At 46.0% G+C, this 71016-nt stretch overlaps 2 protein-coding genes across 4 annotated transcripts in view; both read right to left on the bottom strand.

Annotated features, from left to right (window-relative positions):
- Positions 1-11317: 11317 nt before the first annotated feature.
- Positions 11318-51831, bottom strand: LOC143829652 (aldehyde dehydrogenase family 3 member B1-like). 3 transcript variants are annotated; one of them, XM_077320883.1, is made up of 12 exons: positions 51669-51831; positions 45995-46091; positions 31500-31590; positions 26115-26277; positions 25878-25988; positions 24100-24220; positions 23855-23940; positions 22403-22484; positions 15367-15753; positions 14956-15122; positions 14074-14173; positions 11318-13466 (listed from the first exon to the last, which is right to left on the bottom strand). In XM_077320883.1, the coding sequence occupies exons 3-12, from the start codon at positions 31535-31537 to the stop codon at positions 13273-13275; spliced, it is 1449 nt and encodes a 482-aa protein (XP_077176998.1). In that variant the 5' UTR covers positions 31538-31590; positions 45995-46091; positions 51669-51831; the 3' UTR covers positions 11318-13272. The 3 variants fall into 3 exon arrangements, with proteins under 3 accessions (XP_077176998.1, XP_077177000.1, XP_077176999.1); XM_077320885.1 differs by having other exon boundaries at positions 51714-51831; XM_077320884.1 differs by lacking the exon at positions 51669-51831 and adding an exon at positions 47352-47602.
- Positions 51832-60351: 8520 nt separating this feature from the next.
- Positions 60352-71016, bottom strand: part of LOC143829653 (aldehyde dehydrogenase family 3 member B1-like) — an 11841-nt gene continuing 1176 nt past the window's right edge. Inside the window, exons 3-9 of the mRNA XM_077320886.1 lie at positions 70104-70224; positions 69859-69944; positions 68525-68606; positions 67035-67421; positions 66664-66830; positions 65115-65214; positions 60352-61226 (exon numbers count right to left, since the gene is read on the bottom strand). Coding sequence (XP_077177001.1) covers positions 61045-61226; positions 65115-65214; positions 66664-66830; positions 67035-67421; positions 68525-68606; positions 69859-69944; positions 70104-70224 — 1125 coding nt within the window. The 3' untranslated portion in view covers positions 60352-61044. The remainder of the gene's footprint in view (positions 61227-65114; positions 65215-66663; positions 66831-67034; positions 67422-68524; positions 68607-69858; positions 69945-70103; positions 70225-71016) is intronic.

The raw sequence follows: 71016 nt of genomic DNA, 5'->3' as shown, positions 1-71016 counted from the left end.
TCAGTGCCATGGCGAGCCCAAGGTCACCCAGCTGGCTGCATGTGGGGGAGTGCAGAATTGAACCCGGCATGCCAGATTAGAAGTCCACACTCCTAACCACTACACCAAACTGGCTCTCAAAGTCACTAGAGTGTTGTTGTTGTTAGGTGCGAAGTTGTGTCCGACCCATCGTGACCTCATGGACAATGATCCTCCAGGCCAGGGGTAGTCAAACTGCGGCCCTCCAGATGTCCATGGACTACAATTCCCAGGAGCTGGCAGGGGCTCCTGGGAATTGTAGTCCATGGACATCTGGAGGGCCGCAGTTTGACTACCCCTGCTCCAGGCCTTCCTGTCCTCTACCACTCCCCGGAGTCCATTTAAGTTTGCACCTACTGCTTCAGTGACTCCATCCAGCCACCTCATTCTCTATCGTCCCCTTCTTCTTTTGCCCTCGATCGCTCCCAGCATTAGGCTCTTCTCCAGGGAGTACTTCCTTCTCATGAGGTGGCCAAAGTATTTGAGTTTCATCTTCAGGATTTGGCCTTCTAAAGAGCAGTCAGGGCTGATCTCCTCTAGGACTGACCAGTTTGTTCGCCTTGCAGTCCAAGGGACTCGCAAGAGTCTTCTCCAGCACCAGAGTTCAAAAGCCTCAATTCTTTGACGCTCGGCCTTCCTTATGGTCCAACTTTCGCACCCATACATTGCAACTGGGAAGACCATAGCCTTAACTAAATGCACTTTTGTTGGCAGGGTGATGTCTCTGCTTTTTAGGATGCTGTCTAGATTTGCCATAGCTTTCCTCCCCAGGAGCAAGCGTCTTTTATTTTTATTATTATTATTATTATTATTATTATTATTATTATTATTATTATTATTATTAGATTTATAGCCCGCCACTCTTTTTCGGCTTTTAATTTCTTTGCTGCATTCCCCATCTGCAGTGATCTTGGAGCCCAGGAAAATAAAATCTGTCACTATCTCCATTTCTTTTCCATCTATTTGCCAGAAATTGAGAGGGCCGGATGCCATGATCTTTGTTTTCTTGATGCTGAGTTTCAAGCCAACTTTTGCACTCTTCTCCTTCACCCGCATCAACAGGCTCTTTAGTTCCTCTTCACTTTCTGCTATTAGAGTGGTATCATCTGCATATCTGAGGTTGTTGATATTTCTCCCTGAAATCTTGATCCCAATTTGTGACTCCTCTAATCCCGCCTTTCTCATGATGTGCTCCGCATACAAGTTAAATAGGCAAGGCGACAGTATACAGCCTTGCCGAACTCCTTTCTCAATTTTGAACCAATCAGTGAGTCCATGTTCAGTTCTCACTGTTGCTTCTTGACCTGCATATACATTTCTCAAGAGACAAATAAGATGCTCTGGTATTCCCATCTCTTTAAGAACTTGCCACAATTTGTTGTGCTCCACACAATCAAAGGCTTTAGCATAGTCAATGAAGCAGAAGTAGATGTTCTTCTGGAACTCCCTAGAGTAACACTAGAGTGTTACTCACATTTAATAGCAGGCATTTGCAGTCAGAGAATAAGCTCCATGAGAACTCTGGAGACCCTTCAAAACAGCTTGGGGAGTGAGAGAAGGAAAGCAGTCTTTGAAAAAAGTTGTATAAGAAAAGATATGGTGGTAGGCTGCTTCTTGGCCTCAGTCACGGACAGTTTAAGATCTGGAGAATCACTCTCCACTGATCAGCAATGGGCCTTTTTGGAGTTCCGGAGCCTTCTGAAGCACTCAGGCTGGTCTTGAGATGAAGGAGAATTTAGTAAGGTTTGCACACCTTGCTTATTTCTGCTTAACGTAGATACGTTCGGCCCTCTGTCTGGACCAAGAGCTCACCGTAAGGTGAACTGCTCAAGCAGCCATCTTCCCCACCACTCCTATTTTGAATATTTTTAATCATATAAATTTATTGGAATTCTTAAATTTATACTTTATTTTACTTGTGTAACTCATAGGGTTGTGAGCCCCCTGAGTCCCCAATGGGAAAGTGGCAAATAAATGAAACTATAATAATAACAAAACAATAAGAAGTATTAAACTTAGATCATATGAAATGCAGTGTTATAATTGGAATGCTGCTAAATTTAAATTAATTAGATTATTTTTATGATTTATCAGAGATAACACAGTTGTTTCCTATGAACTAGTAAGTCAGAACAGTGGCTGCTTCATCTTTCAGTTATATAACTGCAAGAATCAGAAACTCCATAATGGGAGCTGAGAGCTGAGAAAAATAGGTTTATTTATATCTTCAACAAAAGCAAAATACAAGCTTTATTACGAATACCTGTTAGAGACTGATAGTGATGGGACCCCTAATTATGTTTTAAAAATGGCAAAAGTGATTAGGGCATTAATTAGTATGTTCCTGCCTTTAAATCAGAGGCTCTCAGTTTCAGCCTTGTGATAGCGCAAAAGTTGTTGTTTTTTAACCCTACCAGTCCCTCACATCCCTCATCCACACACTTGCACCCATTCTGTACCAACTTGATCCTCAGTTCAGCAATATTACCCCTCTGTGCCCCTTCCCCTTGTCTTTCAGCCAGTCCAGCCATGGCAGGGCCAGGCTGACAAGAGGAATCCTTTACAAGGAAAAAGCTGGATATTCTTTTTCTTTGGTACCTCTTTCCATAGCTGTAGTTGTATCCATCCTTCTTTGTCTCTGGCTGGCTCTGGTTGCAACTGGGAGGTGAAAGATGTATGTGTACTTTTTGGGTTGGGCCTTGATTCATCACTGTTTTGATGCCTTATTCTTGGTGCACTTAGTGGCATTCCTGGCAAAAGCCACCCAGGGGTTGACTGAGCGTGCAGGAGGAGTGGTTGGGCATTTACTCATCTCTGCCAAAACCACAAGGTTATGGAGGATATGATTGTGAGGGTGAAGATAACCCCTCTGGTAAATTTGGCAGGAGAGCTCAGTTTATGGAATCATGATCAGAGGCAGAAAGGGCAGTGGAGGTGACTCGGGAAAATAACAGAACCCTCATATAATAGAGGAACATTTTCTTCACACGGCCAGCTTGATCAGTGTGGCCAGAAAGCCAGAACTTCCCTTCCATATATTTATAGACAAGAACTCCGCTTTGCAACATGGTTCTCTTCATTTCTTGCTGGTAGCTATCCAGATCCTTTCTGATAGGTATTCCCTGTGTTGAGTAGATCTTTGGGGATTTTTCTTTCTCTTTTAGATGCAGGAATAAGCTGGTGACCTCAAAATCCCAGACGTCAGTTTTCCATAATCTAACACATGATGCAAGAAGCATGCCTGCCCAGCCCCTCTCACGTATGCAAATCCAGTTTAAACTACCTAAATGGTATCATCTTTCACTGTATAACCTTCATCTTCTTGAATAACACTCATTACAACTGCAATATCCTGTTTTAAAGTGACTGAGAAGGAATTAGGCAACCACAAAAACCTCTGTTATGAGCTTTCCTGGATAGGGTAGCATAAGAGGGAGATTTTTAAAGTCGCAAGGCTCACAGCTTTGCGGGACTAGGCACTCCATGTGTTAAAATGTCTAAACCCTGGTTGTTTTGTTACTTGAAAAGGTGTGTGTGTGAAACAAATGGCCCATTGAGGGCCCAGTCAAGATTAGATCTTCATGGCTTTTCATAGTCTGCCCTGTTCTGCACTAAACTGTTGGTAGCTTCCATAGTCCAACCCTGGGGTTTCATCATGTATAGTTGTGCCCTGAGACCACCTTGGAACACAATTATAGAGCAGGTTTTATGGGAAACTCTTTACTTCTGAGTGGTTGCTTTTGCACTTACACATGATAGCAGGCTTATCAAGGCTATAGATCCAAGCCCTATGAAGATAGGTTGAGGGACTTGGGAATGTTCAGCCTGGAGAAAAGGAGGTTGAGAGGGGACATGATAGCCCTCTATAAGTATTTGAAAGGTTGTCACTTAGAAGAGGGTGCTTTAGGATGCTTAGGGCTGATCCTGCGTTGAGCAGGGGGTTGGACTAGATGGCCTGTATGGCCCCTTCCAACTCTATGATTCTATGATTCTATGATATAGCCAACATCCAGCGATGCATGGTTGGATGACATTCTGCAATTTCCATCCACATGAATTAACTGGAGGGGCCAAGACTCACTGGTCAGGGATATGCTCAACTTGCAGAAGGTCCAAGTTCCAGTCCACAGCATCTTCACTTCAAAGGATCAGGGAACAGGTGATTTGAAATGTCTCCACCTGAAATCCTGGAGAGCCACTATCAGGCAGAGAAGGCAATTTGGACCTTTATGGTTTATTTCAGGATCAGGTAATTTAATGTGAAATGAGCATGATGTTTTCCGATGGTATCCTTTAGCAGAATCAGGGATTTTTGTTACTGTTGAAAAAAAAGATCATAGAATTGGAGGGGACCATACAGACCATTCTAGTCCAATCCCAAGGCAAAGGAGAATATCCTTCATGATGTTATCTCTGTTATGGTATGTTAAGACTCTAGTGACTAGCTCTTACACCTTTTGGCCTCTAGCTGTACAAATGATAACTTTGGGTTTGTTTTATCTGCTCATTGATGATAAAAGCCCTTCTGCCATAAGAAGAACAAATGGCGGGAATTTGAAGTGCTTGTGGGGCAGGGGGGAGCTATATGTATTATATTACTGGAAAGGCCACTCGTTCTCAGCAATAGATTTTCTATCATGAAGTTTCTAGAGGAACCCTCTTGGACACAATAAAGCTCTGGACCTTTATCTAGAAGAACGTCTCAGCTTTTCTTGTGCACTGTGAGAGAGTAGTCTTGGTTCAAGAAATTATTCATGTTTTGAGAATCATTTCAGAGTGGTGGTGAAGGGGAAACTAACAGATAAAGGAAGTAGGGTCTTGGAGGAGTGCATAATATTGGGTCAAAAGGTATGTGGGAATACAAGAGATAGGTTGTTCAATGTGTCAGCAGGTTGTCAAAGTAAGTAGAAGTAATTCTAGGAGGAAACTGTGGTAAAATGTTCCCCCTTTCACATCTCAGTCAGAGAATTTCTACCCTTCATTGTTTCCTGGGCAAAATTTCTTTCTTTTTATAAGATGTTCTCATACCAGCTGACTACCACCTGGCACTTTATAGCCTGTCCCTTATTATTTATTTATTATATTTACTAGGGGCAAAGCCCGTTGTCTCCAAGAATACAACGGGCGCTAGAGCTTGGCAGTGGGAAGAGGAAGGGGAGGAGTTGTCCAGTCTGTAAGGGCTTGGGGTTGTCATGTGTGTTGTGTGGGAGGTTGTGGTGGCATGGTGGCAAATGAGGCCATGGGTGTGGAGTTATGGGTGTCAAGAACCTGTGGTGTGGAATGTTCGTTGACTGTGGGAGAGGACTGACCTTTGGGAATTGTGGCATAGTGGTTACAGATGAGCTTTCCAGAGCCATGTCCTCAGATATGTGAAGGGAAAATCAGACTGGACTTCTTAGGGGAAGATTACATGGCAACCAATTCCCCCCAGTTCTGCGTCATTTCCCTTCTTGTGTGAATTAGGCCACATTCACCGAAATGCCCCTCTGCCCTAATACACATAGGGTAGTCACAGTACACAGGTGTCCACCCTGTTCCTTCTGTCTGCCCTATTTTCACTGTTGGTAAAATGTTATGTGCCCACATGCTTCTTTCATGGTTGCTCCTTAGAACAGATTTTTGTACCCTATTGCTGACTACCCAAAGGAGTCTCAAAGTGGTTTACAAACACCTTTTCCATTTGTCTCTCCACAATAGTCAACCTGTGAGGTATGTAGGGTTGTGAGAGATCTGAGAGAACTGGGAATGGCCGCAGTGACCCAGCAGGCCTCAGGTGTCTCAAAGCATTTTCCAATCGTCTTCCCTTCCTCTCCCTCTCACTATTTACAGTTTCAGGCTGTAAGTATTTATTTAGATCTTCCTGCACTTTCCAGACTCACAGGACTGATGCTGGTCTGCCTGTCTGCGCCCCAGAATACAAACAGTTGCTGGTAAGGGCTGGCCATAGCCCATAGGCCAGGAGGGACACTCCTGCACCACTCTCTACCAACTGCAGGCAAAAATGGCTCATTTGAAGGCTGGACTCTGAAGCATTGTACGATTTTGAAGTCCCACCTCCAAACCTCCAGGAATATTTCCAACCTTGGGGTAGCTAACCGCCAGGTGGAGCCTGGAGAGCTCCTGGAATTACAGCTCACCTGCAGAATATAAAGATCAGCTCCCCAGGCAGAAAGGGCTACTTTGGACAGGGTTGTGGTAGAGAAGAAACATTTAAGGCTTCCCACACAGGTTGTTGTTGAATTGAAAGACTTGAGGCCTACTGCACAGGGTTGTTGTGCAGATGAAACAGGAGACAAAAGAGCCAGCTTCCTCTGCAGAATAACGCTATGCAGTGGCCTCAAATCTGCAGAGAGTTGCAAAGAAGAAAGACACATGGCTTGGCTGTGTCTAACCCCTGGCCAGAGCAGTATTTTAAGTGAGAAGGGGCTTTTCTGTGGCCTCCCTGTCAGGCAACTGTTTGGCAGAAAGAGAAACCCCCCCCTTTAAAAGGAAGGCCTTCAGGCTCCCCTGCGTTGCTCTTGGAAAGGCCTCCCTCCCCTCAGTCAGGGCCTGTCAGAGGCTCCTTCAAAGCAGGCCTGAAGGGAGGGAGGGGAGGGGGAGCACTCTGCAGCCTCCTGCCAGCTCTTTCAGGGTTCTGAGGCCATTTACAGTTGGACATGACAGTTAGGACAGCCTTGGGCCGAAAAGGGCTGGCACAGCCTCTGTTCTCATCCCCCTTGGCAGCCCTACTGACCTCCTCTCCCTTTGGTGGTCAGGAGCAGACTGGCAGCCAGACTGGGATGGGTGAATGGAATTTTGGTCTGTCCTGGTGAGGGGCCAATAGGAAGACACTTTGCGCGCCTCCCCATTGGCTGCTTGGCCCTGGATGGACACTCGGAGGGCCCAATCAGGAGCCGCGAAGCGGCTCCTGATTGGGCCCTCTGAGTTTTTATCCTGGACAGGGCCCGCCCTAACTCCTCCCCAGGTGGCCTTACTCTTTTATTTAATAGGACCCTGTCCTATTTAAAGATATACTACCCTCCCCTGAGGCTTAGGGCGCTTTACATAAAACAGGGAAACAATACCGATAACTCAGTAGTTGAACAATAACAATGCAGTGGTAACAAAAAACAATATAATACAACACTAGAAATATGGTGAGAACATTAAATCCACTATAGCATACTGACAGACCCGAGGATTGGATGAATCGGCGGTGTTTTCCATTGGAGGGAGGCTCGGGGGCAATAGGAAGTGTTTGGGTCAGGTCGACCTCAAATGAATGCATGGTGCAGGAGCTTCCTTTTGCAGGCCCTACGGAACTGTCCAACTTCTGTTAGGGCCCTGATCTCCATTGGGAGCTCATTATACCAGGTGGGGGCCAGGATGGAGAAAGCTCTGGCCTTGGTTGAGGTCAAGTGAGCCTCCTTGGGGCCAGGGATCACTAGGAGGTGGCGGAGCATAAGGCTCTTTGAGAGATGTGGGCAGAGGCTATCCCTCAAGTACACTGAGTCCAGACCACATAAGCCCTTAAGGGTGATTACCAGAATTTTAAGCCTAATCAGGAATTCAACAGGAAGCCAGTGTAGCTATTGGAGGATGGGCCAAATGTGGGACCTCCGTGGTGTTGCTGTGAGGACTCTGGTCGCTGCATTCTGAACCAGCTGTAGTTTCCAAATCAAGTTAAGGGCAGGCCGGTGTAGAGTGAGTTGCAGAAGTCCAGTCTAGAGTTGACTGTCATGTGGATCACTGTGGCTAGGTGTTCCAGGGCCAAGTAGGGCGCTAGTAGGTTGGCTTGGTTAAGGTGATAAAATGCCAGCTGCGCTACTGTCATAAGCCCCCATTGAGAGGGAGGCATCAAGAATCACACCCAGGTTCCTGGCAGAATGGCCCTGCACTCTGTCCTTTACAGGAAATATGTGATGTATGCTACATCAGATGTCCTCTGGCCCAACCTCTGTAATCTAAAACATGACATAAGAAACTTGAGCCTGATAAGGTTCAAAGCACGGCAGAACTAGGTCCTCCTATCACGATGATGGGGACTTAGTTTCAAAATATTGTAATACTAGAGGCAAAGCCCGTTGTATCCAGGAATACAAGGGGCACTAGAGCTTGGCAATGGGAAGAGGAAGGGGAGAAGTTGTCCAGAGGAAGGGCATGGGATTGAATGTGTGTTGTGCGGGAGGTTGTGGTGGCGTGGAGACAAATGAGGGCATGGGTGTGGAGATATGGGTGTCAAGAACCTGTGATGTGGAATGTTCATTGAGTATGGGAGAGGACTGACCTTTGGGAATTGCAGCATAGTGGTTACAGATGAGCTTTCCAGAGCCATGTCCTCAGATATGTGAAGGGAAAATCAGACTGGAAACTCTTCTTAGGGGGAGATTACATGGCAGCCAATTCTTCCCAGTCTGCGTTCAACCTCATTTCCCTTCTTGTCCCCCTGCCCTAATACACGTAGGGTAGTCACAGTACACAGGTGTCTACCCTGCTTCTTCTGTTTCCATTTTTTTTACTGTTAATAAAATGTTATTTGGCCAAATGCTTCTTTCACGGCTGTTTCTTAAAAGAAGAGCAGGATTTTTGTACCCTGCTGTTTATTACCTAAAGGAGTCTCAAAGTGGTTTACAAACACCTTTTCCCTTCATCTCCCCACAATAGACAACAGGGATGTGGGGCTGTGAGAGGTCTGAGAGAACTGGGAATGGGCTGCAGTGACCCAGCAGGCTTCAAGCGTCTCAAAGCAGTTTCCAATTGCCTTCCCTTCCTCTCCCCATAGCAGACTCTCCGTGAGGGTGGTGGGGTAGAGATGGCAACCCTTGGAAGATGGCAACCCTAAGAGGAGGTCCCTCTATGCAGTGCAGTCTTGACCTTAGTCAGGATTATGCACACCTAGATAGTGTGGAATTCCAGAAGATGAATCTACACCAATCTGGCAACCTTATCTCCTCTCTGCAATGTTTTCTTGACCTAAAATAGGTCAGGGGGTGCTAGGTAGCTGTGGAGGCATTACACGCTTTTGAGGCCCCACTTTTAGACTTCAAGGAATATGTTCAGACCAGGGACAGCCAATCTCCAGGTGGGGCCTGGAATTGCTGCTCATCTCCAGACTATACAGACCAGCTCTGCAGGCAAAAATGGCTACTTTGGAGGGGTGACTGTGTAGCATTGTATCCCCCTGAGGTTTAGGGAAGCCAGCCTCCAGGTGGGGTCTGAAAATCCCCTGGAAGTTCATCTCATCTCTAGGCAGTTAGGCTGAAGGGAAAGCTCTCACCCCTCTCATGCACCCCTTCAAAATGAATGCACATGGCCCCAGAATCCACTTGGTTGCTTGGCTAGTGATGTTTGCCCTTATGAAGCCTGAGACCTACTGCTGGCAACTGCAGTTCCTGTTGTTGTCCACAAAGCCAAGTCGTTGCCTAATAAAAGTGGATCACCTAGTTTTTCCCAAAGACTCACTGTCTACTTTCCTGTAAAGCTAACTACACTTGAAATTCTGGGCCACTTATGTCTTTGAGTTCATAGGAGTTTTTATTTACCAGGCCAAGCTTCAAAAAGTCACTTTAGTTCCCATGTCTCTCCAGCCATTTACATGTTCATTATTTACAGTTTCAGGCTATAAATGTTCTTTATTTAGATCTTCCTGAACTTTCCAGACTCGCAGGATTGATATTGGTCTGTCTGTCTGTCTGCACCCCAAAATACAAACAGTTGCTGGTAAGGGCTGGCCAATGCCCATAGCCCAGGAGGGACACACCCACAACCACTCCTCCCCAACCACAGTCTGTGAGCCTCTACCATCCTCTCTAGATTGCTGCTCATCTCTAGATTATAATGATCAGCTCTGCAGTCAAAAATGGCTACTTTGGAGGTCGGACTCTGAGGCGTTGTATGATTTTAAAACCCTCCTCCAAACCTCCAGGAATATCTCCAACCCAGGGGTAGCCAACCTCCAGGTGGGGCCTGGAGAGCTCCTGGAATTACAGCTCATCTGCAGAGTATAAAGATCAGCTGCCCAGGCAGAAAGGGCTCCTATGGAGTTTGGACATGGTTGAAGAGAAGAAACATTTAAGGTCTCCCATGCAGGTTGTTGTGGAGTTGAATCACTTGGGGCCTATTGCATAGGTTGTTGTGCAGATGAAAGAGGAGGCAAAAGAACCTCTGCAACAGCTTCCAGTTTCACCTGCACAACAACCCTGTGTGGTAGGTCTCAGATCTGCAGAGAGTTGTTTGGCTGTTTCTTCCCTCCAGCAGCATGGCTGGCCACAGCAGTATTTTAAGTGAGAAGGGGCTTTTCTTTGGCCTCCCTGTCAGCCAACGTTTTGCCAGAGGGGGAAAGTTCCCCCCACCTCAAAAGGAATGCCCTCAGATTCCCCTGAGGCTATTTACAGTTGGACATGACAGTTAGGACAGCCTTGGGGCGAAAATGGCTGGCACAGCCTGTCCAAGCCTCTGTCCTCACCCCCCTTGGCAGTCCTACTGACCTCCTCTCCTTGTGGTGGTCAGGAGCAGACTGGCAGGGGCAATCTGGCCCCTGGCTGGGCTGGGCTGGGTTGGCAGGCACTTTGCGCCTCCTGACTGGATGGAACTCTGGTGTGTCCTGGTGAGGGCCCAATCAGATTGGTCCCTTGGCCCCTGGCTGTGTGCACCTCCGGATTGGCCCCTTGGCCCTAGACTGACAAGCGGAGGGGCCAATCGGAAGGCACTTTGTCAGTCCGGGGTCAAGGGGCCAATTGTTGCCTCCCCATCCCGGACTGAGCCCACCCTCACACCCCTTAGCCTTTTATTTATACTGCGGAATGCAATATACAGATAAGATCTAAAGTGCATAAATAAAGACAGAACTGGAAAATCCTGCAGGGGCTGTAAAGGGACAGCTCGCTAGAATGTTAGGGACCTCACACTAGTTCAAATTATTCCCTTCTTATCTCTGATTGTCTTATTGAGTTTTTCTTGTTTTTTTCTGAAAACTATTCCTCTCTTCCAGCAAGTATATATGTCCGACAAAATGTGATCTCATATTTTATCTGAGGGTTGGCTTTTATTTATACCACCAAGCTTTTTGTACTCTTTACCTGCCAGTGACTACATTTAGGCTTTAGACTCTTTAAAGCAGATACTACTCTTCAGTTCATATCACTATGCAAAGAGCTATATGTCCTGCAAATGCTGTGCAAAGAATAATAATAGACATTCAAGAAGATATGGCATGAAGATTTGATGCAAGTCATTTATTACAGAAGCAAAACACTTACTTGCAAACTGCGGAACTATGCAAGACATGTCAGTAACAGTGACTGACATGAAGAAAGTCCTTTTGAATTTTGTAGGCTTTATTTCTTAGTGCAAGCTGCAGCTATTGATAAGAGGGTGGAATCTGAATTCTGGGTATCAGCACATTGCAGAAAGCGATAGTGGAAAAATTGTGGCCTATCAGAAAGTTTATGTCTATGAAAGCAGCATAGCTACATAAAAGATATCTGGGTAACAGAAGGACTGTTTGCACCGGTTCTATTTCTGAATCTGTTAGAATGTAAACTGTTTCAGCACCCAGCCTTTATGCTTGTTTGAATATGCAAGATTAGTAGTGTGCATGATCAAACGGAATATGAAGAGCGGCCTGCAGGGGGTATCGGAGGATATGTGTATTTAGCACAGTTAGAATAGGAACTTCCTGATGTTTGAAAAATATTCTCCTTCATGGCTTGACTTGTTCAGTTGGAGATTTCACGCTCATTTGAGTTTACGCCAGTTGAGGCAGTTTGCTCCATGCCTCTCAGAGTTAGATCTAGCTAGTCTGATCCATGTGATGGTCACCTCTAGACTAAACTTCTGCAACTAGATCTATGTAGGGCTGCCCTTGAGACTGCTCCGGAAACTCCAACTGTTCCAAAATGTGGCTGCACAAATCCTGACAGGGGCCCTTTATGGAGAACATACAACACCGGGGATTGCTCAGCTGCATTGGCTCCAGATTGGAGAATGAATCCGGTTCTAGGTGCTGGTCCTAGCCTTTAAAGCCCTAAATGGTTTGGTACCAGCATATCTGCAGGACCGCCTTTTCCATTTTATTCCCACAAGAGCACTGAGATCTCAGAAAGACATCTGCTCAGGGTCTCTTGTCCCAAATAGCTGAAGTTGGCCTTGACCAGGCCAGGGCCTTTTCAGCCTTGGCCCCACCTGGTGGAATGAGCTCCCAGAAGAGATCAGGCCCTGCAGGACATAAAGGAGTTCTGCAGGGCCTGCAAAATGGAGCTGTTCCACCAGGCACGTGGTCGAGGCCAGAAATAACATCTACCATATAAGGCTGGCATCATCGCTAGGGGAGAAGAAATGCTGAAGATCAGCTCCCGCCACAACAACCTCCACTGGGATTTTAGCTGAGGGCATATATTGGGATTTTAGTTGGGGCATATTATAATGTTTTAAAATGTTAATTTCAAATGTTTTTATGTTGCCACCAGCCCTGCGTGTTAGAAGGGCAAGATATAAATACAAATTATTTCCCTTTCTCCCTGCTTGCCACCAGAATTACAGAATGAACAGAACAGACAGTGTGGTCTCTTTCATTCTTTCTATCTGAAGTTGTTTCTCTTCTAAATAAAATTATTTTATTCTTTTAAGAAGCCTGGTACTCTACTCTCTCACATATTGTAAAGTCTGCCACCAATTCTTTAATTATACATTCTTTTATCATAACATAGAGACCTGTCAGTATTCATCCGTCTGCTTTTACAGTATCAATATGATTACACTATTGTACAGGACGAATTCACTAAACAGATAGAGCAGTCCTCTTGGGAAAGAACCAGAAACTAAATGGGTGCAGAACTGGTTTTCATAACATAATTCCAAGGGAAATGAAACTGCTGCTTTAAAGTAGGTTTTGCACAGTCTGTAGTTAATGGTACTGGCTTGTCCTAAGTTGAAAAATTCAGTAGAAGAATGAAGGGTGCATTGTGCAATAGATCAAACCACATTTACTATGTGGCTTATCTTACCCTTCTCAGCCACTAGCAAAAGAAGACAGGAGTGATAGAGATATTTATACCCAAGAAGACCTACAAGATTGGGATTATAATGGGTGCAAGATTAGAGGCACAATAACTGACAGGGAGCCAAGACACAGGGGCAAGGTTTCTAAATTAGCCTTTTTAGGAGGAATGGCTAGATTTCACAAACAGCAGAGGAGATAGAAAGCCTCCTTCTCTCCTGCAGCTCAGTTCCTTATAGCAGTTCATGGAAACACAGGGCCTCGGCTGCTTGGGGAGTTCACAGGAGGGTGCAAGGGTTCCAGCGCCTCACATCTGTGCCAAACTTCAGCATTTGCAGCTTCTTTTCAGTGTAGGGTGGGTAGCGTACAGAGTTGAGTACTTCCAGGCCCATGCAGCGAATGAGGCACCCTCGTTGGTGAGTGAAAGTGTCAAAGCTGAACTTGCCATGATACTTGCCAAACCCACTGCATCCTGCAAGAGAGTCACAAAGAAAGTATGCAGATCAAATCCAATGCAAAGGCTGGGCCTTCCAGTTGCCCCCCAAGGTCAGGCATATTTCCTCTATCCAGTCTTCTTTATCTACCAAGATTGTAAATGTTCCCATATAGGCTGCTCACAGTTACACCATTCTCAAGTTTCTTGATGTGTAAACATATCTACTGTAATGGAAATGATAATGGACATGACATCCATTTGTCCTGCCCCCACCCTTGACAGATAGGCAGGGGGAAAATGGAGAGCGCCAGTAGATGTGAAAGGAACCAGTCACGGGACAGGCACCTATGGTGGTGACAGCTGAGGACCGAACAGGGTGGAAGATGGGTGGAGGAGGAGGCGGCTGGCCATGGGCAGTGTTGACCCCCACTTATTGTGCCGCCACTGCTTCCCCCTGAATTTAGGTTCCTTAATTCCTAGTCAGAATTACTTCCTGCTGTGCCAGGAGCCCTTCCTTTTTGGAAGGGTAGAGCTGCTAGAGATGCAGTCAGACATATGGTCTATGAGAAGCAAAGGAATGCCAGGAATAATGAGGACAGTATCAGGTGAAGAGACAGCATAGTTTATAGACGGCTAGACATACCTATTCCACCATGTGGTAGGGAGACCAAGAATGAATGCATTAGACAATCATTGCCACAGAAGCCACCACTGCTAGTGCAGGCCAGTACCCGGTTCATCACCTAAAGAAAGAAAAAGAGAACAAGTCTAGCAGAACTCCTATTTTAGGTTGGCCAGTACTTGGCATTTACACATTCTAATAATAACAGACACTGGCTAGAAGTTTCCTATAAGGTACATGAATGTTGTGCTTGTTTCAGTTCTCTAATTTCTTCAGCAAAGGAACTTGACTATGCAAAACCCATCCACTTTGCACTATCCTTAAAAACACAGCTCACTTATTCAAAGAACAATGGAAATGCTTAACAGAGATAGACCTTTTTAAGTCTATTGAACCCTTTTGATTTCTTCAGGTTGCTGTGTATCATATTAAGACTGTTTTCGTAGAAACGTAAAGTACAACTTTGAGCTGGCATGTCTAAATGGGGGAGAGAATGATTTAGTGATGTCAAAGCAATCACCTCTTGCTTGCCTGCAGTATAGTGGGTGGATCTGCATCTTTCCCCATCCAACTAGCTAGATTAGATTAGGAACTACCTTCTTATCTTTCCTGTCTAGAATGGAGTAATAAATAGTTGCTATAATAGTCTAATACCACAACCAGAGTTTGTATTTTATTTGTTCATTGGTATTTCTTTGACCCACGTGTACTCAGTGACCAGCAGTAGGCTGGTGGGCAGGCAGGACAGAAGGAAGCAAGGCATGGGAGCTGATTTGGGGTCTACCAGGTGGCAAAAAGAGGAAATAGCAGGGGAAGGGAGAAACAAACAAAAAAAAAGCCCTCCCCTTACAGTTACTTATTTTTAGACTCCTAGATAGGATCTGCTATGAAATCAAAGCATACCTTGCGATGACAGGAGAAAGCATAGGCAGCCAGGGGGCGATCTTTGCTGTTAATATATTTGATGGCTTCATCCAAGCCTGCCACAGTGAAAATGGGCAAGACAGGCCCCAAGATTTCCTGTTGCATGATTGGCTCCCCTTCCTTCACATTAACCAACACAGTTGGGGCTGTGGACAAAAGAGCACACTGAATTACGCTAATAACTCAGTTACCTGATGGAGTTACCTTCATCGTTCTTGTTTCATGTAAACCGCCCTGAGCCATCTCTGACTGTGAGGCTCCTGTTCCCAACACCCCCCCCCAAAAAAAAAATGCAGGGCTTTCTCTTTGCTCTATCAAATCTTCACTACCATAGATCAAACCCTTCACATCAAGGCTGCTACACTCCCCAGCATGACTCCACTTGCTCACCGATGTAGCGGTCAGACTCATCCGTCTCTCCCCCGATAGCCACTTGGCCACAGTCCAGAAGTGCACGGACACGCCGGAAGTGTTCATCATTGATTATGCGGCCGTAGTCAGGTGATTCCTGAGGATTACAGCCATAGAAACAACGAATAGCCTGACGTAAGCAGGGAATCAGCCTTTCTCGTGTGTCAGCAGTACAAATTACATAGTCTGGTGCATTGCATGTCTGGCCAGCATTGCAGAACTTTGTCCATGCTATTCTGTTGGCTGCATTCTGGAAATCGCAGCAGCTATCCACATAGCAGGGACTTTTGCCACCCAGCTCCAGAGTCAATGGTGTCAGATGTTTGGCTGCTGCAGTCATGACCATTTTTCCAAAAGTGTTATTCCCTGAGGAAGCATGGCAAGATTTAAGACAGTCACAATGAGATAACCAAAGCCACTATGTTGAAAACACCCATTGCACATTTTGCACTATGGAAACTTACATTTTTGAAAAATTCTGAGCTAGCAAACTAGCATGTAGTTAATGGTGTAAAATTAATTTGGAGTCTGCTACATGTCAATCCTTTAGTCTTTGGCTGGAGAAATGTATTACCGCCTCCTGCTGGCGAAAACACGCATGCCTTCTGTTTTTGACTGAGATCAACCAGCACACAATCCCTTGTTTTTCCCCCCCAATGCCTTGAAAGTGCAGGGTGCACTGATCTCTAAAAAGATTCTGATGAGAGCTTAGGACCTTTCCCCCTCCTTTTGGGTATCACGTGGGTGCGAGTAGTCTCTAAAAATAAGTCTGTGCTAGGAAATTTAAAAAACTTGAAAATGGAGTTGTGACAGATAACCTATGTCTCTGTGAATAAATGAATATGCATTTCAACAATTAATTTTGTGGTTTTTTTAAAGGGGGGTTGCCGATGGGCTCTACACAATTGAGCAATGCTGACTGGTTGTCAAGTTGATTGGCATGTTCGAGCTGGGGGTGGGCAGGCAAGTTTGTGGCATTTTTATTGCTCCTCAGCAAGAACCGGAAGCAGATGAGGAGCGCAGGAGAAGAAAAAATAGTACTACGAGAACGGAGATTTTAGCCAGGTGTGAAATGACGATGACATAGCACTGGAATATACAGTGCTGATCACGGTTTTCTACCAGCTGTGCAGAATAGACCTCAGAAACACTGTTTCTGTTGGAGTGAGAAAAAAATCCCAGCTACATATGAGAGTAAAGAACACAAGCAAAAGCAACATAGAGATATCTTCTATAATTTTTAGTGTATTACTGAATGAGGGCCTTCAAAGTTCAACAGTGATCAACTGTACTATAACCCAGTGGTCCCCAACCTGCGGTTCCCTCTCCCCGCCCCCCCCCCCGCAGTAAAAAACTTCCCGGCTGCAAGCTTGCGGCCCGGGAAGCTTCTTACTGTGGGAGGGGGGGAGAGGGAATCAGGGCGTGGCCGTCACCCTGCCGGTCCCCAGCCGAAAAAAGGTTGGGGGCCACTGCTATAACCCATACGGAAATCTGCTTGTTCAGGGCTGAAAAGCTGTGATTATTCTGTCCTCCAACTTGTACAAAAAATGGTTATATAATTTTAAAAGAAATATCCAAAAGGCTGATAGAGTGATAATTGGCAGGGCCTTGCCTGTTGCCTTTTTTATAAATAGGAATTTTAATACTTTGTTTCCAGTTGGAGGAAATAGTACAAGTATAATCAATTTCCAAGAAAAGTCTTACAAATCTGGTCACCCTGAACAGTTGGGTAATTACCACAAACATGGAGGGTTGGAAAGTCCTCTGAAATCAAGTAAGGACAATTATATAAACATAGAACACTGCTGAACCATGCCTGTAAGACATTTTACTACAGTCCTTTCTGTTACGCTTAAGAAAATAATTGCTAATTATGTATTATCAATCTGGTTTTATACCACATAGACAAATAACTGCAAACACATGTAAAGTCATATCTTTAGTTTAAAATGTTGAAAATATCTTTTTTGCCTTGTTATAGATATAGATATTTAGTGTGGAACCTAATTTTTGGATTCAATACCTGAACAGATTTGGTTGGGAGGGGGGCAGTTTATAAGATGGACCAAAGTAATATACTTAAGTTCCACAGCGAGACTGAGCATTCTTAAGGTTCCCTTAATAAGAGGAGTAAAATAGCAATAAAATACAAATTTCTTCAAATACATTAGAAGCAGAAAACCAGCAAGGGTGGCAATGGGGCCAATGGATAACAGAGATATTGCCCTTGTCCCAGCGGATTGATAGAGACAAATGAACATGTGCTTTTGTTCTGCCCCATATATAATGCCATTAGATGCAACTTTATCCAGCCAATTTTGAACAACTACCCAAGAAGTTCCTCAAAGGAGAAAATCAAGATGCTACTTCAAGATGAAAACAGGCAAGTAACTCTTTGCACACCTAAATTTTGCACTGCCACCATGAAATTGTAAATTATATATGTGGATCAGAAAGTTTCTGTTTGATTTAAGACGAGTCAAATTTGATAAAGATCCCATTGTCATTGGTATTTTAAAGTATATTTTAAATATTGATTTTAACACCCTAACCTTCTTGTGATGTCAGACTTTTTAATCTTTTATATTATTATTGTTTTCTCTCTCTCTTTTTTAATTGCTTTAGTTTTTAATTACAAGCACATTTGAATTTTAGTCTGAATGATGGTAAAATAAAGATTGATTGATTGACAGAGGGGTAAAAGAATTTCTAAATGATGATGTAGTGAATCAGCCAGGGAGCAATGCTAAGGACTCCTCAGAGGAGGAAGGTACCAGTACAGTCAGACCTGACACAGCAGAAGTCAACAAACAACAGGAGGAGGACCAAGCATGCCAAGAAGATGCAGGCTTAGAAAACTGCTGCAGCCTAAAAGGAGAAGAGCTCGCCTCATAGCTTTATGTCAGCTATCTGCTGAGAGTCATTGCAGCATTGAATCTGAATAGTTGACATCTCACTATAAAGCCTCTTGAGGGATGCTATATAGTGATACTGTCTTGCCCAAATTTTGACTTTTTTGACCAAACTATTGTATTTGTCTGATCTCTGGAATCTCAGAGCCATAAGCAAATTAAGCAAAGACCTTAGTAGCACAAGAAATGAACTAGTGAAAGAAAGAAAGAAAGAAAGAAAGAAAGAAAGAAAGAAAGAAAGAAAGAAAGAAAGAAAGAAAGAAAGAAGTCAGTACCTGCAAGAAAGAGCTATCTGCAGATATAACTGACCAGAGTTTGTAAATGAAGAAAAATGTTGTGAGGCAGTGTTTCCTAATAACAATAAATAATAAATAATTCATAAACTTGTCAGTTTCTTTCTTTGGCCCATTATGCACGGCCGCCAAAATGGTGATTTCGGGTCACATGGAAAACGCAGAGGGGGAAGAAGCGGAGCAAACCGCTTATGCTCGGGACGGGACACAACGGCGGCAAAACCCAGAGTCACTGATTATGCACGCAGTGACCCCGGCAGCGCTTCTGGTTGCACCCCGGTCACCCGGAAGCTGTGCTTTTTTCCGCGTTTCGCTAACGCGGCTTTTTCGGCAGCATGCACCGAATCTGCGGCCAGTTGCAGCCGGCTCCGTGCGTTATCAGTGATTTTAGTCACCACCATGTCACCCCAAATGCGCGCTATCCCCCCCCCCATGCATAATGGGCCTTTAATGAAAATAATTAATTGATAGAATTCGCCATTGCAGCCGCAAATACAACGGGCACTAGAATGGGAGGGGAGGGATGGATGAGTGAAAGAGATTAAAAAGAGAGAGAGAATAAAGAGTGATAGAAAGAAATATAGAGATGGAAAGTGGCCTCTCCCACTCCCACCCCCCAGAGTGGTAGAGACCTGCCACCGCCTGTGCAAACCCCAGGAGCTGCGGGCACAGTCCCAGAGGCTTGTGTGGGCGGTAGCAAGCAGGGCCCTCACCCACCCCTCTGAACAGCAGAGGCCTGCCTCTACCTGTGCAAACCCTGGCTCAAGGTCCCAGAGGCTCGCGCGGGCAGTGGCAGGCAGCCTCCTCAGCCACTTACCCCCTGGAGTGGCAGAGGACCACCTTTGCCAGCACAAGCCCTGGCGGCCTTATGCACAGTCCCAGAGGCTAGCGTGGGCAGCGGCAGGCAGTGCCCTCTCCCACCCACCCCCCTGGAGTGGTAGAGGCCCACCACCGCCTGTGCAAGCCCCAAGAGCTGCATGCACGGTCCCAGAGGCTAGCGTGGGTGGCAGCAGATAGGCCCCTCACCAATCCACCCCCCTCGAAGTGGCAGAGGTCGGCCAGAGCCAGCACAAGGCCCGGGGGCCACGTGTGGCTATTTATACCAATCCAAAGCTGACAGCTCAAGTTCAGCTCACTGACCCTCAAGGAAGGTATTTAATATTAAGAATAAAATCACTGAAAGGTGAAGAATGGACATTAATAAACATCTATGCTCCAAACAACTCAAAGGAGAAATATTTTGAATGAATGAATGAATGAATGAATGAATGAATGAATGAATGAATGAATGTGTGGTCCCAGAAGCTTGGGCGGGCGGCAGCAGACAGGCCCCTCATGCTGACCTCCATCCCTGGCAATGTCCAGTGGCCAAATGGCGGCTACCGGCCTCACCAGATATGTGGGGGCGGGCCTGAGGGGGGCTGGCAAATTAGAAGGTGCACAGCTTGCTGTGCATCTTCTGATTGTTCCTAGGGCCAGAACGGACAGGGCCCCAAACAGTCTCTGCCCAGGAGGCTGTTTCTGAAATATTATATGGAGCAAAAGGGTTAAAGATTCCCCAAGGCATCAGTCTTATTTAGGCATGTGCACTAAGAAAAAATCTGGACCAGTTTGGGTTGGGTAGAACCTGTTTCAGACTTGAGAATCCCTAATATCAAACTTTTTTTATCATGCAGCAGTTCTTACATGGATTACGGCTTGGATAAAAAACCCAAGGAAAAGATCGGTTAAGTTTGAACAGGGAAGCTCGGCAATGTGGTTACACAGATTATTGTGGCCATGCAAAAAGGATCATGCTCACAAAGAAGAAGAAGAGTTGGTTCTTATATGCCGCTTTTATCTACCCGAAGGAGTCTCAAAGCGGCTTACAGTCGCCTTCCCATTCCTCTCCCCACAACAGACACCCTGTGAGGTGGGTGAGGCTGAGAGAGCCCTGATATCACTGCTCGGTCAGAACAGCTTTATCGGTGCTGTGGCGAGCCCAAGGTCACCCAGCTGGCTGCATTTGGGGGAGGAGTGGGAAATCAAACCCAGCTTGCCAAATTAGAAGTCCGCACTCCTAACCACTACACCAAACTGGCTGGAGGACGACAGCAAATTTGGAGAAATGGCTTTATTAAGATTCGGACAAAATATAGAATCATAGAATCATAGAATCATAGAGTTGGCAGGGGCCATACAGGCCATCTAGTCCAACCCCCTGCTCAACGCAGGATTAATATAGAGAAAGAATAAGTTCCAGTCCTTCCCCACTTGAAATAATTATCTAAAAAAGGCTAAAAGTTGGATTGGCAGAACTTCTTCATATTCAAGATTTAATTGATGAACAAAGGGAAATGTAGTTAGCAAAAAGCGCAACAAGAAGGGAAAACAACTCATTTGGTTTCAAAAGAAAGGGATGAATTTAAAACTGCTCAGTAGAATGATCCCTTGTTGTTTATGCCAATAAAGGTACTGTGACTGTGTTCCTAATCCTTTGTTGTGACTAAATGCTACATCACAGCTCATTCATAACAAAATTAATAAATAATGACTACTGTACTCATTTGTACCTTTTACTTACTGTTCTGAAGAAAGATGGGTCTCTACAGTATCCTGAATCTCCAATGTATTAATGAGTTCCTTGAGACCAAGTAGTTCCAGATGATAATCCTCCCTATCTTCCTCCTTCTAACACCATTTTGTTGTTGTTGTTAGGTGCGAAGTCATGTCCGACCCATCGTAACCCCATGGATAATGATCCTCCAGGCCTTCCTGTCCTCTACCATTCCCCGGAGTCCATTTAAGTCTAACACCATAGTTCACATCTATCAACTTCAAAATCACCTACTTCCCTTTCTCTGACTACTCTATGGTCATTTTCTCAGGTTCTCGGTGGGAAATAACCACTACCAGTATAAAGCCTACCTCTTAAACCTCTCTGCTGCCATGAAAGTCCTCACCAACTTTACTAATGAGGGAGTAGCTCTGACTCAGTGGCATAGCTTCTGCTTGATATGGTTACAATTCCAGGTTCAATCTCCAGCAGCTAAAAAGGTTGGTAATAGGTGACAGGAAAGACCTGTAGCCCTGGAGAGGTGCTGCCACTCACAATGACCAATATTGACACAATTTCATGCCACAGACAAGAGCACATGGTTCAAATGGAGGTGGCTTGCCTAGTCAGTTCATGAACTTTTTTGGGGGGAGCAGAAAGCAGGGGTTCTTCCTGGGAAAACCACAAGGGTACAAAAAACAAAGGGTTAAATGGTTCCAAGCTGTTTCAACCACTGCTTTCTGCTTCATATTATGAAGCTGTTTTTTATGATGAGTGGAAAGCGGGAGTTTAAATTCTTGCTTTCTGCACTTCACAAACCACTACAAACTGAGTTAAAATGTGCAGAACTTCATTAGATGGTTCATGCCCATTGATAATGACCTCAATCAGGTCATTTTCATAAATAGCTGTGGGACATCTGACAGCAACTATGAGATGTCATGTTGTTCCTGTGATGCTCGGAGTGCTGCCATCTTTCTCTTCTGTTGTGGCCATTCCACAAAATATGAGAAAAGATGTGGGGGTCAAGTAGCTTTTGACAAAGTAGCCACAAGCAGCAACATTACCTGTGCCACCTCAGCTGTGCTGACAGTGGGCACTGGAAAGCAATGCAACAAACTGTATTTGGTTCTGGATTGAATCTCATCTCAGGCTTCAAATGGTTTGGTTACTCACACTTTGCCACCCTTATTAACCTTTATTTTTGGTCTTTTAAAAGTACTGTTTAAATTCATGATGAAAATCACGCTGGAAATTAAAAATGGAGAAGTCACCTGTATAGAAGATGTAATCAAACTTGTTCTCCAGTAATCTGGCAGTTGGTTCATGGCCACCTGTCACCACAGCAAATGTGTCCTTGAAAGATAAGAAGGAAGAGTTATGTATCATCACCCCCAATCATCCTCTTTAAAGAGAGAATGTACAGCAATGAAACAGCAAAGGAAGGGGGTGTTAAACCATTTTTATACCCACCTGTTGTTTTGCCACAAATCCATTACCATGTACCTTTTCCCCCTTAGAAATTCTACAGGGGGAAAAGTTGCTGGTGGGCAATTTAGTCCCAAGTAATAAGAGAAATAAAAAAGCTCTGGCACTTTTCCTACCATTCCCTGCTCCATTTGCTCTTCAGATTTCTTTTTCCTTAATGTGCGGCCATGACTTACCAGGGCCACATTTTGAAGACATGGAGAGCTGGCAGTAGAAGGATGCATCCTGTCCCAGCAACCTGCAAGCATGCATGCTGTACGTTGGCAGCACACACATTGAGCGGGGCAGGTCCCTGAGGTGCCTATAAAAGACGCCACGTGCAAGGACCCAGCCTGGACCACCGCTGGAGCAGTTTCCCACCCATCTGCCCTATAAATTCTTAGTTGGGATTGTAGGAGTACATTATGTCAGTTGACAATTAGATTCTGGTTGCGTGTTAGTTTCGTGATTTTACATGAGAAGGAACCCTTTAGTGGGGAGGCGGTGTGTGACCGGACTCCCTGGTGTATGGGGCCACCCTAAGAGGTGGCTCAAAGCAAGCAAAAGCTGACCTGGTGGGCAAGGCTCGCATGTACATTTTGGCCAAGCTGCTTGGGGGTCAGCCACTGAAGTTTGTGTCCTTTGGCCCCTCTTATACTGGCAGCTTCCCACAGTAGGCCAATTCCAGCAGGAATATGGAGGCCTGCGTTCCCAGCTGGGGATTGAGGCAAACCCCCGATTATCACTGGAACTGGTTGGGTCAAGCATTTGGCAAACTTATAGGGTGGTTTTCCCTCCAATGCTGTGCCAACCATCCACTGTTGAAGTTAATAAAGATTGTGGCCATGTTAAAAGCCAACCTTCTGTTGTTGCGTCTCTTTCTGCCCCAAAGTGCCCTCCTGCTAGTCAATCATGTTTTCATTTTTTAAATGGTGTTGGAGTCATCTGCCTCTTAAATCACCTCAGGATTTAAAAAAAGAAATAGAATATACTAAAGTTTTGTCAAGGAAAAGTGCATCATCCTCTGGAGAACTCTTACCCTCCATCCCAAGTACATAAGTCCTTGGGTCATATATATTAGAATGTATATTGTTCCTACAGATAAATTATTTGGTGTAGCCACTCCATTGTGTGCTGTCACAATGCAACCCAGCAGTTGAAGCGAATATTGAATTTGCAGTGACTAATATTATTATGTATGTGAATGAGACTTCTGTGTTCATGTGGAAACAGGGGAGAACTGTGCCAAAAGAACTCACTGGGTCAAGGTAGGTTGGCAGCACTTCAGCCATTAGCTTTGCACTGCATCTGCTGAGCTCGGAAGGTTTCACAATCACACAGTTCCCTGATGGAGAAGAGAACACATGATTATGGTAACAAGGTGTATAAACCACCACACATTTGGACCCAACCCACAGGAGCCCCTGTTAACCGACCAGCTGAACAATGGGTCAGAGTTGTGGGGATATTCTGCTGAACAGCCTTCAGAGAGCTTCTCACTCACCCGCTGCAATGGCCCCCACCAGAGGAGGCAAGGTGAGGTAAAAGGGGTAATTAAAGGGCGAAATGATGAGCACCACTCCATAGGGGTCCTTGCGGATGAAGGCACTGTCAAACGTGGTGGCCTAGAAGGAGGTGAAGACAACAAAAGGCCATGAAGCACTTGAGGCAGGGAAAAAGAATAAAGTTGTCAGCATGAACAATCTTGTTTGTCTTCAGTGTCCAGCCCAATGGAAGAGCGCTTTTCACATTCCTCTCTGGCCCTGCTAGTCAGAATGATGGATCTGTATCACCCGCATCTACTCTATTTTACGAAGGGTCCAAAGATTTTATAACATCCAATATGTATTGGAGATGTTATGTGGTATGACGATGCCACTTGTAGAAAACTTTTAAAAGGATATGAGATCCAATTCAGTCTGGCTATCCTTTGGACATTCCCAAAAACTGGTCCCACACTGAGGACTCACCCAGCTGTTATTCGTCACTTTAAAGTCAGGGATTGCAACCCAGTTGCAGGGATTGCATCCCTCTTTTTGCCCCCAAATTGAGTCCCCAGATTGTTTCTGCAGTGAATCCCATGGGACAGGAGGTAGAAACTTCCTGACAGCCTTTTCCTTCTTTTGTGCTTGTCCATCTTTCTCAGGTAATCATAACAGCCAGCCATCTGCCAGCGCCATTTTGTTTCCTTTGAACACCTCCTCCAAGTCTGGAATCATTTTATAAATCAAACATTATAATATTAAATCATAATTAAAGAAACAATTTCATGGGGATACAAGGAGGATACACACACACACATTCCTTGGAGCTTCTCTTCCCAGTCTGAACCACAGCCATCCACTGCAGCATGAGTTCAGACTGGGGAAGGAAGGGGATGTCAGTGCTTCCCCTCCCCATCTGACAGCTGATCCCAGCCCACGCCACAGGGGACAGCTGCAACTCAGATCAGTGAAGAAAGGGCCACTGGGGGTTTCGCTCCCATGACCCAAGCTGCAGCCACCTCCCTCAATGCAGGCTCAGGCCGGCTGTCAGATGTGGAGGGGAAGCACCAGCCTCCCCTTGCTTCCCCAATCTGAGCCCCACCACAGAGGACAGCTGCAACTCAGATCAGGGGAGGGGAAGCAAGGGGACATTGGCACTTCCCTTCCCCATCTGACAGCCACTCCATGAAGCATCATGGAAGCACATGGGGATTTCTCCACAGCTCCTCACCCCTCCATGCTCTAGAAGCCTACAGAAAGGGGAAAAAAGACTTGCTTGTTACAGCACGGCAACATTGTAATGCAATAGCCTTTTAAAAACATCTTGGGGGCATAGGAGAGGTTAGGGAGCATAGATTGAAGGGGTGATGTTGGGGGGCAAAGAGGCACAGTACATATGGAAGAGGGGAGCACTAGGGTACCTTTCACATAGGAAGGGGAAGAAGGGAGGGGGAAGGAGGATGGCAATGATGAAATGGATGTGCCGAAACGTTCAACATTGTGGGGGCTGCTAAAACCCGAATGCACACATTTCCGCAATTCAGACCCTATTTGCTCCTGGTCGAAACAGTGAAAACTGGATTTTTGAGGATTTCCTTGCTGTGGGGAAACTGAAGGGGCAAATCAGGTTGGTGAATGAAAAGGGAAATTTCAATGTGGAAATGGATGAAAAACTCAATCCTCTGCAAATGCAAATCTGTGCCAAAATCCTTGTGCGGAAACAGTTCCAGTCAAACACAGAAGAACCTTCTCTCCCACACAAAACCATATTTCTACCCTTTCAGCTTTTTTCTCTTACCAGGTTCTTGTTTACATGCTCATCTGCCATCCAGTACTCCAGGTTGTTGAGTGCAGTGTTCACTTCATTCATAACAAGAGAAATATCAGCTAGTTCTCCTTCAAAAGCAGGCTGTTGGGAGAATTAAAGTGTCTCAGTTTTAGCCTCACTAGACATACAAACCTCTTAACAGAGCAATTGTACACGGTTTGACAACAACTTTTCATCCAGAACCTCTGGCTACTTCACCACACTCACCTTGCGCAAGTCTGCATTCAAGGCTTGCAGGATTTCACTTTTTTTCTCCTCCAGAAAACGGCCAAGCGCCTCCAGCTGGGTCCTTCGGTATTCCATCGGCCGTGTCTTTCCTGTTAGCCATTTAGCACGCAGACAATCCACCAGGGCAGCAAAGGGGTTTGAGCTGGAGAAAAAGCAAGTCATTAAAGGATTTCTAAAAGGATCTTGAGGAATGTTTTGGTGACACTTTTTCATATCAGCTGATAATAGTTGACAATGCTCCCTTGTATTTTGCTTCATATCAAGAAAAAAATAATAAAGCAGTAATCTAAGATCTGGAACAGCTTTGCTGTATAATAAAAACCTAAGGCCTAGGTGGGCAGAGAGTGGGCAGGGCCAGTCCAATCTTTGGACCTATTTAAAGGCACACTCCCCCTGGACTTGGGACCAATAGGAAGGCAACACACCCTACCCACTCCCTAGCCTGGCCCCAGCGCAACATAGCCGCCAGTCTGCCCCTGACCACCGCAGGGAGAGGAGGTCAGTAGGGTTCCCAAGGGAGGTGAGAACAGAAGCTTGGACTGGCTGCGCCAGCCCTTTACCTCAGGGCTGTCCTAACTGCCACATCTAACAACTTCCTTCACTTTACCTCAGAACACTGACGGAGTTGGCAAGTGGCTGATGAGTGCGCTCTCCCCCTTCCCTTCAGGCCCCTAACAGCCCCTGACTGAGGGGAGGGAGGTGTTTCTTTCTGAGAGCAATGCAGGGGAGTCTGTGGACATGGATAGTGCTGTCCTTTTGAGGGGGAAGCTTTCCCCCTCTGCCAAAACGTTGGCTGACAGGGAGGCCACAGAAAAGCCCCTTCTCACTTAAAATACTGCTCTTGCTGGCCTCGCTACTGGAGGGAAGAAACAGTCAAGCCATGTGTATTTCTCCTTTGCGACTCTGCAGATTTGAGGCCTACTGCACAGCATTGTTCTGCAAATGAAACTGGATGCTGTTGTGGAAGTTCTATTTTCTGCTGTTTCATCTGCACAACAACCTTGTTCTCAAGTCTTTCAACTCAACAACAACCTGTGTGGGAGGCCTTAAATGTTTCTTCTCCGTAACAACCCTGTCCAATGCAGCCCTTTCTGCTTGGGGAGTTTATCTTTATACTCTGCAGGTGAGCTGTAATTCCAGGAGCTCTCCAGGCCCCACCTGGAGGTTAGCTACCCCAGGGTTGGAAATATTCCTGGAGGTTTGGAGGAGGGACTTCAAAACCGTACAATGCCTCAGAGCCCGGCCTCCAAAGCAGCCATTTTTGCCTGCAGAGCTGATCATTATAATCTAGAGATGAGTAGCAATCTAGAGACTATAGTAGAGGCTTGCAGACTGCAGTTGGGAGTGAGTGGTTGTGGGTGTGTTCCTCCTGGGCTATGGGCTATGGCCAGCCCTTAACAGCAACTGTTTGATTTCTGAGGTGCAGACAGACAGACAGACAGTCAGTCCTGTGAGTCTGGAAAGTGCAGGAAGATCTAAATAAATAATATTTACAGCCTGAAACTGTAAATAGTGAACAAGCATTTGGAGGACCTGAAAGAGAGAGAGTGTTATCTCAGGAACTGACTCAGGAGCTGACTTGTAGCCCCACCCTCTGCTGAGTAGGCCTTTGTGCTATAAAAGGCTCTTGCTTGTAAGAGGAGGCAGCATTTGGAGGACCTGGGAGAAGGCAAGTGTTATCTCAGGAACTGACTCAGGAGCTGACTGCTAGCTCCGCCCTCTGCTGGGTAGGACTTTGTGCTATAAAAGGCTCTTGCTTGTCAGAGGCGCACGCCTTTGGCGCACGCAATTTTAAAAGAACCAAAGCACTCTTGGGGTCTGGATCAAACCAGAAGTCTTTAAGGAGCCATAGGGCAAGAGCTAAAGGACTATTGGCTGTAAGCTTATTGCTGAAGAATCAAGCCGAAGTATTGAGTGAAGTGTAGGACTGTTTGAAAGCATTTCAGATGAATCAAAGTGGCATGAAGACTGAAGAAGCTCAGGTAGTGACATGTACCATCTGCGGAATGTATGTCTTCTTACCTTGGCGAGACAGTTTTTACAAATGCAGCAAGTGTAAATTAGTGGCTCTGCTAAAGGAAAAAGTCCGGGGATTAGAGAGAAGATTGAATATGCTGCAGGAGGAGGGAAATCTATCAAATCAATATCAGGAGCACCTAACACAGGAGGGTAATAAATGGAAGGATGTTACACATAGGAGTAGAAGAGTGAGGAGAAAGTCTGACCCACTGATGCTCAGCAACCAGTTCCAGGATCTGCCTGAAGAGGTTGATTCAGGAACACAGGAGCATGTGCAATCCCCCATGAAGAGCAAGCTCCAATGAAGACCAGCAAAAAAGTCACAGGTCCCCACAGGTGAGAGTTCTAGGTCTTTTCCCCCAATGACCCCACGAAGCCCATCAAACACTTCACCGGCCCACACAGGTGAGAGTTCTAGGTCTGCTCCCAAGGGTACAAAGAAACAGGTACTGGTAGCTGGGGATTCCCTGCTGAGAGGTGTAGAGGCCAAAGTGTGTAGAACAGACCTGCTGTCTCGAGAGGTCTGCTGCCTACCTGGTGCAGGCATAAAGGATGTCACAGAACGGATGGACAAGCTCATCAAGCCCACAGATCATTATCCCTTCCTTCTCATCCATGTAGGAACAAATAATACTGCTCAGCACAGTATGGAACGTATTTAGAAAGACTGTGTGCATCTGGGGGAAAAGGTAAAGGACCTGGGAGCACAGGTTGTGTTTTCATCAGTCCTTCCTGTAAGTGGTCGTGGCTTAGGAACATAGAGAAAAAAGAAACAGTAAACCCCAAAGCACCCCCAGAAACCAAAATAACAGCTGGGAAGAAGTTATTAGGAAGAGAAGGAGAAAAGGGAAAAAATGCCTGGATGGATAGTCACTAACTATTGACTGAGACTTTATCTTTAACCTGTAGGTTTTATTCCCTTTGTCCTGTCAGTCAGCCCAAACCCATCTCGTGCACAGAGATAATTAACAAGCTTCTCAAAGCTCGTGTAGCTCGTGGTCAACTACTAGAAATGGGATATAGGCCAGCACAATACTGGGTTTATCAATGACTTAGGATATTGAGCTTCAAGATGTGATGGCCCTCCTTCCAAGCCCATCTGTAACCGCTCCTGTGGAGTGGTATTAATAAAGCCCTAAGGGCTAAGTGGGAGGAGAAAGGGGCGGAGCCTGTCTGTTATAAAAACTCGGAGGGGTAAATCAGGAGCTGCAAAGCGGCCCCTGATTTGCCCCTCTGCCACTTGGGGGCCAAGTGGCACAGCGCAGCTCCCCATTGGCTACTTGGCCCGTCCTGGACTGGCCACTCACAGGGTTCGACACAGGGAAAGGAGCAGGGACGCCGCGTCGAAGACGCAGCGGCCCTGCTTCATTCCCGCCGCCGACCCAGGGACCTTCGCTGAGCAGGGTGCTTTCAGGAAAGGAGCAGGCCCTGATCCTTTCCTCCCACCAAGCAACAAACTTGACCAGGGGAGCCCTTCCTGAGCCTCTCGGCCTGCCTTCCCCCCAGGCCGCCATTTCACCCCTTGCCGCGGCTACTACCGCAAGCTGCCTGCTGCCCGCCATCGGCCACCTCCTGCAGCCAGCGGGGGGGGGTGGCACCACCCGGGAAGGGGCACCTTGCGCCCTTGTCGAGTTGGCCGCCATGCCTGCTGCCATCGCTACCGCCAAGGTAAGCCCCTCGCCACGCCACCCCCGCACAGCAACCTACCTGCCCTCCCAGCTCTTCTGCCCCCCCGAACCACCGCTGAACCACCGCGGTTTCCCCACTCCCAACCACCACACCCAGCATGTCTCCCACCCTACGTGCCCGTCTCCCTGCCCAGCCACCCCCACAAGTTGCCGCTGCGCTCCCGACCCTCTGCCGCCGAGCCACCGACCCACCTGTCGCTGTCTCCCACCCCCCACAGCCAAAACCCGCCCACGCACTCCTCCCCTCCCCTGCAGATCCCCTGAGCCACCCACCCACATGTCGCCGTCTGCTGCTGCCCCCCCAAAAAAATTGCCCCTGCAAAATGCCCAACCACGCACCCCCCCCTCTCTACCCCATGCTCTTCCCCTGCCAATCACCCCCCTAACCACTCCTCCCTTGCCACTCCTCTCCCACGGACCCTTAAAAAAACCCCTCCGTTTCCCCCACTCCCCTCCAAGTCCACCTACTTTCCTTCCTTCCTTCCCTCCTTCCTTCCTTCCTTTCTGACTTCCTCTACTTCTCCATCTACTTCCTGCCTCTCTCTCTCCCCCTCTCACTTGCTCTCTTTCCCCCTTCCTGTCTTTCAGACTTTCTGCCTTCCTTCCTTTCTCCCTTCTATTCATTCCTTCACCCATCCCTTGCCCTCCTTTCTCACTCCCATCCCTCCTTCCCTCTTCTACCTTCCTTTCCTCCCTTATTCTTCCCAAGCCACTATCGCCCACTGTATTTTAGCTACAGGAGGCTTAATTTCTAGTATAGGCTATTAAAGTCTTGGGAAAAATTTCCCACTATATCATACTTCACACATATCACCTCCTCCATATTCCATTGTGCTTTTCCAAGAGCTCAGTTCAATGCATTTCCATCAGCACTGCTAGTGGAAGATTATGGCACATGCCTATGGAGGATTGTTTGAGTCTTTGCCGTTTGGGTACAATTAAATCTCTTGATCATAGCCTATTGCATTGTGATTTTTATAGTGATATCAGAAGTAGTCTAATTTTGCCTTGTATTTAGGTTCTCTAGATAACCTGATGATATTTTAATTAACCCCTTTTTTGTAATTAAAGATAATTCTATTCCTTATACAGTAGCAAAGTTCTGTTATTGCCAGTAGGGTGTGATAATCTTTGGCTGATGTTGAGGGACTTAGTTGTTAGAATGCTTTGATTGTTACTGGGGTGTTTTGTTTTGGTATGCTGATCAATGACCATAAATAAATGAAATGAAATCTTAGAGAAGTGTCCCCTTTCAGAGATAAATATGGATTCCCTGGCACTTTCCCATGTGTAAATCACATTTGATGCCATTTTGATCAGTATTTCCAGTGAGTTTAACCACCACCACATCTTGCAGTAATACTAGGGCAGCACCACTGAGGATTAAATTCAGATTCCATTCCCTGCTTCTCAGTTTTATGAGTAGATTTTCTAGGACATTCTCATCTACAAATTTTAGCGCTGTGGTGTTACTGGAACACATATATATCAAGTCAATATGAGGGTTGTTAAAGTCACCCCTCATTATTGCTTCCTGATTTCATTTCCCATCTCAAGATCAGCCTGAGTGATTTGGTCAGGGAACCAACACTTTTGGAGCCATTATTGGCACCCACAGTGATTCTGTGGAGGAGTGGCCTTCCGTGCTGTTCCTTACCTAGATGAAGAATCGTCTTCCTTATGTGCAGATTCCATAACAACTTCCTTGAATTGGGGTTGTTCTTTTGCATCCTGCTGTCTTGTAGAACCTGCGTGGGAAGAACTTGCATCATGTTGGGTGGAAAATTCCCAAAGATTGACTTTTTGTCTAACGCTTGACTTTCTTGCACCAACAGTGTTCTGTTTGTTTTCACTGACATTTCCTGAACTTTCCTGGGTGTTTCTTGGAGTTTCCTGGACCTCCTGCTTTTGTCTCAAGTCAAAGTGCCATGACGCAGCACCTTCTACAGTCTCTCCAGCTAGAAATCAATAATAAAACAGTAAATCAGTTGTGCGCTGTCTAACATAAACTCTTGCTGATTTAGGCTTGTAACCATAGATGACTACCTCTTCCTATGGAGCGTGGAAGATGTCACATTTCCACAATAACATTTTCTCAACAGTAAAAAAATGGAGACAGAAGGAGCAGGGTAGACACCTGTGTACTGTGACTACCCCGTGCATATTAGGGCAGGGGGACAAGAAGGGAAATGAGGTTGAATGCAGACTGGGAGGAACTGGCTGCCATGTAATCTCCCCCTAAGAAGAGTCTCCAGTCTGATTTTCCCTTCACATATCTGAAGACATGGCTCTTGAAAGCTCATCTGTAACCACTATGCCACAATTCCCAAAGATCAGTCCTCTCTCACACTCAGTGCACATTCCAAACCACAGGTTCTTGACATCCATCTCTCCACACCCATACCCTCATTTGTCACCACACCACGACAACCTCCCACACAACACACATATTCAACCTCATGCCCTTATAGACTGGACAACCCTTCCCCTTACTCTTCCCAATGTCAAGCTCTCTCTATTTTAATCACTCTCTTCCTTTCTATCTCCCTCCCTCTATCTTTGCTATTTCCCCCTCCCCCCACTAGTGCCCATGTATCAGCTACAAAGGGCTTTAATTCTAGTATATTAAAATGCCATTTGTGTTGTTCTTTATTGGCTGGAACAATAATATATTGTGATGGTTTATGCCGATACGTGTAAACAGATGGTTTTGTTCTGTTGTTTTGCTGGGTTGGTTTTTGTATATAGGCCTATAAAACCTTTTTTTTTTTAAAGCCCTGTGGGATCTTAATCATTTCTGCCGAGTCGTTCCACCAGACTTATGGTTGGTGGCTTCCCTGCTGGAAATCCACCGAATTAGACTCCCAGTTAGGGTTCTTCCCCTTGCCTTCCCCCACAGGAAGGATAGAACTGGGCAATCTAGTGTTCAGTTTTTTGGTTTTAATGTTTTAAAACTTATTAATTAATTTGAATTCTTAAATTTATACTTTATTTTACTTGTGTAACCTGCTCAGGAGGAATTCACAATTCTTCCTAGGATGTATAGCACTCTGAAAGGATGGTCAGGAAATACTCCAGCTCCATAACTCACAAACATCCCCATAGTAAAATACCACTGGGCCTTCTCAAGAGCATGTTTTGGCACGTCCCCCTCAGTCTCCCTTGAGGGCAGGTTTCTCAATCATCCGCAGGAGCTAAGTTTATGCCCCTGTGATAATGCCCAACCTGAGACAATTTCACATATCTTACTATAGTGTCCTTTTTATGAAAAAAAAGCATCCGAAAATATCTAATCTTACCTTTACTATCCCATTACACTAGACATATCATCCCATAATGGTGACACGCTAAATTTTTGCTAAAGAATAAAGATCCTCTTATTTCTAACATGGTAGCTAAATTCCTTTACATTTCTACTAGAATAAGATCGAAAAGAATGTCCGAACTATAGTAATGGATAGGTAAATGCCATCTTATCACTTGGGTTAATGGACTGTTCAAGAAGATGTATTGATTCCTTGTCTCTGTAGTTAACTTCCTTGAGGTTTCTTCCCCCTTCTTCTTTACATGTTGTAACCTTCCCCCCTACCCACAATAACATTATATTTGTTTCCAACAATGCATTGTTTTTAACATTGTTTTATTATCTTAATATTTTTATGTAGCAATACTCTTGTTTTTCATGACATCATATTTATTAACTTCTGTGATTGGTTGTTGCAGTTTCTACAGATGTATTTTTTATATGGGTCAATTGACCGAATAAACATACTGACTGACTGACTTGTGTAACCTGTACTGTTGTGAGTCACCCTGAGCCCTCAAGGAGACAGCGGCAAATAAATTAAATATAATAATAATAATAATAATAATAATAATAATAATAATAATAATAATAATAATAATAATAATAATAATAATAAAAAGAAGAAGAAGCATTACAATTGGATGGTATGAAATGCAGTGCTGTAACTGGAAGCTTGATAAATTAAATAAATTATATTGCTTTTACAACTTAACAAGATAACACAGTTGTTCCCTATGAAATACTAAGTCAGATCATTGGCTGTCACATCTTTCAGTTTCAGTATTTATGCTTGTGTAGCTGCTGACAAAAATAGATTTGATTTATACCTTGAACAAAAGCAAAATAGAATATTGGTTTGTTATGAATACTTGTTAGAAACCAATAGTGGTGAGCCCCTTAATCATGTAAAAAATGGCAAAAATCATTAGGACATGCTAAAAGTCCATTAGTATGATCCTACCTTTTTACCATGAGCCTCTTGTGGCGCAGAGTGGTAAGGCAGCCGTCTGAAAGCTTTGCTCATGAGGTTGGGAGTTCGATCCCAGCAGCCGGCTCAAGGTCGACTCAGCCTTCCATCCTTCTGAGGTCGGTAAAATGAGTACCCAGCTTGCTGGGGGGTAAATGGTAATGACTGGGGAAGGCACTGGCAAACCACCCCGTATTGAGTCTGCCATGAAAACGCTGGAGGGCGTCACCCCAAGGGTCAGACATGACTCAGTGCTTGCACAGGGGATACCTTTACCTTTACCTTTACCTTTTTACCAAAGGCTACTTGTTATTCATTTCAACATTGTTTAAAGAGAAAACCTGTAAAATGGTTCATTCATGGCATGTATCTGTGGTTGAAATCGCAAAAATATATAGCAAACAAATGATTGTTGCTGGTCAAAAACAGAGTTTATGCATTTGTGGTGGCATTGTGACAGAGCAAAAGTTATGTTTTTGTTTGATTCCTAAAATATAGAACATCCCCTCATCCACACACTTGACCCCATTCTATACCAATATGAATCTCTACCCCCTCCCCTTGTCACGTGGCCAATCTAGCCAGGCTGACAAGAGGCACCCTCTACAACAAAAAGGCTGGATATTCTTTTTCTTTGGTACCTCTTTCCATAGCTGCAGTTGTATCCATCCTTCTTTGGCTCTGGCTGGCTCTGGGTGCAACTGGGAGGCGAAAAGCTTATTTGTACTTTTAGGATTGGCCTTTGATTCGCCACTGCCTTATTCTCAGTGCACTTAGTGGCATTGCTGGCAAAAACCACCTGGGGTTGACTGAGATTGCAAAAGATGTGGTGGGGAATGAACCTGTGCCAGCCAAAACCACAGGGATATGGAGGATATGACTGTGAGGATGAATGGTAACCCCTCAGGGGAACAAGGCAGGTGAGCTCTACTGATGGAATTGTGATCAGAGGCAGAAAGGGCAGTGGAGGGACTCATGAAAAAAAACAGAAGCCTCATATAAAAGACCAATTACAGGCTGGGTAGTCCGGGGTGTAGGCGACAGAGCAGTAGGGCTAATCCCCGACTGTGCATGATGCTGCCACCATCCTGGCCCGGGCCTGGAACAGAGCCCTGGATAGCCCATGGTAAGACATCGCAGTCACCATCCGTAGCTCTGCCGGCCCAGCCCCATGCATAATGGACAAACGATAGTAGCTCTGCAGGGACACCAAATGCCCTTGTCAGTGCCACAGAGCTGACCAGGGTGGACCCCCACACCACAATGGTGGGAGAGCAGCATGCCACCCTCTCACCAGCGTGTGGTGGGGCCCCTGTGCCCCCCACTCCCTCCTGCTGCTTTCAGTGTCATGCGGTGCAGCAGGCCCTCCCAGCCCTGGTGGTGCACATGCGTATGCACAATGTCAGGGCAATCTGCATGCACCGGGGGATTCCTTCCCCCATGCATTCTCTGGATGTGGCAGGGCATGCTACCACAGCACTAGCAACCAGCAGAGGCCCAGCACAGCCACTGCCATGCAGAATCAGTCAAAGAGGAACATTTTCTACACAGGAACTTGATGAGTGCAGCTAGAAAGCCTGAACTTCCCTTCCATATATATACACAAGAACTCCGCCTTGCAACTTAATTCTCTTCATTTATTTCTCAAAGCTGTCCTGATCCTTTCTGATTGCTTTATCTTACTTTGGAGGGAATTATAGTGGAATAGTTATTCCTTGTGGCGAGTAGATGTTTGGGGATTTCCCTCTCTCTTTTGGATGCTGGAATAAAATGGTTAGCTCAAAATCCCAGGTATCAGGTTTCCGTAATCTCACACATGACAAAGAGGCCTGCCCGCCCAGCTCCTTCCACATACACAAGCCCAGTTTAAACTACCTAAATGATATCCATCATTCAACATATAATAGGTTGGAACCTTCATCTTCCTGAATAATACTCATTAAAACTGCAATATTCTGTGGAAGGAATGGGGCAACCAGAAGAAGATTCCAGGAGTTTTCCAGGAACAGGTAACATAAAAAGGAGATTTTAGATAGCCATGAGTGCCTGTTCAGGCTCACAACATGGCAAAACTAGGCACTACGTGTTAAAATGTCTAAATCCCAGTTGTTTTCTTACTTGAAAAGCTGTGTGTGGGGAAGGTAAGTGTGTGAGAATCTCCAGAAGTGCCTGCCTCTGGTTCAGATCCGGACCCAATGTCATCCATGGTGATGCTTGGGCTCTCACAATTTGTTACTGGCCCTACCTATCAGGCAGGCCACACTCTGGATCTGATCTTTAGTGCACTTTTGTCTGGAAGTGGAACTAATAGCTACTAATTCAGTCCCATGGTCAGACCTCTATATCCTGAAGGCCTGGCCCTTGACTCAGTGGGCGGAGGGCATATTTATGCCCACCCATGGAGAATTATGAATCCAAATGGATTACTGAATGCTCTGTGGGACCCAAATCCTCCAAGTGGAATGCTAGTGAGATAGTTGATGACTGGTAAAGCCAGATGTCGACTGCCATCAACATGAACACTTCCCAACCTCGTCTTTTCTGCTGACCTAAGACAGCCCCTTGATATACAGAGAAGTTGCACTGAAGGAAATTGGAGGTGAGATGACTGCAGTGAGTTTGGAGGAAAACTCGCAATGAATCAATGAGAACATCTTATAGCAGTGGTTCTCAACCTTCCTAATGCCACGACCCTTTAATACAGTTCCTCATGTTGTGGTGACCCCCAACCATAAAATTATGCAAGTGTTCTTTCACAGAAATTAAACTGAAACTGACCAATGGCATGAAGATCCATTGTTAATGATTGCATATAAATTGACAGATGGTGCCTTCATGAGGAGCGACAACAGTGGTGGTGCCCCCCCCTGGCCAAGCTTACCCTGCTGTGACCCCTGTGAAAGGATCGTTCGACCCCCAAAACGGTCCCGGCCCCCAGGTTGAGAACCACTGCCTTATAGGATGCTTATGAAAGCATTTGAGATGTTGATGAAGTTGGCTAAGATACTCTAATCTGCCTCTATTGTGTCCACAAGCTTACACCCAGCTTAATTATTTATGTTAATTCAGTCAATTACTGCCCTGGAAGAAGGGTGTACAAACCTTAGCAAATTGGGTATAAGCCTTTGCGAGCTACTTTACAAATAAGATCTCACAACTCTGCTGCAACCTTTCCTCAACAGTTGAGACAATAAATGACCTAGAGGCCCCTTTGGCTGCCTTCAGAGAGAACCTTAGATCACTTCAGTCCACTTACCCAGACCAGACAGGTTAACAAGCTTCAGTGAAGCCTGCCACCTGTCCTCTAGATCAGTGGTCCCCAACCTTTTTGTCACTGGGGACCACTCAACGCCAGGGACCACTCACTGGGGACCACTCAACGCCTTTTACTGAGGCCTGGTGGGCGGGGGGTAGTTTACTCCTCTACTCTCAACCACTGCCCTAACGCTCTCTGATCGCTATGGTAATGTTTAAACATCCCTTCAAAATAAGATACAGACACGCCACAACAATGAACATAAGGAACATTTTATTTTCATGGAAATTTTAACTCATGACAATGACAAATCAATGGGAACTCTGAGCTTGTTTCTCTGCAACGAGATAGTCCCATCTGGGAGTGATGGGAGACAATGACACCCGAAGTGTGTTGTAAAGGGCCGGGGGGGATGAAGTAAAGGGCCAGGGAGGGGAGAAGGCGTCCTTCGGGGCCCACCTCCAATTAGTCGAAGGCCCACAGGTTGGGGATCGCTACTCTAGATCCCTTTCTTTCATGGCTCCTTAAAACAGGTGATGAGAGGGTGGGAAGATTGCTTCAGGAGATAATAAATTGATCCCTCTCTACCAGGACCTTCCCAGACAGTAAAAAGGAGGCAGTGGTCTGCCCTCTATTGAAGAAACCATCACTGGATGCATGCAACCTAGTTGGCTACTGCTCTTGTGGTCCTACAGGAGGTGGTTCAGCATGGGCATGGACCAGTTGCTAGCATACCTGAATGAAGCCTCATTCCTTGACCCATATCAGTCCAGCTTCCATCCTGGCCACAGAGTGGAGGCTGCTCTGGTCAGCCTAATGGACAGTCTCCAGAGAGAGCTGGACTGGAGCAGGTGAGTACTGCTTGTATTAGACCATGAGCTACTTGCTCTATGCCTCATTGACACTAGGATCCCATCAATGGGATACCCCCTTTCTCCACAGTCAGGAATAAAGGGATGCATCTGGGAAGAACCAGTCACATTTCTGCCAACTTCAGTGTGGAGTTCTCTCCCTGACATTATTTAACATCTTCATGTGCCCTCTCGCTCAACTGATATGAAACTATGGGCTTGGGTGTCACCAATATGCTGATGATACCCAGCTCTATTTTACTGATAGACATTCAACCAGATGACCCCCAGACTCACTATCCAGATGTTTGAGGCCGTGGTGAGGTGTCTCAAGGGTACTCATCTGAAGCTGAACCCTTTGAAATAATTATAGTCACCTGTTCTCTAACTCCTCAAGGACCGACTGTTTGATGGTGTGTTCTAAAATTTTCCCGGGTATAAACATCAAGCTGACATGTTGGTAGTTATCCGGATCCTTCTTTTCCCCCTTCTTGAAGATGGGGACAACATTTGACTGCCTCCAGTCTTCTGGCACTTCACCTGTTCTCCAAGAATTGTCAAAAGTAATGGACAGAGACTCTAAAATTACATAGGCGAGTTCTTTTAGTACTCTTGGATGCAATTCAGCTGGCCCAGAGGATTTTGTTTCATTTAAAGAAACTAGGTGTTTATGGACTACCTCTACAGTGATATTAGGTCACAACTCCCGTCCCTCATCACGCTAAATGATTTTGCCACGTAGAGCATGATTCTCCTCAGAAGAGAAGACTGAGGAGAAGCAGGAATTGAGCAATTCAAGCCTCTCTTCATCACCTGTTATAATGTCACTTTTTCTTCCCAGCAATGGCCCTACCATGTCCCTATTCTTTTTCTTCCTATGACTATAACTAAAGAAACTATTTTTGTTGTTTTTAGTATTTCATGCTAGCCTAAGCTCATATTGAGCTTTAGCTTCTCTAAAACTCTCCTTACATGCATTGATTATTTGTTTATATTCCTCCTTCCATTTCCTAAATGAGTATTTTTTATTACTCAATTCTTTCAGTTTCCTTCTCAAGGGAATGGTCTGTCATTGTGCCTTCAGTATTTTACTTTTGAAAAACTGTCAACCTTCTTAAACTTCCATCTCCTTAAGTTTTTCTGACCATGGGATTCTACCTGGATAAGTATCTGAGCAGCTGCTGCTTGAAGACTGCCAGTGTTAAATCAGCACCTCATAGGCAGCATATTCCACCGCTGAACTACTCCAGCTGTGAATTTCTTTTCTTGACATCTAGCTGGTGCCATTCTTCACATAGTTTAAAACCATTACTGTGGGTCGTATCCTGCATAGAACACTCCCATCAGCTACAGCAAATCAACTGGTAATCCCCAGACTGAAAGAAGTGTGACTGGCTTCAACCAGGGCCACGGCTTTTTTGCCACTGGCCCTTGCCAGGTGGAATGAGCTCCCAGAGGACATCAGGGCCCTTATGGAATCAGCATCGTTCCACAGGGCCTGCAAGACAGAGCTCTTCTGCCAAGTCTATGGTCGTGGCCAACACACATGGAAGATCTTGAATACAACTTGGGCTTCTCCTCCTATACTCTTCCCTCCGTCCTGGAGAGTGAGTGGGCTTCATCAGATTATCAGCTCTGCATATACCCACTAAAAGGCAGTCTAATACTAGTTTAACTAATCCTGCATGTTTTTAATAGAAATTTTAAATGCATTATTGAATATATTATTTATTGTATGGTTTTATTGTTTATATGGTGGCAACCCACTCTGAGATGACTGGTTCAAGAGGGGTGGGCTATAAAAATAAATACATAAATAAACCCTGGATTTCCGTCATGTATAGATGTGTCCTGAGACAACTTAGATCACAATAACATACCAGGCTTTATGACAAACTCTTCTGAGTGGTTGCTCTTGTACTTCCACAAGATAGCAGCATATCAAGGCTATGGCCAACATCCAGTGCTGTGCCCTTGGATAATATTCTGCAGTTTCCATCCATGTGAATTAACTGGAGGGGCTGAGACTCACTGGTCAGCCATCTGCTCAACATGCAGAAGGTCCCAGATTCAGTCCACAGCATCTTCAGTTAAAAGGATCAGGGAACAGATTATTTGAGTGGCCTCCACCTGAGATTCTGAAGAGCCACTATCAGTCCGAGCTGACAATACGGACCTTTATGGTCTACTTCAGAGTCAGGCATTTTCATGTGAACTGAGCATCACAGATGGGTTTTCTGATGTCATCCATTAGCAGAGATTTTGTTACTGTTGACATAATGCATATGTTTCTTTGAGTCTGTGAACCAGTTGAATTTCATGAGTCAGTTACTCTCCTGGTATATGTGCCCTATTCATGTTCTGAGGATCAGTTCAAGTGGTGGTGATGGGAAAAGCCACAGATAATGGCAGAAAGGTCTGGAAGGAGTGCCTAATGTTGGGTCAAATGATATGTGGAAATACAAGAAATTGGTTGTTCGAAGTGTCAATGGGTGGTCCAAAGCAAGCACAACTAATGCTAGAAGGAAATTTTCTGCCCTTCCTTGTTACCTGGGCAGAACTTCTTTATAGGATATTCTTACCAGCTGACTACCACCTGGCGCTGTTTAGCCTGTCCCTTATGCGGTGTAACATTTGCTTAATTCCTTAGCAGTTTCCTCTACTCTTGACATCTAGCTGGTGGAGTAGGGCTCTACTGAGTACCCTACTCAGCCCTACTTTATTAGCACTTCAGGGCCTAACTTCAGGAGACATGTGATGTGAGTTACATCAGATGCCCTCTGACCCAACCTCTATAATCTAACACATGACAGAAGATACATACCTGCCCAGCTCCTTCCACATACACAAAACCCAATTTAAACTACATACCTAAATGGTGTAATCTTCCAATGTAGAATGGGCTGGAATGTTAATCTTGCATAATAGCACTTATTAAAACTGAAAACCCCAATATTCAAGTGATTGAGGAGTAATTATGCAACCACAAGAAGCTTCCTTAGGAATGGGTATCATAATAGGGAGATTTTGAAGAGCCACGAGGACCTGATCAGGCTCATCACATAGCAAGACTAGGCATTCCTGCCCCTCTCTCTATGATGGGGACAGTTTCACAAATGTTGTAATATACAAGATCTAATGTAAAAGAAATGACAGATAACTGGAAAATCCTGCAGGGGCAGTAAAGGGAACAACTAGGTACAATAGCAAGGTTAGGGACCTCCCACTATTTCAAATGTTTCCCTTCTTGTCTTTGATTGGCTTAACTATCTTTTTCCAGATTTTTCTGATAACTAGTAGTGTCCTTTCCTTTGGTAATCTGTTCTGTTTCCTATAAAGTATGTTATTTTGTTCTTTAGTGTGTGCTAAGATTTTCTGCACATTTAGACTTTTCTGTTTCTAAAACTTTGATTCAGGCCTGGTTTGTAAGTAGGCCTCAAACTGATCTCTTTGTAAAAGTAAGTGTCTCCAATTAAACCCTAAAGTGAATTGTTATTGGGGATTCTTGGATCTGCAACCTTTAAGCTTAGTAGCTAGTGAAGGCTCAGAGCTGAACTTCTTGTTTAGTAGCATAAGCAGTTTTGCCTGATAACAGGAAAGATGCTGGTGTGACAGCAAACAGAATGGTTTCGAGAACAGAAGACCAATGATTAGATAAGGTCAAATGTCAACTGAAATTACAAGTTAGACAAGAAAGAGGCAGAGAAAACATAAGGACATAAGACAAAGGTGATGGCACAGATACAGATGCTTGTGCAGAAGTATAGTTAGGATTATTAGCATAGTAAAATCACCGCCCCTGGGTGGACTTAGAGCTCATTTTAATGCACATGCATGCATGGAAATTGAATGTTTGGGGCGTATATTGAAAAGAGTGTGAGCCCAGGCCAGGAATGCCTTGGGAAGGTCAGCTGATCAAATTTTCCTGGACGAACTGTATAAAAGACTGCTTTGGACTAGCAAGTTCTGAGTAAGGTATTGGCTTTCACAAAAGAAGGCTAGGGCAGAGTCTGCACTTACTTTGTTTATTCCATTGTCAATCCTGTTAAATTCATATCAATTTGAGCTCGGGTCTTCCTCTCCCCCCCCCCAATTGAAATAGAAAAGTGTTCTCCACGTGGTTAGGTTAGTTCAGAAGGGGTGGGGGGAATCAAGCACAGCCTCTTTCTTTCTTTTCTTGAAGGAGGGGGGAAGAGGATCCAAGCAGAGTGGGAGCCTCTTTCTTTTCTCGGGGGGGGGGGAGAGGATCGAAGAAGGCAGAGGAGGGAGTAAAAAATCCAAGACCGACAGAAGTTGCGAGAAATTAGGGGCTTCTCCTTTAAGGCAAGCTTGTCACATGAGCAGCTTTGGCCAATCAGGGGTTCTCTACCACGGAACAGAGCCCAGATTCAAAATAGCCTGCTTTCTCAATCCCATTCTTAAAATATTGAGGGTTAAAAGTACTCTAAGATATTGCACAATAAAGGTAGGATCATTCTGGATCAATCCTGCTTGTTGCAGAAGGAAAATTTAAATTGCCCAAAATCAAAATGGAAATCGCATTCTGTGTAGACGACAGGGACTGAATTGACCTGGGATTGGAATAAAAGCTCTGTGCAGTTTACACCCAGGCTTTGCTCCTGTTTGTGCAAACATAAACTTTCTTTCTTACTGAAGTCTATTTGTAAATTTTATTGGGCCTAACACTAGTGCTTTGTTGAAAGTTTGAAGATAAGGAATTCTCTTCATAGCTTTCTCCAATAAACCCCATGATAACTTGACCCTATGTTGGTGCAAGTCCGAATGATGTAAGCTTTTAAAGCTAAGGCCATGACTGGTCATTGCCTTAGCTTACCACCTTGGCACAAAGGATTCCATTAGCTTAATTATTAATTGGCATAGGCATTTGATTGGCTCTGTTTAGGAAGGTCCATGTTGGACTTTTCCGTAATCCAATTTTGTTTTATACCTTGTCTTACCCATTGTCAACCACCCTTGATATCTTGGAAACTGTCTGCACTTTGGATCACTGGGTTTGACCATCTAGAACAGGGGTAGTCAAACTGCGGCCCTCCAGATGTCCGTGGACTACAATTCCCAGGAGACCCTGCCAGCAAATGCTGGCAGGGGCTCCTGGGAATTGTAGTCCACTGACATCTGGAGGGCCGCAGTTTGACTACCCCTGATCTAGAAACACTGAAACTCTGATTATGAAACTCAGCTCTGTAACCTTCTGCTTGTGAGTATAAGTGCTTGGACAGAAATATTAAATGTTGTTATTTTTATTTCTGCTACTCTTAACTTGTTTTTGTGTACCTTAAATAAAATCAAAATATTTTAATAGTTGTCTGTTTCTTCAATGTGCCACAATTCCCAGTGCCTTCTTTGTCACATTGTCCTTGTATTTTGTTAAGGCCTCTCTGCCCTGGACAGGGTTGGAGACTCCTGGTATAACTCCCTGATAGACTCCAGAACTGCCTCTGGGTTCTGGGGGCTAGGTTCAGGCAGCCTACCTTACAGGGAGAGCAATTTAGCCAAACTCCCAGCTTTGTAATTGTGTCAGCATCACTAAAGAAGTGGTGTGACCCTAAGGGATGTCTGAGGACTTGGCCCTCCTCGGGGATAATGTTGCAGCATGGATTCAGTACTTTTCAACATTTTTATCAATGATCTGGATGAGGGGGTGGAGGGACCACTCATTAGATTTGCAGATGACACCCCACACACACACACCGAATACTAGAGTCTATCATGGAATTACACAAGAAGACTTTAACCCTGTCCAGGGCAGGGAGGCCTTAACAAAATATAAGGATAGTGTGTCAAAGGTGCACAAAAGAGTAGCAGTAATAAAAATAATAACATTTAATATTTCTGTCCAAGCACTCACAAGCAGAAGGTTACAGAGCTGAGTTTCATAACCAGAGTTTCAGTGTTTTTAGATGGTCTATCTATGCATTTATGCTCACTTATACTCATAAGCAAAATGTTACAAAGTTTAGTTTCAGTGTTTTCATACCCAGAGCACTAAGATTTCTAGATGGTCAAACTCCAGGATCATAGAATCTGTAAACCGCTCTCGAGGAGTGGTATAAATAAAACAGTAAGGGGGGTTGGGGTGGGCCGAGTCCAGAATCAAAACCCCAGTTTGGCTCCTTGGCCTCGGACTGACAAGTGGAGGACCCAATCGGAAGGCAGCACGCCTTCCGATTTGCCCCTTGGCCCCAGAATTGGGAGCCGCGCAGGATCTATGTTTGTAAAACAGCGGTTAGCCATCTTTGAGGCAAGCCAGAAAGTCTGTAGGAGACTCTTTTGATTCCTGTAATATTTGGCCCACTCAATGGAAATGTACTGCCTTTGGGACTCCCAATTTGCAGATGTCAACCTGAGCATCTTCATTTCTATTGGGATCTATGGTAGTATTGGGATCTGTAAAAACCTTCTCCAGCCAATTATCATGCCCTCCCCTGACTCTATGATATTCTGCCTCAGCAGCCACTAACACCTGGCGTTTATCTTCTCCTGACAGCAGAGCTGCCAGTAGTGCATGAAGGTCAGCCACTGTGGGGCGATGGGTGGCAGAAATCCACTGAAACAGTTTGACATAAGATTGGGGGGATTCTCGCTAGGGTGGGAGGCTGCTTCGCCAATTGAATAAATCATTGGTTGTGACGGGAGTGTAGATGTAAACCATCCCATCATTTGATGGCACTTGGTGCAGAGGCATTGTTGTGGCTCCCCCTGTCCCAGACCTAGTATGGTAACTTTCAGTAGTTTCTATTGACTGGTCAAGCCTCCAGGCCATCCTTTCTAAGAGTCCTCTCCCCCCTTTCATCTTCATGTGATCTCTCTCTGTTACTTTTGCTTGAAAAAGGCAGGGTATTGAGGGTTTTTCCTGAGCCAGGGGTTTAGGTTATCAGGGGATTCTGAGGGGTAGATGAAATTGCAGTTTCCCTGGATCCCCCCGGCCTGGAGGTTGATGCTGCTGGGGAACCCTGAGCTGCAGAATTACATTGGAGCACAGGATAGATTGGGTTGTAGGGGAGTGGAAAATCATCTTCTTCCTCTCGGGGTGGAGGTGGTGGTGGAAAGAGTTCTTTATCATTTTTAGCAGTTAACAATAATTGGGCAGCCCGGGGTTTAGGAGCGACTTCAAGACCATTTTGTTTGGCCAAATTAGGTTTTCCCTGTTGTTCCCAAAAAGGGGCCACATAAGATTTTTTGCTATCCTTCCCTGCCTTAGTCATAAAAAGGTCCAATTGGAAAAGGCTATAATAATCAAGAGACCCCTCCGGGGGCCATTCAGCTTCTTCCTCCAAATCATTCTGTTGCCACATGATTTGAAAGAAGAATGCCATTTTCTTTTTAGGTAAACATAAGGATTCTCAATTTTTTAAAGCACACTCTAATAGCGCTCCTGGGGAGTTTTCCTCCCATCCTAGCGACTTGGGAGTACTCGTCAGCGGGACTGGTTGACTCTCTGTACTAACCTACCCTCCCTACCTGGTCCAGCTCTCCTAAAACCAGAGTTTTGTGGCTCTCAAATAATTCAACAAGACAGACACAAAGAGAAATTGCCCTAGAGACCATGGTAAGGGATCCCTCTGTCTCAAAACAAGAAGGGAAAGACAAACAACTTGCACATCATCTGTCTTTGGACAGCTGTCTCGTGATAGGTTGGAACCACAAATTGGTACTCCGCTCTCATTTTGCAGGCAATTTTGCATGTCACTCACTATTCACAGCCACGGACAAACGCTCCCCACCCCCTTTTAAATGCAGGAATGCTCACCCTTTGATGCTGGAGATCCTCTCTCTCTCCCTTATAGAGACCTTTGAAGCAGGTGTTCAGTCGAGGAGTCTGCCGATGGAGCAGTGGCGAGGTCCCGCTGAGAGAAACAAGTCAGGTGTGCACTTCAGGAAACGCTACTAGTCCCACGCCGATTTTCTCCGGAGCTGACCACTGATGGCCGGGCAACACTAAAAGTATGCTGCCCCCCTGAAGGGAATAGACACTCCTTGACCTATTGATGGCTAATAAAGTCCGCTGCTCAGGTACCAAAATGTTGTGCCTCATTTTCTTACTCAGTTACCTATCAGGCAGGGTGTCAAGGTCTCTGAAAAGCTATATAATTGATTGGAGCAAGAATTGCATGGACAGGTTCCTTCCTTGCCAAGGGCTCAGAGGGAAAGCCACTCTGAACAAAGACAGTTGCTTGTACTTATACACTTTGAGCTAATTACAAGCAGAAATCAGAGCTAAAAGCATGAACTAGATCTAGTTACAAACATGAACAGATGTATTATTACTTTCCTACTATTGTGCTTTCATCATTTCTCTTCTATGACCTATTGACGTTTCACCATCTATCTTCTATCGATACTTCTATCAAAGTTCTCCTAGCATTGCATTTGTCATAACATCATTATTTTCCCTACATTTCATCCTAACAGACGAGGAGTCTGTTCTGCATTAAGTTAATCTTTCCTGCCCCTAAAGTTGTGATCTCTCCAGCTCCTGGGGTCACTTCCTTTAGACTTCTCCTGCTTCTAGGGTCATCTCACATATGGCTTGGGTGAGACATGATTATCTATGCGTTCTTTCTTTTCACTATGAAAAGGGGCCCCCTTGGTTCAAAACCAGCTAATATTCTGACAAAGTAAAATCTATTTAATATATCATCTATAAACCCTCTATTCTATAAGGCTAACATTGTAACAAATATATGAGAGTAATACAAAAGTTACAAAGTGTTTCTCATTGACAGTACATACTATCACAAAATATTTTTCACTTTGCGTTACAAACATAGGTTATTCTTGCAAGTATTTGTTTAATTCTAGACTCTACACTCCAATTTACCTTCAATATATAAATGGCAGTGTAATATATTGCAGTTAGCTAAAATACTGAAATTAACTAGTTATATAAATGACTAGATTTTAAGCCCATTTTAATTTTAAATAAAATGGGCGCTAGTTGGGCTGGGGGGGAGAGCCCGTCCCCGGCAGAAGCTGGAGAGAAAAGGGGGCTGGGGAAAGGAGGCTTCTGGTGGGGCCGGGATCTCCCTCGGGGAATGGGCGGTAGCCTCTCGCCGCAGGGACTGCCTCGCAGCCACGCAGAGCGCTGCTGGCCCCAGCTCACTTACTGGGCAGCTGGCATCGAGGTGGTACAGCTCCAGATGGGCGAAGAGTAGTCGGCTTGTCCCCGCGGCTGCCGGGCGTCTCCCGGGCCTCTGGCAGCGGCTGCGGCTTTTAGGGGCAATTGGCGGCCTGGCGAAGGGAGTGAGGCTGTTGGGCGTCTCCCGGGCCTCGTGCGGCGGCAGCGGCGGCTGTTGTGGGCGGTTCCGTGGCTGGGTAAGGGAGCGATCCTGGCGGGCGTGTCCCGGGCCTCGTGCGGCGGGCCTCCGGCGGTGGCAGCGGCGTTAGGGGCCGATTCGCGGCCTGGGCAAGGGAGTGAGTTTGCTGGGCGTCTTCCGGGCCTGGTGCGGTGGCGGTGGCGGCTTTAGGGGCCGATTCCCGGCCTGGGCAAGGGAGGAATGCTGGTGGGCGTCTCCCGGGCCTCCTGCGGCGGCGGCTTTTGGGGGCGATTCCTGGCCTGGGCAAGTGAGCGATGCTGCCGGGCGTCTCGTGGGCCTCGTGCGGCGGCGGCAGCGGCGGCTTTAAGGGCCGATTCCCGGCCTGGGCAAGGGAGGTATGCTGGCGGGCGTCTCCCGGGCCTCGTGGGGCGGCGGCAGCGGCGGCGGTTTGAGGAGCCGATTCCCGGCTTGTGCGGCGGGCTGAGAAAGCGGCGGTGGGTGGGCAGCGGGCGAGAAGCCGGTTTGGAGGGCGGCAAGGCGGGCTGCTGGCGGCCGTATGCGGGCCGCTGGCGACAGGAGGAGGCGCTGGTCCTGCTGGAGATGCTGGAGATGCGTCCAGCTCAGCGGGAAGTGCCCGCCAGGCAGGGAACCCCCGGCAGCCGCGCTTCGCGCGACTGCCGGGGGCTCCCTGGGTCGGCGGTCTGACGCGGCGAGAGGCGCGGAGCGCCTCTCGCCGCGTCAGGCCGGGGGGAACTGCGAGCCGCGCTTTGCGCGGCTCGCAGTTGCTGGAGCTGGGAATCGGAGGGACCAATCGGCAGGCGCTTCGCGCCTGCCAATTGGTCCCTCCGATTGTCTGTCGTGAGGAAGGGTCCAATCCGGACCCTTCCTCATCACGGACAAAGCCCACCTCAAGGGGGCTTACCGAATTATATAGTCCGTGGCGCCCGTGGCGCCACGGGCGGTTTAAAGATAAGGGGATTTGTTGTTGTTAGGTGTGAAGTCGTGTCCGACCCATTGCGACCCCATGGACAATGATCTTCCAGGCCTTCCTGTCTTCTACCATTTCCCGGAGTCCATTTAATTTTGCACCAACTGCTTCAGTAAGGGGATACCTGGGTTTAAACCTAATTGGTAATCATGGGTAAGATACATGGAAAAGAAATTTCAAGACAAGAAAATTTATTTGTTTGTTTGTTTATTATTTTTATATACTGTCCTCCCTGTAGGCTCAGGGCAGTTCACATAAAACACAAACAATACAGATTGTTTAACAATAATAAAGTGATAACAAGCAACACATAACAGTAGAAAAATATTGAAAATGTTAAATAATCGCATATTGATAGCCGAGTGGCTTGGGCAGAATTGTAGTGGGTGCCATAGGCAGGAGGGCCCATGGGAAAAGGTGGTTCAGGTCGACCTCAACCAAATGCCTGGCAGAGGAGCTCCCTTTTGCAGGCCCTGCAGAACTGTTCAAGTTCTGTCAGGGGCCTGATCTCCTCTGGGAGCTTGTTCCACCAGGTGGGGACCAGGATGGAGAAAGCTGAGGGATGGGACAGAGGTTGGAAGGTACACAAGCATGTCTCAGGTCCCTCCCATTGCTATCTCTTCTTCTTCCTCTCAGTATTGGTATCCCTGACCTCCTCGTCCCTCCTGTTGTTATCTCTCCCTCTGTTATATTTGGTGTGTGTGTTCTGAGTAAAGTGTACATATTTGAGTAGTTGGGATGTATTTGTTTGTCTATTCTGTTTCCACGTGGGTCTCAGTAGGTACCTTATCATGTTTGTTGCTTATATTGCTAGGGTTTTTCCTAAACCCTGGTACTGTCTTTGAAGTGTGATTGGATTGGTTTGTCTTGTGATTAGTGGGTAATCTTTGGATGGGATGTCCCAATAGCCTCTTATGGTATTTCAGGGCTGTACAATTGGTTGTAAGAGCATGTAGATGTGGCTTGTTATATGGTGTTTGCTTCTGGCCCTGACTGCCAGTTGGGGCATCTCAGTGGTTGCCCAATCCAGGTGTTTGTTGTGCGTTTGCTGAGTGATTAGGCCATGTTGGGGATTGGGGGAAGGGTCTCAGTTGAGTGTAATTAATATGTAGGTGAATTAGGAGAGTTGATTGGGGGTTGACATGGGAATGAGTTCATTAGAGTAGTCATTTGGGTTAAGACAGTCTAGAGAGGGGTGGGTTAAACTGATTTGGTGTTATTGACTTAAGGTGTGAGTGGGATGGGGGAGGGTAACTGGTTGATTTGGTTGGGGTTAGTCACTATGGGGTAGTGATAATCAATAGATTTAATCAGCAGATAACAGACAATTAAGAAAATAGATATGCAATAGATTTACATTTGCTGAGTACTAGGAGACTATCAATAGATTTGAGCAGTAGATAATAGACAATCAATACATTTAAATTCACTGGGTACAGGGTGACAATCAATAGATTTGATGAGTTGACTATAGACAATCAATAAATTTAAATTCATTGGGTCCAGAGTGATCAATATGGGTTTGGGGGATGAGGAGGGGTGGGTTAAGTTAATTGGGTTGTATAATAACTGGGGGGTAGGTGGGAGGGAGGATGGGTTAAGTTAAAGGGTTGTATAATCACTGGGGAGTTGTAGTTTTAGGTAAAAGTCTTCTTCTCTTTTTCTCCTCTGATTTCTTCCTCTTCTCCTTTGTGCTGTTGAGTATAGGTTGATCACTTCAAGATGGGGTAGGGTTAGGGTGTGGGTTAAGTTAATTGGATTGTATAGTCACTTGGGGGTAGGTGGGAGGTAGGGGAAGGTAGGTTAAGTTGAGGGTATAATCACTGGGGATAGTTTTTCTTTTTTAATTAATTAATTAATTAATTAATTGGAGGCTTGCGTTTTCTTCTGTATTTATTTTCTGCTTATCTGTATTTATTAGAATTTATTAGATATATTTTGCATTGGTATAGTTGTTTTGACTTAATGGACTACTTGATATTGGATATGACCTCTTTGTATAGTAAGCAGGAAGTGACTTTTCTTTGCTTTTGTGTTTTTATGTATTTGACCTTTGAATTTTCTGGTTTACCTCAATGGGATCTGTATAATATACATGAATTCTTCATTAAACAATTTTTAAAAGGAATATTGTGGGGGCAGTAATTTATATCTACAGTCCTTTTGTTCTCTTGAGCTGACAATGACTACATTTAGGCTTTAGGATCTTTGAAGCAGGTATTACTCTTTAGCTCATATTACTAAATAGAGCCTGTGGATAAACCTTTCCCATGGGAAAACACAGAGAAGATGCTCAGCAACAAACCAGAAAGGTGGAAGAAGGCTGCAGAAGATGAGACTGGAGCTCTGATTAAGAATGAAACATGGACACTCACAGACCTGCCTCCAGGAAAAAGGGCAGTAGGATGCAAATGGGTTTTTAATATCATATATGATGCTGAAGGTGAAATACAGAGATATAAATCCATAGCTGAAAAAGGTTCTACTCAAAAATACATAGAAGACTATGATCAGGCCTTCACACCTATGGCAAGATATACATCAACAGAGATGCTCCTAAGTATAGCAGCAACAAGACAAATGAATGTAAAGCATCTAGATATAAAGAATGCTTTCCTGCACAGAGAAATAAAGGAAGACATCTATATTTTACAACTGTGAGGATCTGAATAGTACAAAAGCAAACATTTCGTGTGCAAATTACAAAAGAGCACATATGGTCTGAAGCCAGCTGCAAGATGTTGGAGTGAAAAGCTTCATCAGGTGCTGATGAAAGAGGGTTTTGAGCAAGGCAAAGTTAAACAGTGCCAGTATTCAAGATACAGACCAATTCTGCATGGAGGCATAAAATCCACGCTGCCTCCTGCTTGCAAACACGTGACAGGAAACTGTGTGTTTGCAAGCTTCCTGATGGGAGACCCTTCTCATGTTTTCCCACTACCTCATTTTTCCTCCTGACAAGGCAGCAGAGAGGGCAGAAGTAAGAACAACCCAAACTTCTCCTCCTGCTCCTCGGTTTGTCAATCAAGGCAAGCCACCAATCCCTTCTTCACAGTGGTTGTTTTGGGAACTCAAACTTCCATCCCCCCCAAGCCCCCAAATTATATATTTTAAAAAATGCATTTCTGCATTGCTATGGGGAAACACCACCACAACAAAACTTTTAAAAAGAAACTTACACTTCTGTGTTGCTGCAGGATCATGCCACAACAATAAAAAATTACCTTAGATCTCTTTTTGGGATTATTTGTATAACTAGATATTAAGCCCACTGTGGCCAAAATACAGCGGGCCCTAGCATGATGGGTGGGTGAAGGGATGGGGCAAAGGAAGGAGGAAAAGGAGAAAGAGAAACAGAAAGAAAGGGAGGAAGATAGAGACAGAAGAAGAGGGAGAGAAACAGGTAGCCAGAAAGAGGCAGATGGAAGAGAGGGAGGAAGGGAATGACAAAGGGAATGCTGGGAGGAAGGGAAGGACAAAGGGAATGCTGGGAGGAAGGGAAGGACAAAGGGAATGCTGGGAGGAAGGGAGGAAGAGAGGAAGGTAGGTGGCCTTGGGACCTTCTGCTGGGGCCAGGGGCAGGCTTGGCTGCCCCAGGGCCCGGCAGAAGGCTCGGGAAGGCGGCGGCGGGCTTTGAGGCCTACTGCTGGGCCAAGGAGCAGTCTCAGCTGCCCCAGGGCCTGGCAGAAGGCTCTGGACGGGGGCGGTGGGCTCAGCGGCTTACTGCCGGGCCGAGGAGCAGTCTCAGCTGCTCCAGGGCCTGGCAGAAGGCTCGGGAAGGCGGCGGCAGGCTTTGAGGCCTACTGCCGGGCCGAGGAGCAGTCTCGGCTGCCCCAGGGCCCGGCAGAAGGCTCCGTGGGCGAGGGGAAGCCGGCCGGAGGACTTACCGCTGGGGAAGGCTTCTTCCTCTGAGCAGTGACTCTCCGGCCAGGCCAGGCGAGGCTGGGCCAAGCAGCCAATGGGGAGCCGCACTTTGTGGTCCTGCAGCAACACAGACTGCGCCATTAAAAAAAAATTCTTGATCAGGAAATGGAGGGGGGGAAGGGCAGGTGTGAGGGTGGGCTGATAGCTACCAAGACTTTTGCCCTTCGAGTGCCAGCAGTGTTGCCATGATTTCTGGCAGCAGTGTGGCACCTAGGTCAGGGCGCAGGAAGAAGCACAGGAAGTCCAGTCACAAGAGAAGATGCACTAGGCACTGTACTTCTTCCTTGGGTGAGTCCTCTTTGGGGGACGAGATTGGAGAGGCTCATAAAGATGGACATTATTGGCTAGAGGTGGCCTTTGTGCCAAGCTTGCTGTCTTGGCTTCACAAAAGGAGAAAGAGGCCAAGTGGTTGCTTGATTCTGGGGAGGTGGTTGGTTCCCAAAGGTAACCATCAGCCCAATATACTGATGTTGATGCTCCTCCAGTGATTTATGTGCCTAATAAATTGAGGAAAAGGGCCCTAGAAGGCTATTTTCTGGACCTCTTTGCCTTTGTGCGGGTTGGCAAGCAGGATGGGGACAGGGGCAAAAAGCAGGACAAAAAGAAAGCCAAGGTTCCCAAATGTGAAAGGACCTTCAGCAACTGGTTAAGGGGGTTTGCTGAATTCATGGCACTGGTGTCAGCGGTCTACCCTTAACGGGGGTGGCGCCTTGTTAGATACCTGGCACATGTGTTAGAGGCCAGGGAGCATGCAAGCAATGATGCTGCATTAGATTATGATCAGGATTTCAGGGAGTTTGCATCCTACAATGCAGGTGGAACTTAAAACACCATGACACCTGGTTGGTGAAGGTGGGGCCTAGTGTCCATCTGCGCAGGGGGCTGTTGGGTAAGCGGGGTACCAGCCTCCCCTGCTGGGACTACAATCGGCAAGCTTGAGCCACATCAGGAGCTCACACACCTGAACATCACATTAGGTTGACAAGGGGCATAGAGAAAGACCTCGGGGTATGGAAGCATTTTCTCGCGCACTTTAATGTGGTTGCCATATGGCAGTCTCCATTGCCTGTGGCCGATTCCCTGCAGGTTCATTCTGATGTGGTAGGCAGCTTGAATTTTAGGGTCTTTTACCAGAACAGGTGGTGTGCCCAGAGATGGTCTGGGTTGTGGCAGGCTGAGGTCCTACGGGACCTGACTTTCTTGGAGCTGTTTCCCATCTTGTTGGCAGTTGTCCTGTGGAAGGACAGCTTTGCCAACAGGGGAGTTCACTTCTGGTGCAACAACTTGACAGTGGTGCGGGTAGTCAACAAACAGAGTTCCAAGTGTGAGAGCAATGGGTTTGGTTCGATGGTTGATTCTTACCTGTCTGGAATGTAACATTAAAATTTCAGCTCAGCACATTCCAGGGGTGCAGAACGAGATAGAGGACGCTTTGTCTCATTCACAGACCACCAGATTTCACCAACTCACACCAGATGCACAGGAGGAGGCAGAGGAGTTCCCATTAGACCTTTGGGGTCTTGGCAAAGAGTGATCCTGCAGGCAGTCCTATGATCCATGGCCACCTCCACCTGGCGGGCTTACGAAGGAGCTGCCAGAGGGTTCCTATCTTTTGCCAGGGCCTGCTGGCTTGGTTCAGCATAACCCATGAATGAACCGGAGCTGTTGCGCTATTTAGTGACACTGTGGGCAAAAGGCGTGGCCCCAGGCACTTTGAGAGTCCATTTAGCCAGTCTGTCATTTCATAGCAAGTGGGATCCAGGTTCCTCATTCCTTGCCCCCAGAGCAGTGGAGGGCTGGAAACGCATGGCCCCTGCCAGGATAGATTCCAGGCAGCCCATCACACTCAAGCTGTTGCTTTGATTAGTGTGGCAGCTTCCGGCAGTTTGCCATGACGAATTTGGGCTACACTTGCGAAGGTGACATTTGCACTGGACTTTTTCAGGGCATTTATATGCAGTGAGCTCCTTGCACCTACTAGGATGGCCGTTAAGTGCCCGGCCCTGGACATTTCAGATGTGCAAGCCTCCAAGGGCCAGCTATACATTCTGCTGTGCCAGTTCAAGATGGATCAACTGGGGAGGGGCACTCGGATTACCTTGAGTAGGTCCTTGGACAAGAACTTACTTAGCTATTTGCCCCCACCTGCCTGGTAATTTTTTGTTACATAGGGATGGGTCCAGTTTATCTCGCTATCAATTTACGGTGATTTCATATGCTTGTTTTCGCCAGGTGGGCATGCATGCGAGTTCTTTCAGCTCTCATTCCTTTTGTATTGGAACTGCCACACAGGCATATCAACAAGGTGCTTCCCCAATGCAGATTATTGTCAGGAACCAGGCTGAGCTTAGCCTGCAGAGTTCGAGATAAAGACACATCTGAGATCCAACAGGTTGTTGTAAATCCAAAAAGAGCTTTATTAGGCAGAGTCCACAGAATGCTAAAGCAAGCCAAGATCTTCCTAAGCAAAGATCTTGATAATAACAAAGAACAAAGAAACCCAGGGCAGATATAGATCCCAGCACATAAGGGAGGGGTATATAGGCATTTTGGCGGGAGAGCAAGAGGGCAGCAAAGGTGAGTTGATTCCCAAGAGACCAGATGGCCCGGAATCTTATCTAAGTCGTTGCCACATTGTTGAGAATTGGGTTGTCTCCACAAGGACACTTATAGTGAGATTGATACATCAGCAACGGAAAACTCCCACTGGGAAAGCGAAGGGAGGCTAGGAGTCCTCAGGCAGATTTATGGGTTTATGGCCTTGGCTCACCAGGCTGGTGAGAAGCGAAGAGGCTTGCAAGAAAACAAAACTTAGTTGGCATGAATCGGGGTTCATGACAATTATGAGTTTGGGCAGCTGGTGTTTGCATGCTTATAAAGGTTATGTGTGTCCAATTCTTGGAAAGTAACCTATGACTTGTCTCAGGTCAAATCCTGCCAGTCCATCCGGTGATGATTGTGGGGCACAGTTTTGTTTTCTGGGCATGCCATTGTGCTGCCAGTTCCAGTTGGACACTGCATCTTAGCCTCGGAGACCACATTGCCATCTGTTGACTGGTATGCAAAGGAATGTGTTGGTCTGCCCTATGGAACACAGTGTCTGGTGTGATGCATGAGCTTGAGACCCCAGTGGTTTTGTTGGTTCATCTTGGGGGCAATGACTTGCCGGTTATGAAAGGAGCAACTTGTTGTTGTTGTTGTTGTTGTTGTTATTATTAAACTTTTCTACTGCCATTCCCTTAAGCTCACGGCGGTATACAAGATAAAAATTACAATAAAACCCATACAATAAAATTACAATAAAACCATTAAAACCAATCCATACTATCAATGTTGGCAACAGGCGAGCACTAACTAACCCCACTAACCCCCCCCCCAAACCGCCCCACGTTAGCCAAGGGACACCAGGTTGCTAATATGGGAGTGAGGCAATCAGATCACTCAGATGAACCCAGGGAGACCAAATCCAATGCCGGGACCGCCCGCCCTGGTCTCAACCATATGCCTGGCGGAAGAGCTCCGTCTTGCAGGCCCTGTGGAAAGCTGTTAACTCCGACAGGGCCCTTAGCTTTTCTGGGAGCTCATTCCACCAGGTTGGGGCCAGGGCTGAAAATGCCCTGGCCCGGGTCGAAGCCAGGCAAACATCCCGAGGGCCCGGAACCATCAGTAGGTTTGCACCCGCAAGCGAAGGGCTCTGTGGGGGGCATAGGCAACCAAGCGGTCTAGTAGGTAGACAGGACCCAGGCTGCATGTAGCCTTAAAGGTTAAAACCAAAATGTTGAACTTGATCCAGAAACAAATTGGCAACCAGATGTTGCAGATGTTGAAGTACTGGCTGAATGTGGGCCCTCCAAGGTGTTCTAGTGAGGACCCTAGCAGCCACATTCTGTACCAATTGTAACTTCTGGGTCAAAGACAAGGGCAGGCCCACGTAGAGTGAGTTACAGTAGTCTAGTCTGGAGGTGACCATTGCATGGATCACTGTGGCTAAGTGATCTGAGGACAGGTAGGGCGCTAGTAGTCTGGCTTGGCGAAGATGGAAAAATGCCATCTGGGCTACTTTCGTGATCTGATCCTCCATGGAAAGGGAAGCATCAAAGGTCACGCCCAAATTCCTGGCTATTGGTGCAGGTGTTAATTGCACTCCGTCCAGGCATGGGAGGCGCGCTTCCTGATCTGGCCCTCAGATCAGCACAAGTATGGCGAAACCACCTCGGTCCAGCTGGCGCCAGATATCATCTGTCAGGGTGACCAGCATGGTCTCCACCCCATGGCCAGGTCAGAAGCCAGACTGGTATGGGTCAAGGGCCGAAGTTTCCTCCAGAAATGCTAAAAGCTGGTCCGCCGCAGCCCGCTCTGTCACCTTTCCCAGAAACGCAAGATGCGAGACTGGGTGGTAACTGGCGGGGTCCCGTGGGTCTAGCGATGTTTTCTTCAGCAGATGACACACCACTGCTTCCTTAAGTCCCTCGGAGAACTCTCCAGATGTTAAGGAGAGGTTGATAATCTCCCTCAAGGGACCTCCTACCCATTGGCCGGCTGATTTCAGCAACCAAGATGGGCAAGGATCTAAGGGGCAAGTGATTGCTATGACTGAAGTTAGTAGTCTGTCTACTTCGGTTAATGAGAGCCGCCTAAAGCCATCAAACACCAACTCCTGGGATGGCCACAGAGCCTCCAGTTCACTCACTGTATCAACCGTGGCAGGTAGATCGCAGCGGAGCGACAGAACTTTGTCTGAGAAATAGCTAGATAAAGCTGCACAGCTCATATCCAATTTCCTTACCATTTGGTGCCCTTCCTCAAGGGCTGTAAGGGACTAAATTACTCTAAATAATTGTGCCGGGTGGGAGCTCGCGGATGCGATTTCTGCGGCGTAGAAGTCTCATTTGGCCGCTTTCACTGCATTCTCATACGCCTTCAGAAGCGTGCAATGAGAGGTTCTTTTAGCTTCATTGTGAGTCTTCCTCAACACTCACTCAAGCTGTCTTACTTTCCTCTTCCTCTCCCGAAGCTCCTGGGTATACCATGGAACCTGTTTGAGGCGAAGGCGGAGAGGGTGCCTAGGAGCAATCTTGTCGATAGCGGCCATAAGGCGGGACTGCCAGTCCTTCACCAAGGCCGTTAGTGAGACGCCGGAGGGCATCGGGTCCCGCAAAGCATTCAGGAATCTCTGGGAATCCATAAGTCTCTGCGGGCAGACTAAAATATGTCCATCACCCAAACGGGGAGGGGTGGTATCCTCAGTCGAGCCTTCAGGGCATGGTGGTCTGACCATGGAACGATGTTATTCACCACCAGATCTACCGCTACACTTGCGCCAAAGATCAAACCGAGGGTGAGGCCAGCAACAAATTGTGAGATCCCTAATGTCTTCATGGCTGAAACAAGGTATAGCTTTTTCTGACGCACATGAGATTACACTCTGAGTATAGAACTTAATGATAGTGAAGAGTGGTGACTTTAGGGACATAACATAGGAATTGGTCTCCAAAAAGGATAAAATTTACACATTACAGATCCCACTCAACCATTCAGCTACACATTATAGAGAGTTCTATATAGGTATATTTCTATATAGAGTGTATTATCATAATCTTGACCACTGAGGAAGACCCGGAAGGGTCGAAACGCATTTGGTCCTTGGTTCTATGTGCTGTTAGTTCGGTATAGTTTTAAAAATGTTTTTATTCTGTTTTTAACTGTGCACCATAATAAATAATTAACAAGTTTTACATTATTTTTATTGTTCAGCTCCACTTTTGAGTTCCTACCTGTTAAGGTTGGGTTTGGTTCCTTTTTTGGTTTAGCATGACACAAGGTCAAGGCCAAGTCCTGAAGGCAGCGCGGCTGCATGGACATTAAAGTCACCCAGGACTAAAGGTCTTGGGTACTGCAACGTCCAGGCATCCACCACCTCCAACAAGCCTGGCAGGGAATCTGTAGGTGCAGTGGGTGATCGGTACACCAACCAGATAATCACGTTCTCGACCAATTCCCAATCCAAGCCGACACACTCTATCCCCAGAATCGATGGCACAGGGAAAGCCCTGAAGGAAAAGGACTCTTTGACCAGGATTGCAACCCCCCTCCCCTTCTCCAGAGCTGGGGCTGATGCAGGACTGAATACCCGGGCGGTGTCAGATCTTTCAAGGCGACTGTCTCGCCTTCATGCACCCAGGTTTCAGTCAGGCAAGCCAAGTCCGCCTCATGCCTTGCAAAATAGTCCCGCAAGGTTGAGGACTTGTTGTATATTGACCTGGCATTGCATAGGATCAGCCCCGGTTCCACCCTAGCCCTCTCTCCTGTGAACCCAGAGATGGGACGGAGGTTTGAAGGGCAGAGTCCATATCGACCAGGCCACCAGCGGTGAAAAACCCACCGTCGGGGCCTACCCGGACCTATGTATGTCGCTGCCCCCCTATTATTGAACCTCCTCCCACCACTATAGTTGCCTTGGCCCAACACTACTGGGATCTGCGTTCCAGGCCAGGTCTCCCTTATCTCAGCCGCATTCCCTACCATGATTGTCCTATCCCAAGAGCAGGTCTTATCAATATAACTAAACTAACTGCCTAAACTAACCGCCCCACCCACTACCCTCCCAACCCCAGAAAATCCCACCCGCAGCCATCTCAATCTAACCCAGCTAAAGTAGCAAACCAGGTGTTGTGTCAGGGATCTCACTGGACACCAGTGAATCTCCCATGCTCCACCCCTTCTTACTAACTAGAAAAACTAAAAAAAACTCCATTCCACCAAGCACTGAAATAAAAGAAAAAATTCTCTTCTTGGCCACAAGGTGGTGCAAGTTGGCTGTCTCCTCTCCTCGGTGAATTACAGCCAGTCCAGCCACTCCTGGATCAGTCTCCTCATGAAAAGGCAGCCAGACAGAAACCTCCGCTTATCCCAGCTGGCAGTCCTCTCTTCCACTCTGCCCCAGCTGGGGGAGTCTATTAGCTCCACACAGGTCACAATTTCCCACAGTGGGGAGCTGATACTTCTGTCCGGGGGCCCTTATAGCTGTTCTAGGGTAAGAACCCAGGGTTGGGGCTTTTCACGGAGGCCGTGACGGAAGAGATCAGGGAGGAGGAAACTAGAGTGAGACTGACCCATACAGCACTGGCCTTACGCATTCTTCCAGGGCTTATTGATGACACAGCTCTCTGCGGGGCTTACTGATGACACAGCTGGCTGCACTCTGCCACTACTTATGACTCCTCCACCACTTAAAGCTCTTCCACGGCTACTCCTGAGTCCTGTAGCCAGCCTCTTCTACTCAGCACTCACAGAGCTAGTAAGCTCACCGGCCTGGTGCTGTATTCTCCGGGACTCCCTCTCCCTCTGCTATTGTTTTTGCCTCCATTTCTCTCCTCTGCTCTTCGTCTTTCGTCTCGGTTCTGCGGTTCAGGTTGTTTGTTTGTTTGCCTTTTTTCGCCGTCTCCACTTGCCTTGTTAACCACTCACTTGTAGTACTAGATGTCCCTCAGAATCTCTGGAAGATTATTAGGTGTTATTTATAATCTTTCAGCTGTTCTCTGTTATTCTCTACAGTGGCGTTCAGTGTCTCTCCCATTCCTTCTTATCTCACACGCATACACACACACACTGTTTCTCTGCTATTCTTCTTGTTCTTTCAACTTGTTGTTCCTAGTCTGCAACAGCAGACACTTGGATGATCTCAGCTCTTCCCTGGTAGATTTTTTCCAGGTGCTAACGCGTCTTACAGCCTAATAATTCCTAGGACAGAGGAGCTAATGTCCTGCTGCCGTCCTCTAATGCAGTGGTCCCCAACCTTTTTATTACCAGGGACCACTCAACGCTTGACAATTTTACTGAGGCCCACTGCCCTAACGCTCTCTGACTCTGGTCGCTATGGTAATGTTTAAACATCCCTTCAAAATAAGATACAGACACGCCACAACAATGAACATAAGGAACATTTTATTTTCATGGAAATTTTAACTCCGCGTCCCACAGGTTGGGGATCGCTACTCTAATGAACCTGATCGCACAGGACTTGGAGGTTCTGCAGCTGCAGCTCCCTAGGACCCAATTCATCTGGGACAGCATCCTGGAGCAACGTGTTTGGCGGGGGGTACGGTCCTCTTCTGCAGTTAAGCGAAGTGTTCAAAAAATTAATAAAGGGATTTTCCAGGTGGTTCGAAAGTGGTGGTGTTTGGTGTTGGATCCTGGGGATATTGATAGTTCAGTTAAGACCTTTTATAGGGCTGATGGAGTGCGCCTTTCGATGTGGGGTTTGACACTTGGCTTCACAGGATAAGGCCATGCTTCAGCCCTGGGTTGAGGCTGACGTATTGTTGGCAGGAATGAGGCACCAGCAGTGCCTACATTCTGGTGGCAGCTTGGGAAATGTTTATACACAAAACCTAAAAGATTGGGGATTATAATGAATGCAAGGTTAGAGGTAAGATAACTGACAGGGAGCCAAGAAAGGGGGCAAAGTTTCTGGAGAAGGCGGAGTCTTTGCAGTAGCCTTTTTAGGAGGTACAACTAGATTCTAAAAACAGCAGAGGAGATAGAAACCCTCCTTCTCTCCTGCAGCTCAGTTCCTTATAGTTGCCTGTGCAAACACAAGGCCTCTGCTGCTTGGGGAGTTCACAGGAGGGTTCAAGGGTTCCAGCGCCTCACTTCTATGCCAAACTTCAGCATTTTCAGCTTCCTTTCAGTGTAGGGTGGGTAGCGTACAGAGTTGAGTGCTTCCAGGCCCATGCAGCGAATGAGGCACCCTCGTTGGTGAGTGAAAGTGTCAAAGCTGAACTTGCCATGATACTTGCCAAACCCACTGCATCCTGCAAGAGAGTCACAGAGAAAGTATGCAGATCAAGTGCTAGGCAAAGGCTGGGCCTTCCAGTTGCCCCCCAAGGTCAGGCATATCCCCTCTACCCAGTCTTCTTCATCTACCAGGATGGTAAATATTCCCATATAGTTACACCATTCTCAAGCTTGTTGAAATGTTACAAACAATTAATTTTGCTCTCTCTTCCAAACAAAAATCCGTTTTGCTAACCTGTATTTGGAAGGGGGGAAGTGTAAGGTGACCAGATTTTAAGATTGGTAAAGATCAGGGGCTTGCCAACCTCCAGAAGAAGCCTGGAGTTCTGGAATCACCAACTCAAGCCTGCGCAACTTGGTACAGAACAAACACCAAGGGGCTTTTCGCACGCCTGCTTGACGGCCAGGGGCGGGACGAGCTTGGCAATAGCGCTTCCTTTCTAGCGATTTTTGCTGAGACCGGAAGCCTGTGGGAAACGCCACAAAACGCAACTGGATTCCACTACAAAGGCAGGTATGCATAATGACGAATTCCACTATTTTAAATGGCGATTTTTCATTCAGCAACCAATTTGCTACAAAGATCCCGGTGCGGAAAGCCCCAAAATGTTCATGCAATACCTTGAAAATTTTTCACTAAGATAGTTTACCACATTTTGTTCACATTTTGTGGACTGAGTTCTGATTTCATACACTGCAAGTATACATATTGCTAGTAGGCCTTTTTTTTCAGGGCACCCTGGGTTTGGAATGTATTAATTTATGTTTCTAGACTGGTAGTTGTTGTCAGAAAAAAATTGGTTCAGCATGTTTGCTTTGGTCCTCTGCAGTTTTATGTACCGCCGCCCCCCCAATAGCAAATAAGCTGTGGTTTCTTTTTCCTTTTTTTTTCTCTAGTAGTTCTTATATTACCTGAAACAAAAGATGTTCCTTTGTTTACTTTACATCCTCATTTTGTACTAACTGGAGGAAAATATAATGGGCAGTCCTGCTCGCCAGATGGCTCAGCTCATAAAAAAGAGCTCTTAGAGAAAGATTGAGATAATCCAAGCCACTTCATTTGTGAATCTCTCCCCTTGGAATTCCAGTTAGCCACGTTGTAAATAATAATGTAAAATCAAATAAGCATTATTCTCTGAAGGAGCAGTTTTAAGTGGAAACCCTCTGGAAAGAAATACCTGTTGGAAATACTTGTTCTTATAGCAAGATCTGTGTAACTTTGTAGATTGGACAAAATCTCCCTATCATGTAAATTTTCCCTGGGCTCTCCTTCCCTCTTTTGAGTGTGAGATGTTCAATTTGTAAGCCAAAAAATTAAACACTGTAGTAACAGACAAGAATATTAATGAATATTTGTTTGAATGATGACACTAAAAATTGGCTTATGTGGATTACTTTACATTTATAAATAAAAGAATGCTCATTATGGTTTCCTGTGCCACATGCTGTCTTCCAGACTTAATTGAGGTGAGAAATCTGTGTCTGGACTACCATTTCAGAGTGAACAATATAACATAACATCTGGAAAGGTCTACTGCATCAGGAATCTCCCTAAATAACCTTGGGCCACTCACTTTCAGCCTACTGCACAGGGCTGTTCTGAGAATAAAAAAGAATGGCTGTGGAGAGAACCTGATAGCCTAGGCTTGTGTAACTGGGGGGGGGGGGAGAAGAATTAAACTTTCACTCATACAGGTTCAGCTCTAACCACCTCTCAGTCCATCTGCACTGGCAACCTAAGGCAACACATCTGGCCCCTATTCACAAATGCTCCAGCCTCCAGCCCTGAGTGAGGCTAGAAAGAGGAATTGATTCCACTTGCCCGCCCGCCCGCCCGCCCCCCTCTACTTGTCCATCCCTCGTTCTAAGGAAGCTTGGCTTCCTCAGCCCTGGACCTCCGCTCAGCTCCCTTCCCCATCTCGTCTTCGACGCACGGGGGTAGAGACCCCCAGGGAATGGGTTGGGAACTTTCCTAGTTCGCGCCCAGCCTCTCATCATGGCTGCTTCCTCTACTGTGTGATCATGCTGCCAGTCCCACCCGGAGCAGCCGCCAGTCCCAGCCCCTGGCACCACAGCCCCCGTGCACCTCCAGACATAGCCTTTTGCGTGGGCTGCCACCGAGCACCGGCACCAGCACCGCCACGAGGGAGGCGCTGCAGGGCTGGTCCTGTCCTTCGTGCCCGCCGGAGCCATGACATGGGGAGGCGGGGGCAGACACGCCGGAGCCTGAGCCTTTGAGGAGGCTTTTCAAAAGCCTCTTTTGTGATGCTTCGGGATGGCGTCCTGGGTTTTTGCCCTGTTATCTGCTGAGAAGAACTCTCCCGCCCCCGGGCCGGCTCCCCCATGCAGTAAGGGCAGCGGCTACTGCTACTCAGAAGTTGGCCCACATGCCCTAACTCGCTCGGCCTCACTTGGGCATGTGCGGAGGGAGGGGAAAGGCCAGGGCAGGCGGGACATTTTGAAAGTGCCGTGGGCTGCGGCACAAATCCTTTAAAGTTGGGACAGTCCCACCAAAGGCAGGATGTCTGGTTACTATAGGGAAGTGAAATGGACCAGCCCCAGCTAGCCAGTCTGTTTTGGGGCTTTTGATTTGGTTGCATGTGACAGTTCAATTCAGGAACACTCTAAACTGAACCAGAATTTTCATATTCTTCCCTGATTCCAACTATTAAGTAAGCCATTTCCTATGCAGTCCTAAACAGAGTTGCAGCTTTTGTGGCCAACAAACTTTGATTGAATTGGAAGGGTGTAAGGTTTTTTAAAGATTGCACTGCACACCAAGCCTTCCATGTTAAGCATTAGTTTACTTAATTACCTGGAATACTAGCTCATGAAGAACTCTAAGGTGGCAGGAAGGTCTGCAGTGTTTTACTGAGAGCATTCAACTTGTTACCTTTCTTAAGCAGATGAGAAGATACAACAATCTCCTGGTCTAGATAACTGAGAGGCAAAGGGAATATCTATTCACATTAATAGACCAGAAATGCTTGTGAGTCTGCACTTTGAATGAAGAGTTTAACTCCAGCAGTGAATCAAAATATTTCCTCCCTGAGTAGACTGGTGTGGAACAGTTCAACCAACTCACTGCTTGATGTCTCATAGCAGGATTCTGATACATTTGTATTCATTACATTTTTGCTGCATTAACCCCAAAGCATCCTCTTTGGATGCAGGAAGAATTTTTGACTTTTGAATTAAATCTGTGAATATTTAAGTTACTTTTTCCCTTGGTAAAAATCAAATAAATTTCATCATTAGTGTCTTCTGTTAAACCCAAGTTGGCATAGCAGCTAGAAGGTTTTATTCAAAAAATAGGATCTCACTGTTTGTGGAACAGCTTTTCCAGTGCCTTCAACACTGTGCCCAAATCCATCTTTTGCTTATGGCTGCTCTTAAAAGAGATTTCTGAAATGGTTTGAAGCTATTTCAGCCTTACAGTGGATGGGCACACCTACCTCACTGGCAATCTTCAAACAAAGGTTGGATACACACTTTTCTTGGATGCTTTAGGATGCTTTGGGCTGATCCTGCATTTAGCAGGGGGTTGGACTAGATGGCCTGTGTGGCCCCTTCCAACTCTATGATTCTATGATTCTATGATTCTATTTTGAAAAGGGGAAAGCAAAATGTAGACAGATGACAGGATGATTGCCCTGCTTAGCCTGAACCCCAAACAGCGGCAAAACCCAGAGTAACCGAATATGCATGCAGCGACCCCGGCGCCGCTTCTGGTTGCGCCCCAGTCACTCAGAAGCTGCGCTTTTTTCCGCATTTCGCTAACGCGGATTTTTTGGCAGCATGCACCAAATCTGCGGCCTGTTGCAGCTGGCATAATGGGCCTATGAGAAGCAAAAGAATGCTAGGGAAGATGAGGATAGAATCAGGAAGGGACAGCATAGTCATACCTATTCCACCAAATGGCAGGGAGGGTATGAATACATGCATGAAGCCATCATTGCCACAGAAGCCACCACTGCTAGTGCAGGCCAGTACCCGGTTCACCACCTAAGGAAAGAAAAAGAGAAGAAGTCTAGCAGAACTCCTATTTTAGGTTGGCCAGTACTTGGCGTTTACACATTCTAATAATAAGACATTGGCTAATAGTTTCCTGTAAGGTACATGAAAGTTGTGTTTGTGTTCAATTCTCTAATTTACTCAGCATGGAAACTTTTGAGGACCTTCTTGACTGTGCAAAATCCATCCACTTTGCACTATCCTTATAAGCACATCTCACTGATTCAAACCACAATGGAAATCCTTAGCAGAGTTAGACCTTTTAAAGTCTATTGAACCCTTTTGATTTCTTCAGGTTGCTGTGTGTCATACAATCAAGACTGTTTCTGCAGCTACAAATGAAACGTAAAATTTAACTTTGGGCTAGCACCACTAAATGGGGGAGAGAATGATTTAGTGATGTCGTATAGTGATGTGGAAGCAAGTGATTTTTATGGCAATTAATATTGTATATCTAATTCTGAACTGGGTCATAGAGTATGGATTAGAAATCTGTAAATGGAGCCAGGGAGAGATGGGATTTCTCCCCGAAACGGAAGGCAGCCCCAAGATTCCAGAAAAAAATGAAATCTTAAAAAAAAGAAAATCCCTCAAATACCTGTAACTTTATGAGAATAATGGCCACTGAAATACTGTGAGACTAAGTTTTGAAATCTCCATAGGCATTTTGAGTAGTCCCAAGCAGCCACAACAATGGAGCCAAGCTACCGGAGCTTTGATTTCTGTAAGGGAAAGCCAGTGGGGTGCGGGGAGACACTGGTCAATGGAATACTCTCCTGGAAAAGGTTTTGCCCTTTCCCCTCTCAAATTTCCTTTAAAATTTTTTATATTGAAAAGAACAAGGAAAAGTATCTTTGATAACAGTATTACAATATCATCCCTCCTTCTACCCCGCAAAGACAACATCATGTAAAAAGTTTAAAAAAAAAAAAAGCATCTGCAAGAGGTAACCCTTTCACTTCATTTTCTGGGTGTGGAATGGCCCTGAGTCTGTTAGAGATATATTGCTGTTCCCTGCTTCTACTTCTCTCTTGCCTACCTGCATCCGACTATCTTGATTAGATTAGGGAATATCTACTTATCTTTCTTATCTAGAGTCCTCTAATAAACAGTTATTATATTAGTTTAATACAACAACCAGAGTCTGTGTTTTCTTCATTCATTGTTATTTCTTTGACCCATGTGCACTCAGTGACCAGCAATGCCATGCTGGGCACACTAGCTGAATTAAACACAGGGGGTCTGACCACTCAATATCCATTAGGTTGGTGGGCAGGCAGGAAACAAGGAAGCAAGGAATGGGAGCTGATTTGGGGATCTGCCAGGTGGCAAAAAGAGGAAATAGCAGGGGAAGGGAGAAAAAAAAAATTAAATGACCTCCCCTTATCGTTACCTATTATTACACTCTTAGATAGGACCTGCTATGAAACCAAAGCATACCTGGCGATGACAGGAGAAAGCATAGGCAGCCAGGGGGCGATCTTTACTGTTGATGTATTGGATGGCTTCGTCCAAGCCTGCCACAGTGAAAATGGGCAAGACAGGCCCAAACACTTCCTGTTGCATGATTGGCTCCCCTTCTTTCACATTAACCAGCACGGTGGGGGCTGTGGACAAAAGAACACACTGAGTTATGCTCATGCCATCATGCCCTGTCCCTCAATTTTCTGACTGTGAGGCTCCTGTTCCCAACACAAAAGCCCCCCCCCCCATGCAAGGCTTTCTCTTTGCTCTGTCAAATCTTCACTACCGTAGATCAAACCCTTCACATCAAGTCTGCTACACTCCCCAGCATGACTCCACTTGCTCACCGATGTAGCGGTCAGACTCATCCGTCTCTCCCCCGATGGCCACTTGGCCACAGTCCAGAAGTGCACGGACACGCCGGAAGTGTTTATCATTGATCATGCGTCCAAAGTCAGGTGAGGCTTGAGGATTGCAGCCATAGAAACAACGAATAGCCTTACGTAAGCAGGGAATCAGCCTTTCTCGTGTGTCAGCAGTACAAATCACATAGTCTGGTGCAATGCATGTCTGGCCAGCATTGAAGAACTTTGTCCATGCTATTCTGTTGGCTGCATTCTGGAAATCACAGCAGCTATCCACATAGCAGGGACTTTTGCCTCCCAGCTCCAGAGTCAATGGTGTCAGGTGTTTGGTTGCCGCAGTCATGACAATTTTTCCAACAGAGGTATTCCCTGAAGAAGTATGGCAAAATTTAAAGTAGTTACAAAGAGAGAAGCAGAGCTGCTACGTTGAAAATACTCTCTGTACATTTTGCACTACAGAAGCTTACTTTTTTTTTGTTTGAAATATTCTAAACTAGCAAACTAGCATGTATTTCTTGACCAAACTATTGACTTTCTTGACCAAACTATTGTGTTTGTCTGATCTCTGGAATTTTGACCTTCAGGCTGGAACAACTTTGCATCTTGTCTTCTCCCTCAGTTTTTTTTTTTACCTGATTTAACTGTGAAGGTTACTGCAACCTGATACTATTACATGGACAGATTATTACAAATGATAGGGAAATAGCAGAGAAGCTGAATATATTTCCCCCCTCTGTCTTTAGTGTGCTTGCTTACTCTAGAACCACCAATTTCAAGAGGGGAGTTAATAGACCAGAGTTGGACTTAAGTGATGAGTGAGGAGGGCCTATACCTGATGGACAAATTAAAACCTGAAAAATGACCAGGCCCAGATGGCATACATTAATGAATTCGAAAGGAACTCAAATGTAAACATATGGATCTTGTGAAAAATATAAAAATATTTCACTAAATTCTGTCTTCATTCCTGAGTACTAGAAGGTAGTTAAATGGTTCCAGAGAAAATCTGAGAAATTTTAGGTTGGTCAATCTAACATCAATACCAGGTAAGTTTGTGGAATCTGTTATTAAAGATAGAATTAGTAGACACATTGATGAACACATTACTGAGGAAGAATCAGCAAGGATTCTGTAAGGGAAGACCTTATCTCACTAAGCTTTTAGAGTTCTTTGAGGGAGTGCTTTTGCCAAAACAGCCACAAGCAGCAACATTACCTGTGCCACCTCAGCTGTCCTGCAGGTGGGCACAATGGGGCAGCACTGGAAAGCAATACAACAAACAGCTCTAGTGACTGACAGCCAATATCAACTCATACAAAAACAGTATTTGGTTCCGAATTGAATCTCATCTCAGGCTTCAAATGGCTTGGCTAGTCACACTGTGCCAGCCTCATTAACCTTTCTTTTCTTTTTAAAGTACTGTTTAAATTCATGATGGAAATCACGCTGGAAATTAAAAATGGAGAAGTCACCTGTAAAGAAGATATAATCAAACTTGTTCTCCAGTAATCTGGCAGTTGTTTCAGGGCCACCTGTCACCACAGCAAATGTGTCCTTGAAAGATAAGAAGGAAGAGTTATGTATCATCACCCCCAATCAGCCTCTTTAAAGAGAGAATGTACAGCAGTGAAGCAGAGAAGGAAGGGGTGTTAAACATTTTTTATACCCACCTCTTGTTTTGCCACAAATCTATTACCACATACCTTTTTCCCCTTAGGAATTCTACAGGGGGAATAGTTTCTGGTGGGCAATTTAGTCCCAAGTAATAAGAGAAATAAAAAAGCTCTGGCATTTCTCCCACCATTTGCACTTCAGATTTCTTTTTCCCATGACATACAAGGACCTCATTTTGAAGACATGGAGAGCTGGCAGTAGAGGGGTACATCCTGTCCCAGCGACCTGCAAGCATGCATGCTGTACACTGGCAGCATACACATTGAGCGGGGCAGGTCCCTAAGGCACCTATAAATGGTGCCACGTGCAAGGATCCAGCCTTCTGCCTGGACCACCGCTGGAGAATTCTCCCACCCACCTGCCCTATAAATTTAAAACTTCTTGGTTGGGATTGTAGGGGTACATTATGTCAGTTGACAATTGGATTCTGGTTGTGTGTTATTTTTGTGACAACCACAGGGTTTCACATTAGAAGGAACCCTTTTGAGGATAGGCAGTGTGTGACTGGACTTTCCGGAGTATGCGTCCTCCCTAAGAGGTGGCCCACAGCAACCAAAAGTCAACCTGGTGGGCAAGGCACACGTGCTCCTTTTGGCCAAGCTGCCTGGGGTTCAGCCAGAGAGGCTGACGCCCTTTGGCTTCCCTCATAAATGCAGCTTCCCACAGTAGGCCAATTCCAGCAGGAATATGGCGGCCAGCGTTCCCAGCTGGGAATTGAGGCAGACCCCTGATTATCGCTGGAGCTTGTTGGGTCAAGCATTTGGCAGACTGCATGTGTGGTCCTCCTCTCATGCTGTGCCAACCCTCCACTGTTGACGTATTTATTTATTTATTTATTTGATTTCTATACCGCTGTTCAAGGAAGTGTATCATCCTATGAAGAACTCTTACTCTCCATCCCAAGTACGCAAGTCCTTGGGTCATATACATTAGAATGTATATTGTTCCTACAGATAAATTATTTGGAGTAGCCACTAACCCTTGCTTCTACATTTATCCATTGTGTGCTGTCACAATGCAACCCAGCAGTTGAAGCGAATATTGAATTTGCAGTGACTAATATTATTATGTATGTGAATGAGACTTCTGTGTTCATGTGGAAACAGGGGAGAACTGTGCCAAAAGAACTCACTGGGTCAAGGTAGGTTGGCAGCACTTCAGCCATTAGCTTTGCACTGCATCTGCTGAGCTCGGAAGGTTTCACAATCACACAGTTCCCTGATGGAGAAGAGAACACATGATTATGGTAACAAGGTGTATAAACCACCACACATTTGGACCCAACCCACAGGAGCCCCTGTTAACCGACCAGCTGAACAATGGGTCAGAGTTGTGGGGATATTCTGCTGAACAGCCTTCAGAGAGCTTCTCACTCACCCGCTGCAATGGCCCCCACCAGAGGAGGCAAGGTGAGGTAAAAGGGGTAATTAAAGGGCGAAATGATGAGCACCACTCCATAGGGGTCCTTGCGGATGAAGGCACTGTCAAACATGGTGGCCTAGAAGGAGGTGAAGACAACAAAAGGCCGTGAAGCACTTGAGGCAGGGAAAAAGAATAAAGTTGTCAGCATGAACAATCTTGTTTGTCTTCAGTGTCCAGCCCAATGGAAGAGCGCTTTTCACATTCCTCTCTGGCCCTGCTAGTCAGAATGATGGTTCTGTATCACCCACATCTACTCTATTTTACGAAGGGTCCAAAGATTTTATAACATCCAATATGTATTGGAGATGTTATGTGGTATGACAATGCCACTTGTAGAAAACTTTTAAAAGGATATGAGATCCAATTCAGTCTGGCTATCCTTTGGACATTCCCAAAAACTGGTCCCACACTGAGGACTCACCCAGCTGTTATTCCTCACTTTAAAGTCAGGGATTGCAACCCAGTTGCAGGGATTGCATCCCTCTTTTTGCCCCCAAATTGAGCCCCCAGATTGTTTCTGCAGTGAATCCCATGGGACAGGAGGTAGAAACTTCCTGGCAGCCTTTTTCTTCTTTTGTACTTGTCCATATTTCTCACGTAATCAAAACAGCCGGCCATCTGCCAGCGCCATTTTGTTTCCTTTGGACACCTCCTTCAAGTCTGGAATCATTTTATAAATCAAACATTATAATATTAAACCATAATTAAAGAAACAATTTCATGGGGATACAAGGAGGATACACACACACTCATTCCTTGGAGCTTCTCTTCCCAGTCTGAACCACAGCCATCCACTGCAGCATGAGCTCAGATTGGGGAAGGAAAGGGATGTCAGTGCTTCCCCTCCCCATCTGACAGCTGATCCCAG

This window comes from Paroedura picta, chromosome 2, assembly GCF_049243985.1.
Source record: "Paroedura picta isolate Pp20150507F chromosome 2, Ppicta_v3.0, whole genome shotgun sequence".
NCBI classification, from domain to species: Eukaryota; Metazoa; Chordata; class Lepidosauria; order Squamata; family Gekkonidae; genus Paroedura; species Paroedura picta.
Note: the sequence above shows the minus strand (reverse complement) of the source record. Positions and strands in the feature narration are given on the sequence as shown.

What these genes read in the sequence shown, in the direction of transcription:
- LOC143829652 (XM_077320883.1), bottom strand. Translation starts at nt 31,537, where the DNA reads ATGGAATCTGCACATAAGGAAGACGATTCTTCATCTAG. An exon ending in TGATTACATCTTCTATACAG is followed by an intron (nt 15,754 to 22,402) that starts GTGACTTCTCCA and finishes ATGCTTCCTCAG; the next exon opens with GGAATAACACTTTTGGAAAA. An exon ending in TGAGTCTGACCGCTACATCG is followed by an intron (nt 15,123 to 15,366) that starts GTGAGCAAGTGG and finishes TTTTGTCCACAG; the next exon opens with CCCCAACTGTGTTGGTTAAT.